Source organism: Vigna radiata, chromosome 9, assembly GCF_000741045.1.
Source record: "Vigna radiata var. radiata cultivar VC1973A chromosome 9, Vradiata_ver6, whole genome shotgun sequence".
NCBI classification, from domain to species: domain Eukaryota; kingdom Viridiplantae; phylum Streptophyta; class Magnoliopsida; order Fabales; family Fabaceae; genus Vigna; species Vigna radiata.
The window spans coordinates 12,312,287-12,384,375 of record NC_028359.1 but is presented as its reverse complement, the minus strand read 5'-3'; the positions used below and the strand labels follow the sequence as shown (position 1 = coordinate 12,384,375).

The 72,089-nt window shown below is 33.2% G+C and overlaps 3 protein-coding genes across 3 annotated transcripts; 1 reads left to right on the top strand and 2 right to left on the bottom strand.

Annotated features, from left to right (window-relative positions):
* Nucleotides 1-32,821: 32,821 nt before the first annotated feature.
* Nucleotides 32,822-36,166, bottom strand: LOC106774322 (laccase-4). The gene is made up of 6 exons (XM_014661276.2): nucleotides 36,008-36,166; nucleotides 34,998-35,149; nucleotides 34,612-34,856; nucleotides 34,360-34,488; nucleotides 33,219-34,145; nucleotides 32,822-33,009 (listed from the first exon to the last, which is right to left on the bottom strand). Exons 1-6 carry the CDS (start codon nucleotides 36,095-36,097, stop codon nucleotides 32,879-32,881), a joined length of 1,674 nt encoding a protein of 557 aa, XP_014516762.1. The 5' UTR covers nucleotides 36,098-36,166; the 3' UTR covers nucleotides 32,822-32,878.
* A 12,548-nt stretch (nucleotides 36,167-48,714) lies between these two features.
* LOC106773364 (protein NRT1/ PTR FAMILY 8.1-like) lies at nucleotides 48,715-58,215 on the bottom strand. The gene is made up of 4 exons (XM_022785919.1): nucleotides 58,089-58,215; nucleotides 57,779-57,996; nucleotides 55,509-56,059; nucleotides 48,715-49,534 (listed from the first exon to the last, which is right to left on the bottom strand). Exons 1-4 carry the CDS (start codon nucleotides 58,213-58,215, stop codon nucleotides 48,715-48,717), a joined length of 1,716 nt encoding a protein of 571 aa, XP_022641640.1.
* An 11,925-nt stretch (nucleotides 58,216-70,140) lies between these two features.
* Nucleotides 70,141-72,013, top strand: LOC106773363 (cytochrome P450 94B3). The gene has a single exon (XM_014660061.2). It carries the CDS (start codon nucleotides 70,440-70,442, stop codon nucleotides 71,943-71,945), a length of 1,506 nt encoding a protein of 501 aa, XP_014515547.1. The 5' UTR covers nucleotides 70,141-70,439; the 3' UTR covers nucleotides 71,946-72,013.
* The last annotated feature ends 76 nt before the right edge of the window (nucleotides 72,014-72,089 follow it).

Genomic DNA, 72,089 nt, shown 5'->3' with positions numbered 1-72,089 from the left:
CTTAGGGTAATTGACTTAAAATAAAATGTATTTAAAATTAAAAATTGAATCAAAATGACAAATGTATTTCTTTTTTTATCTGCACTATTTTTTTCGTCCTTAGAATCATCTTCGGAGATGTGACAAAAAACATTTATCCTTAATGCATAATTCATCTTTCTATGTAGTTGAGAGAAGGACCTTTGAAGCATTGACATCTTATCACCAAGTCTTTTGAACTTATCATCTACACTGACATATGAAATCAGTCCGTTGTTCATCATCAATGGATTTGCCTCTCTTACCAAAGAAATAGGACGTTTTCCAGGTTGAGAAGATGAAGAGGTCATGACAAATATTGAAGAATTTTAGAGACTTCTTAGCACATATAAGGGTATAGTGTCACACAGTTTTGAGATAATCACGACGCACATAAACTTCTCACGTCAGATGTTTATAAGGGCGCACAATACAAATTTTCACAAAACCAGGCCCATTAAAAAGTTTAAAGTGTGAAAGTCCATATCATAGATTTTAATCGACTTCATTACTATTCGAATCGATTTCGTGATAAAAAAGAGTTTCACTCAAAAACAGAGATACACATAAAAACTTAAATGATTCCACACTTAGCCCAGTCGATTAAAAATCATGAAACATAATTTTTCATACAACAGATCAATCAGATAAGCATTCAACAATCATGCATTCAAAAATAATGCATACAGATACCTATGATGCATGAGTGTATGAAAAATAACTATTTTAGTTACCACATTCAGATACTCAAGAACTTGTGACTTATTCCACTAAAGTCCATCCTTGAGCATTACACTGCTTCACCAACAACTTACTCATGTTTTGTAGCAAGTACCCATACAAACTTTGGTCCTTTGTGGTTAGATACAGTAGGTTGTTCCTTTGGAATCCACTTGTATTTTCCTTTAGGAACTCCAACCTTTATGTAATAGCAATTTCTGACATTATGTCCAATAGTTTTGCAATAGAAACACACATTTGTAACATGTTTACTCAAGTCAATAAATTTCTTAGTATTAATTATATTACTCTTTGCTTTATAACCAATGCCTTGTTTATTAATTTCTCTACCTGAAGATCTTAACACAACATCTATGTTATCTTTTCCTTGAGTGAATTTTTCTAGAGTGCTTGTGAAGTAATCGATGTTTTCTTTATGAACAAGGCAATTATCACATTTCTTTTCTATAATCTGAATTTCAGTTTTAGTAGTTCTTGCAGATTGTAAAGCAGCTTCTAATTCCTTTTCTAGTTTTTCATTATCCTTTACAAGGTTATCAATCCAATATTCATAATCTTTTCTTTCAGAGCTTAATCGATTTACCTTATATTGAAGTCGCATGGCTTTTGCATGTATTTCTTGAAAGGCGTCCAACAGCAAGTCATACTTGACTTCAATTGGCTCGCTTTCAAAATCACTATCACTGTCTTGAGAATGTGCAGAGCCTTCCATGAAACACAAATTGGACTCCTCCTCAACACTATGGTCATCATCACTTGAAGAATCATCATACTTGTTGTCAACTTTCATCCTGTTTTTCACTTCTGGACAATTCGGCTTTATATGATCATTATTTCCACATTCATATCATGTGACCGTGTTGTTCCTGGAGTTCTTTTTTCCTCCTCTTGTATAACTTGCATTGTCAATTGCAGTATTTCTATTCTTCATGAATTTATTAAACTTTCTTACCATCATGTTCATGATTTCTTTCTCTAGCCTTTCTGCATCTGACTTAGCCTCAGATTCCACTTTCTTGGAGGATCTTTTACTTGTTTCCTTGAGAGAAATCGATTGCTTTTGCTCAATTTCTTCTTCCTCTCTCAATCTTCCAAGCTCTAGCTCATGTTCCATGAGTTTTCCAAACAAGGTAGTCATATTCATGTTCGTCAAATCTTTAGATTCGGATATAGCAGTTACCTTAGGCTACCATCTTCTGTTCAAGCTCTTCAAGATTTTGATATTAATCTCTTCTTTCTCAAAAGCCTTCCCGAGAGCCATCAGATGGTTGACAATGTGTGTGAACCTCTTCTACACATCATAGATGGTTTCCCTGACTTTCATCCTGAACAAATTGTATTCCTATATCAAGGAATTCTTTCTGACACGCTTCACCTCGTTTGTTCCCTTGTGTGTAACTTCAAGAACCTCCCACATTTCCTTTGTTGTTTTTTATTGAGAGACCCTGAAATATCCATCCATTGTTAGAGCAGAGGCAATTACATCACGAGCCTTAACATCATATTGTGCTCTCCAGTTCTCATCCTGAGTCCACTAAAAAAAATTTAAAACAGTTTTTCAATTAACAACATGAGTGGGTTCAAATGGACCATTGAGTGTTGTACCAAACATCCTTATCTATTGATTCGAGAAAAATTTGCAATCTAATTTTACAGAAAGCATAATTTTCACTAGCAAATAAAGGTGGTCTATTTGTTGATGCACATTCTCCAAATGTTTGAGAAACAAAGGCCATTTTCAAGATCGATAATCGATTACACAAAAGAGCTAATCGATTTGTTTACCAAATATATTTGAAAACCAACTCTGGTGGCAATTGTTAAAAACAATGTGCTTTGTTTCTCACACCAAGAGGGGGGGGGGTGAATTGGTGTTATGTAAAAAATGATTGCATTTCAAATCTTTTTCAGAAAACAGAAAGTCTTTAAACTTTTCTTGAATCGCAAGCAAAATGTGTATGCAATGTAACAGTAAGTGTATTTGAATGCAATCAAAGTATAATCGATTTAATGTAGAGAGAAGGGATAAGAAAATTCAAACACGACTTTTTATACTAGTTTGGCCAATCAGCCTACATCCAGTGTCCTTCCACTCAACTTGAGATGGAAGCCAATGCACTATAAAGATCTGAGTTTTTACACCAAGGTTTTGACAGCGACTTCACATCAAAATGTAAAACACCGCTCTAACCCACTAATCTAATATAGGTAATACACAAAATAGACAAGCAGTAAGAACAATCCTCTTATGCTGTCAACCCTTTGAGATCCCCTCAAAGTCAAGAACCATGTTGTTCTTCCTGTATACACCACAGGGAATACCAGCAACTCTTAGTGTTTTCCAAATTTTCTCCTGATCACGTAGTAAGCACCTTCTTATGCAAAATGATTAGACGTTTCTTATCACACAATCTTGCTACTCAAGAAATCCATAAGACTTTATCACCACGGTAATTCTTGATTCTTTGAGCGTTTTTCTCTTTTGTAAGATGTCAAAGCACACACTAAAACAGATATGAAAGTGTCAAGATCAATTCTTCTTACAAAAAACAAATCATGCGTCTATATATAGTATAAGACAAATCGGACGCGTTTTAATCGATTACACTATTAATTTAGTCGAATACATTTCACAGTTATAATAGAATAATAACAGTCAAATGCATTAATTGAAAGCACAATTAATGTAATCGATTTGTAATAAATGCTTGGTCAACATATTTAAAAATATGACCATTGTGATAGTTATTTCAAGCATTGAAACAATTTTCAAATCTTTAACAAACTTAGTCGAATACAAGATGCATGCAATCGATTAAGTAGTAACACTTAGCATATTTTGAAAACTTTTCTTCTCAAAATCATCACATCCCACTTGAAAAAATATTTGTGCAAACACACGAGTTTTAATCGATTTAAACACTAATGTAATCGACTTAAAACTTGTTGTTTTGCCACACTTTAAAATTCAGACAGCCGAAGCTAGGTGCTTGTGAATTTTCATTTCCAAAAACTCATATTATGCATAAACTGATAAAATCATATCTTAAACTCAATAGTATGCAATAATAACCACAATACTTTCACAATTATGCTTATACAAATATAACACAGTAAACATATAAGCATGTAACATGTAACATAATACATACACATGTTTTTTTATTAACTATGTGTTGTTATCATAAAAAACAAAAATATCACAAAGATTGTGGGTTCAACTAAACCTTTGCTCCCCCTATCACCAATCTCAGCATAAGTCATCAAAAGTTGTGCCAAAAGGACAAGACAAAACTGCTTTCAACAAATGATCTGAAAAACACCCCTACTTTGACAAAAGACACTATCCTATGGTTGATATCTACACAAATAGCCAAAAAAGAACAGATCTCAAGACAAGCTTCGTTAAACGATCATATTATTAAATCAACACAAGCATCGTCACAACGGCTATATCACCAAGCTGTATAAATAAAAGACTAGTAGAAAGAAGAAGATGATGATCAAGAGGAAAGAAAATATGAAGATATCTCATCATCTGTTGAGCCAGGAAATCTCTTTGAGCTATTAAAGCTAAATTCCTCAAAATAAGAGAAGAGCGCAAGAAAAGAAGAATATTCTCAAGCTTCATCAGAACATCCACATGAAGAAGAGAAGAGAGTTAGTGAGAGAATGAAACATAGAAAAAGACCTCTAAAACATTATTGCAATATTTACTTGTAGTTGTAACAAGAGAAGAGAGTGAAAAAGCAAAAAGAAAAGCATCGCTCTAGTGCTTCATTGTATTATTTTCTTACTTGTGTAAGATGAGAGAAAAAGAGTGATGAGAGAAACACCTGCGAGTGTTTAGAGGTCTTGTATTGTAATTATATCCTCTTTGCAAGAGTAATAGTCTGAGCGACTTGTAAGAAATCTTTGATTGCAATTCTGGAGAGAACCAAAACATTTACAACTGAACTCTTTTTGAGTTAAGGAAATTTAGGCAAGGTCGTCTAGTACCAGAAGTGATGCTAATACTCAACTGATCTAGGGTAACTAAACGTTATTTGCTTATTAGGGATGTTGCCAATAAGGAGCGTTGATGCTTTGAAGAGATTTTGATGATGGTGCACTTGAAGACTTCAAGGAACTCTCACATACATTGTTAAAGCATCTTTTCTAGAAATAATTGTATTAGGTTTATCTTTCAATTATAAGCACTTTGAAGCCATGTAACTTATTTTTTCATTGATTTCTCGCGGCAATAATCGATTACTATAGGAGATAATCGATTATCAAAAGTAAAAGTAGAAAAGGATAAGTCTCGACAATAATCAATTATCACCAAGGATAACCGGTTATCTCCGCAAAGTTAAAATTGTCTAGGGTTCGACAATAGTTCATTATCTCTGGCAGTTTGGAGTTGTCTTTTCATTTTTTGACCCCTAGCCTATAAATAGAAGTCTCCTAAACCTTTCTAAGGTTACCTAAACGAAAGAGAGCACAAAACTATTTTAGAGGAAGCTCTTGAGTTTAAGTCTAAGCTTGATCAAGTTTTGAGGAAGGAAAAGCTTGGTTTTAGTGTGTTTAAAGGTGTAAGCGATTCTTTGCAAGTTTTTTAAGCTAGTGATCATTCCCTCGTGTGTCGAAAGAAGGTGTATTCTTTTTTATGTAGTTCTTTATTCATCTTGTAAACATTAAACTGATTTTTAGAGAAAAGTTAATCACTCATTCTAAAGTGATTAACAACTGGACGTATAATCTTTTTATTCGAACCAATATAAAAATCCTCTGTGTGATTTTCTTTATCTCTACATTTCCTGCTTATAAACTGTTCGAAGAAATTTCTAAAAGAAAACGCAAATTTTTAATAGAACCAATTCACCTCTCCCCTCTTGAGTTGTGTTCCTTTACACATTTTGTTGCGTGATACCAATTCCTACAATTAATATTAAAGCTTGCTTCTATAGTTTATCAAATTTTATGAAAATGGATGGACACAATCAAGTTTATGCTAAAGGTGCTTCCATTAACAGACCACCACTTTTTACAGGTGATAACTATGCTTTCTAGAAAGTCAGAATGCAAATTTTTATGGGTTCTATTGACATAGACATCTAGGAAGCTATGGAAAATGATCCTTTTATTCAAACCCAAGCTATGGATGGTATTGAATAAGAAAAACAATATTTAACTTGGACTGCTGAGGAAAATAGAAGAGCACAGTTTGATATTAAAGCTCAAAATATTCTTTCGTCTGCTATTGTTTTGGATGAATTTTATATAATCTCTATGTTTAAGACAACTAAGGAAATGTGGGAAGTCCTTCGAGTAACTCATGAAGGTACCAATGATGTGAAGCATGCTAGGAAGAACACCTTGATACAAGAATATGAAATGTTCATAATGCAGCCTGAAGAGACCATAATGGATGTGCAAAATCGTTTTCGCTCATATTGCCAACCATCTCACTAGACTGGGTTAGACTTTTGATACTATTGAGCTTAATGTAAAAATTTTGAAATCTTTGGACTTTGTCGTCAATATTTGTGGTTATCTTATTTGGAAAGCTAAGAGAGCATGAACTTGGGCTAAATAGATTAACTACTAAAGAAGACCAATGAAAGAAGAAGACCTTGGCATTCAAAACTGAAGCCTCTAAAGGAAAAAGCTCAAGAGTAGAAGATGATTCTGATGATGATGAGCATATGAGCCTCATGATCGAGAGGTTTGCCAAGTTCATGAAAGCTAAGGATAAGGACAAGTTCAAAAGTGAAAAGAAAATCAAGGATCCTCCTCAAGTTACAAGTGTTGTGGATGTGAAGAAAGAGGACATATCAAAATTTTCAATTTAGAAATTAAAGTCTACTGTTGTTGAGAATCCTGTTGAGTACTTATCTTGCAAAAGTCATATGTATCATATTGACATTTTAGAAAATTTGCTTATGAAAGCTACAAAATATGCATCTTGTGTGAAAAATGGTGTTAAGAAGAATTCTTTCAAAAACAAAAATACGCATTATAAGAAAAATAAAAATAGAAGAACGCGTATAGTTTGGATTGGAAAGGGAACAATTGTGGAAACCAAATTGCATGATGTTTGTTGCTTCTATTGTATTAAACAAGGTCACACCTCAAACAAGCACAACATTAAGCACTTTGGAAAGTATGCTGCGGTAAAAATATTGAAATGATTTTTAAATTTATATTAACCGCAAGGACCCATAAAGAGATTGAGGGTCTAAAATTCTTTTTTAAATTGTCTTGTAGGAACCTTCAAATTCAAAGAAGTCTTTGTGGTATCTTGATAGTGGATGCTCAAGACATATGACTAGTTACAAGAGAAGGTTCATAAACTTTGAGAAAAAGAAGCAAGGATTTGTAACTTATGGGGATAAGAACAAAGGGAAGATAATTGGAACTAGAGACATTGGAGGAGGAAATATCTTAACCATAAAAGATGTACTATATGTTGAAGGACTAAAGCACAATCTCTTAAGCATAAGTCAATTATGCGATAAAGGTCTCAAGGTAACTTTTGAAAGTGATGAATGTACTATTTACTTTAAAGATTCATCTGATATTGCATCGCAAAGTGTTAGATATAATAACATATGTTTGATTGAAATTGAAAGTGCATCTAGTCAAGCATAACATGTTTAGTTGAAAAGGAAGAGCATCCTTGGTTATGGCATAAAAGGGTTGCACACACATATGAAACATTTGAATAAATTGATTCCAAAAGATCTTGTTATTGGTTTGCTAAAATTAAAATTTGAAAAAGACAAACTATGTGCAGCTTGTCAAAAAGGAAAGCAGACAAAATCTTCTTCTTCATACAAAAACATGATTTCTACATCCAAACCTTTAAAACTATTGCATATGAACTTATCTGGTCCTTCTAGGATCAAAAGTTTTGGTGGAAATTACTATGCTCTTGTCATTGTGAATGATTACTCTAGGTACACTTGGACATTCTTCTTAACCTCTAAAAGTGAAGCTTTCAACGCTTTCAAAACCTTTGCAAAAAGAGTCCAAAATGAAAAACGTTTGAAAATAAAGATTTTGAGAAGTGATCATGGTGGTAAATTTCAAAATGATTCTTTTGAAAAGTTTTGAGATGAGTATGGTATAAGTCATAATTCTTCTGCTCCTAGAACTCCCCAACAAAATGGGGTTGTTGAAAGGAAAAATAGATCATTAAAAGAGTTAGCTAGAACATTATTGAATGAATTTAATGTTTTAAATACTTTTGGGTTGATGCAATTAGGATTGCCTATTATGTTCTTAATAAAATGTTCACTAAACCAACTTAAAAGTTAACTCCTTATGAGTTGTTTAGAGGTAGAAAACCAAATATGTCTTATTTGAAAGGTAAACGAGGTAGAAGGTGTGTGATGAAAAGAAGGTTATGGAAAGTAAGTGTAGGATTAAAGTAATGTTTGTTTTGAATTTTCGTTTAATAACGGTTGAAAGATTTGAATTTCATTTAAAATTAGGTTAGTTTATTTTATTTTCCGCAATCAAAACAGTTTGGTTTGGACTTCTTTATCTGGGATGTTACAGTAATCAAGATCAATTCAATCATTAGTCACATAAAATGTTTCTATCTATCTATTTATCTATCTATCTACTTTTATATATATAAATGAAAATGACTATTTGATTTGAAAACATTTTTTCTTTGTAATATAATTATGAATAGATGATTTTTAAATCTTGTAGTTCTTATTAATAATTTGTTTTTTGATTAAATTAAAATATTTATTTCAGTTCATATTAAATATTAAATTAGTAATTATATGAAAGATATATCGTTTGGTCATATCATCAATTTTAACTCTTTTGATCATTGCACTCTTATGTTTAACTGTTGACTTAAATAATCTATTATTGTGATTCAGACTTGTTTTATTCAATCTTTATTTTCATCTACTTTTTATTAATTATGTTTTTTACAATGCTTACATGATACTTATGAATACACATTAGACAATCAAATATTTAATGAAAATTTATATTTGGTATATCATTAGACAATGTTTAATCAATGTTTCATATATAATTTGCATAGTCTAGTGATGCATTGATCTCATCTAATCAATATGTTTTCTCGTGTAATGAAGTTCTGTTATCATCATAACACTTCATTCAAGGGTTCGTCTGGTTTAAACAATTCTAACTCACGCTTATATATTTCTTTTAGAATCCTTCCTTAGTGAATCCTTACCAAACATTGCATACTCTCTGTTAGATAATGAAAATAAATGCATAGCAGATATTTCTCTTGTAAATAATTATTAGAAATCAATCATCTTTATAGGATCCATAATCATAGGCTAGAATTCCTCTTGCTTTGATGTATATATTCATACTATCATATCAATGAAAATCAGGGGAAATAATCTTTAACATGGTATTAGTAGTCAATATCTGATCCTCTGTGAACCCTACCTACCCCTTCAAAACAACGCCTCCCTCCTCTTCCCTTTCTTTCATCTCTTCTTCTCCCTCATATCCATGGCTGACCAAACCAAATTCCACCCTGCCCTTGCTGTCAACAACGTCAAGCATTTCATCTCTATCACTTAAGAAATGGACAAAGGTCATTATTTTTCATGGGTAGAGTTGTTCAAAATCCATTGTCGAGCATACCAAGTTCTCGATCACATTCTCCCACCTACATCCCAATCAATTGACACTAATACGGAAACAATTGTTGAAGTCAATTCCGTACTTTGGTCTCGCTTGGACGCTATCGTGCTTCAATGGATTTACAGCACTATCTCCAACGATCTTCTCCACACCATCTTGCAACCAGACTCCACTGCACAACAAGCATGGGAACGAATGCAAAATATCTTCCAAGACAACAAACCCTCACGCGCTGTGTACTTGGAGAATCAATTCACCCACGTCCATATGGACGACTATCCCAACATCTTGGCATACTGCCAAGAGCTCAAAATGCTTGCCGATCAACTATCTAATGTTGGTGCACAGGTGTCAAATCAAAGACTAGTTCTTCAACTAATTGCAGGTTTAAATGAGAACTATGATGGGGTTGCTACTTTCATTCAGCAGACTAATCCTTTACCCCCTTTCTATGAGGCACGATCAAGGTTAATCCTTGAAGAAACTCGTAAAGCAAAGCAAGTCGCCTCCACCGTCAACAATGCCGGCACTGCTCTCCTCACAACCAATAATTCCAGTGATGTCGTCTCCAATGTTAACCGCATCAACAATTCCAGCACTCATCCTTTCTATATTCATGGCAACAATGGCTTGAAACGTGGCCCAAATCGGGGACGAGGACGCAATGATGGTGGTCGTGGCAGAGGTTGTAACAACACCCACCACCACAATGGTAAACAACAAGGCGGACCATCACACCAATGACCATGGCAGAATCAATAGTCCCAGTGGACGTCATACCCACCGTGGGGACCTTGGGGACCACAAACATGGGCTGCACCTCCTTGCCCTTACCCTACATATTCATGGGCTACTCCACCTCCTCCTACACATCAACCCGGAATCCTCGGCAATCGTCCCCAACAGGCATTCACAGCTAATGGACCTCCTTCACAACCAACACCCACTGACATTAATGCAGCAATGCACACTTTATCTTTGAATGTTCCTGATGAAAATTGGTACATGGACACCGGCGCAACATATCACATGTCCGCTTCTCGAGGTACTCTCTCGTCTTATTTTAATTTAAGCACTAACAAAAATATTATTGTTGGCAATGGACATGCAGTTCCAATTCACGGATATGGACAAACAAATTTATCACCTCCCCACCCACCTTTGACTTTAAACAATGTTTTGCATGCTCCTAAACTTGTTAAAAACTTGATCTCTGTACGTCGTTTAACAACCGACAACTCTGTGTCTATTGAATTTGATCCTTTTGGGTTTTGTGTGAAGGATTTTCCGACAAGGGTGCCACTAATGAGATGTAATAGCACTGGGGACCTATATCCTATTACCACGACTCCACCAACATCCACTCCATCACATTTTGCAGCTCTTTCTTCCGTTTTATGGCACAATCGTTTGGGACACCCGAGTGCACCTGTTTTACGTTCTCTTAGGAAAAATAAATTTATTGAATGCAAACATTCTACTTCTTCTTCTATGTGTCAATCTTGTGTTTTTGGGAAACATATTAAATTACCACATTATGTTTCAAATTCTTCCACTACCAAACCTTTTGATATAATACATAGTGATTTGTGGACATCACCAACTTTAAATTCTGCAGGTCATAAGTATTATATTCTTTTCTTGGATGATTACAGTAAATTTTTATGGACATTCTTGGCAGCAAATCACAGGCTTATCAAATTTTCTTGTCTTTTAGTGCATTCATTCAAACTCAATTTGAAATGAATATTAAATGCTTTCAATGTGATAATGGGAAGGAGTTCAATAACGAGTCTTTTAAACAATTTTGTAACATTCATGGCATGCAATTTCGTTTTTCTTGTCCATATACCTCTCCCCAAAATGGCAAAGCCGAACGAAAAATAAGAACCATCAACAACCTCATTCGAACTCTCCTTGCTCATTCCTCTATGCCATCATCGTTCTGGCATCATGCACTTAACATGGCAACCTACCTCTTAAACATACTTCCAACTAAGCTACTCTTAAATCATTCCCCCACTCAAATACTTTATCATAGACATCCATCTTATACACATCTACGAGTTTTCGGTTGTTTGTGTTATCCTCTTTTTCCCTCCACCTCAATTAACAAATTACAACCCCGTTTTACACCATGTGTTTTTTTGGGATACCCAAATAATCATAGAGGCTATAAATGTTATGATCTGTCCAGTGGAAAAATTATCATTTGCAGACATGTCATTTTTGACGAATCTCACTTCCCTTTTGCCAAACTGCATTCACCCACATCTCAAACCTATGATTTTTTACATGAAGGCTTACATCCTTTTTGGCATCACCACTTACATACTCAACCTCTCTCCACTCCTCAAACACAAACTGAGCATAATCACCCACCACAAATTCAACCCACCCATGAACCAAACTTGCCCACATCTCCACAACTTAATACCTTACCAACATCCTCGTCACAACCGACCCAACGACCACCTAGCCCACATCCAAACCACATCAATCAAGTGCCACTTCGAACAATTGAAACACGCAGCATGCATGGGATTCATAAACCTAAACGACACTTCAACTTAACAACTTCCATTGCACCATCACCTCTTCCTCATAACCCAAAAGCTGCTTTGTCTAATCCAAATTGGAAATTGGCCATGCTAGACAAATTTGATGCTCTTATTAAAAATAAGACGTGGGAGTTGGTTCCTCGTCCTTCTAATGCTAATATTATTCGTTCCATGTGGGTTTTTCGGCTTAAAAATAAATCTGACGGTTCTTTTGAGCGCCACAAAGCTTGTCTTGTTTATGATGACAGGTCTCAACAAGTTGGTGTGGATTGTGATGAAACTTTTAGTCCAGTAGTCAAACCTGCAACTATACGGACATTTTTTAGCATTGCACTATCAAAATCTTGGTCTATTCATCAGTTAGATGTTAAAAATGCCTTCCTGCATGGTAAACTCCATGAAGTTGTATACATGCATCAACCAATGGGTTTCCGAGATCTCATTCATCCCGATTATGTGTGTTAATTGAAGAAATCTCTCTATGGACTCAAACAAGCCCCTCGTGCTTGGTACCAACGGTTTGCTGATTTTGTTTCAACTATTGGTTTTAAACATAGCAAATCTGATAATTCATTATTTATCTATCACACAGGATCTAACACGGCATATATTCTACTTTATGTTGATGACATCATTCTCACAACATCATCTATTTCTCTTCATAATTCCATTATGTCACGTCTTGCTTCTAAATTTGCTATGAAAGATTTGGGTCCTTTAAGTTATTTCCTAGGTATTGCTGTCACACGAAATGCAGGTGGGTTGTTTCTTTCCCAACGTAAATATGCACAAGACATTATTGAGCGAGCTGACATGAGCTCTTGTAAGCCATCCACCACACCGGTCGACACTAAACCTAAACTCAATGAATCTTCGGGAACTCCCTACTCTGATCCCACACACTATCGTAGTCTAGCCGGAGCTTTGCAATATCTCACATTCACAAGACCTGATATATCATATGTTGTACAACAAGTTTGTCTACATATGCATGCGCCAACAGATGAACACATGCAGGCTCTTAAAAGAATTGTGCGTTACATTCAAGGCACTCTTGATCATGGTTTACATCTTCACCCATCTTCACTCTTCGGTCTTCGATCCTACACTGACGCTGACTGGGGTGGATGCCCAGATACTAGACGTTCCACCTCCGGGTATTGTGTTTTCTTTGGAGACAACCTAATCTCATGGTCCTCAAAGCGTCAGCCAACCTTATCTCGCTCTAGTGCTGAAGCAGAATACAGAGGAGTAGCTAATGTGGTCTCTGAATCTTGCTGGATTCGGAATCTCCTCTTCGAACTACATCAACCAATTCATAAAGCCACACTAGTCTATTGTGACAATATCAGTGCCATCTATCTCTCAAGCAATCCTGTTCAACATCAACGCACCAAACACATTGAGATGGATATACATTTCGTTCGTGAGCAAGTGGCTCAAGGACAGGTTCGTGTCCTTCATGTTCCGTCACGTTATCAAATTGTTGACATCTTCACTAAAGGGCTTCTGCGCATACTCTTTGAAGATTTTAGAGACAGTCTCAACGTACGGACACCTCCCGTTTTGACTGCGGGGGTGTGTTAGATAATGAAAATAAATGTATAGCAGATATTTCTCTTGTAAATAATTATTAGAAATCAATCATCTTTATAGGACCCATAATCATAGGCGAGAATTCCTCTTGCTTTGATGTATATATTCATACTATCATATCAATGAAAATCAGGAGAAATAATCTCTAACACTCTCTATTGAATAAAACTATTTTATTCAGAGCACCTTACTCGTCTAATAATTCCCACTAATGATACCAATTATCTAAATCTTACTCCTAAAATTATAAAACAATGAGCTTATAATTTTTTTTCCTTATATATTATATTTATCTTAATAATTTTTTTTTACTTTAAATGAAACTTCGAACTATCTCATTGAAAAAAATCTAACATGATTTAAGTACTAAAAGTACAAGGTTTCTATGGAAAAATACTCTTTCCTTCAATCGAGTCCAAGATATAATTATTGTTGTATTAGAAAATGTTGGTAGGTTATGAATGAGGTGAGAAGTAAGAGAAAATGGATTACACGGGTGAGTCAACCTTACAAGGCAGCTGGTGTGGTTAGTCAAGGTTGGTGTGTGTGACTAAGTAAGTAAGTGGGTGCAATTATGCAAAACTAGACCACCATCCAATGATGCAATGCATAAGGAACAACCAAATATTTTTATAAAACTTTAACATTATCTACGTGTTATATGATTGGTATAAAATTATTTCATAATCAATAATAATAATTATAAATACTAACATGAACCAATCATAGAATAATACATAAATAATTTAAAATATCGTAAAAATAATATTGTCAAAATATCGTTATCATAACATCTAAATAGTTGTGACTGAACTATTGTTGACATGTCTATTGCTTCCACTACTTTAATTGTTCATGCATCACAACTTGAGGGAGTCCTTCTGTCACTTCATTGCTAAATGTGTTCATTCATCGTGCCACTGATAAGGGAATAAACAAAAAACGTACCTATACCTTTGTACCCGTTAAAAACAAAATAGAAAAATTGATATGTTTGAGAAGTATATATGTGCTTGTGTGATAAAAAGCCAAAAGCTAAAGCTCATTGTCTAAAGGAAGATGTAAGAGGACACCCCCAAATCTTATTCAACTCTCAAATGGATTTAGAAAATAAAATAACTATTTAATTATTAGAACACCCAGTAAAATTTGAGATAATTCTGATTTTGGTATTCTAAATTTAAAAAAAAAAAATCTTAAAATTAAAAAATATATGGTTTAACAATCTAAGCATTAAATTTGAGAGAAAAAGTACAAATAGTTTTAAACCTTAAAAGGCTTAAATCTAAAATTATAAAAATATCATTTTAATCTCCGTTTAGAAACTAAAATTGTAATGTTCTATTTTTAGCGCAATGAAAATAGCTCTTTTCTTTTAATTCAGATATAAAAACTAGAACTCTTCAGTTTATTTAATTTTAATATATATATATATATATATATATATATATATATATATATATATATATATATATATATATATATGGGTTGGTATATTTTAGCAATGTGTATCAAGTTTCAGCAGACAAAAATACTCTTATATATCATGAATTTTAAGCTTTAAGGTTAAGGGTATTTTAATAATTTTCATTCTCAAAATTAAAAAATAAAAAAAGAAACCTCCCAAATCCTTACCCACCTCTCTCATTCCTCTCAACCCTTTTGTCTTTTATCTCTTTCACTTCAACTTTTTCTCTGTCATCCCTACTCTAGTCCTAATTGAAAAAAATCAGAAACACTTGCCTTATTTTAATAATTTTCATTATCAAAACTAAAAAAAGAAACCTCAAACCCTTACTCACCTCCTTCATTCCTCTCAACCCTTTCTCCTTCATCTCTTGCTCAAACATTTTTTCTGTCATCTCTGCACTAGCCCCAACTAAAAAAACACTCATTATTAAACAATTTACTTTTACGTAACATTGCTCCGTGACCATTTAATTTTTTTTTGGTAGAAATTCATTAACTTGTTTTCCTTTACTAAAGTAAAAACAAATCAAAATACAATAAAATTCTCAATAAAATCAAATAATAAAAATTTTAAATCTTGAAATTTTATTTAAAATTATATAAAGAAAAAATTAGGTGCTTTAATTTTTTTTATTTATGTAAGTATTTTTTTTCTCTAACCATTTTATTTAATAATTAGTGTTTTTTTAGTTGGGGCTAGTGTAGAGATGACAGAGAAAATGTTTGAGTGAGAGAGATGAAGGAGAAAGGGTTGAGAGGAATGAAAGAGGTGAGTAAGGGTTTGTTTTTTTTTTAGTTTTGAGAATGAAAATTATTAAAATAAGGCAAGTGTTTTTGATTTATTTTCAATTGAGGTTAGAATAGGGATGACAGAGAAAAGGTTGGAGTGAAAGAGATGAAAGAGATAAAGAGAAAGAGTTGAGAGGAATGAGAGAGGTGGGTATGGGTTTGGGGGTTTTTTTTTTTGTTTTTTTTTTTAATTTTGAGAATGAAAATTATTAAAATATCCTTAACCTTAAAACTTAAAATTCATTATATAAGGATATTTTTGTCTACTGAAACTCGGTACACATTGCTAAAATATACCAACTGAAAAACAGGCGTATGCAAGTTAGCAAACCCCATATATATATATATATATATATATNTATATATATATATATATATATATATATATATATATATATATATATATATATATATTAAGATTTAGTGTTGATATATCTATTATTGTTACAACTAAATTGATTCCACGTGAGTTCTTTTCAATGTGGTTAGCAAACACCCGTTTTTTAATCTAATTTAGATGTGTTTGTGTCTTATTGTTGGATAAAAACAAATTAATTTAATGAATACATTGTTGATTTTGAATTTCACCCACAAATTTTCAATGAGAATCTCATGCATCATTAGTTTATATTTTTTTCTTTAATGAATATAAAAAATGGATGTGCAATGACAATGGATGTAAAACCTCGGAAAAAGAAGTAAATTTCTAGAAGGGTGATATCAGTATGGACGATATTATTAAAATAATAAATGATAAGTTATATCGAAGTAAAGTGTAACACATTTTGATCATTTGTTCGATTCTTTTTATATTTATTGGATGTGATTTTTTTTAACCGGTATAAAAAGAAATTTTTTGGCATTGTGTTTTTCTCTTATTTTCTCTTCTTTTCACATTATTTATGTAACAACCCTTTCTAGAAAGTCATGTGTAAAACATAAACGCAAAATTTTCTAATACCACCACTAAAAGCGAAGTTAAAAAAATACACTAACTAGGAAAACTTTAATTCAGAAATAAACTTCGACAACTGTTCATAGTTATTCCAAAATAAAACTTCAAATTGTTCAAAATTACAATTTCAAAATCTCAAAAAATTTCTAGCTCTTCTTGACACTTTAACTAGTTTGAGCATCATCTACAACTACATTTGTTCACATATAACAATATAAGTTATATGATCATCAAACAAACACACACAAAGTAAGGGTAAACTATAATCATCATATAAACATGATAAAAAGAATATACATTGAAAGCATTCACTAAAACTAATAATCTCCTACCATAAATAAAAAATATTCATGCAACCCATCAATAATTACATCACCAAACAACATCAAACATTATGTCTCCCTACTTAATTCCATAAGCTTTACGAGTAATATTGTGGTTAAGCCCAAAGCCCTACAGTCAAACCTCTCTCTGTCTGCTTTCTTAAGCCTTAAAAGTTTACTCTACTTAAGCCCAAAACCTTATGGTCATGATCAACATCATTTTTCCTCGACTTAGCAAAGTCTCAAGAGAAAAAGAACCAACACCTGACTTTACAGTTATGACAACAAATGAACATAACTTAACTAACCACACCAACAACTCAACCATCTCAACCCGTACAAACTCAGTCATACTCAAATAAAATTTATCCATCAAATTACACAACTTAGAAAACAACCATGTGAAATTCTTAAGCCACAGATATAATTCGCATAACATGCATAATTTGGTGAACAACCGACGTATTCCAACCAAAGGCACAAACAGGCTCAGCCAAAACAACATCAACTCAATGACTTTAAACAACACACAATAAACTTTAATAGCTAGGTTTAAAACAACAACATGATTCATGATTCATACATATACACATGTTTACCATTCAAATAACAAGTGTCAAGAATGAGATTATCAGATTGAATCGCTTCTCTCTTGTCATATCAAACATCCTGTCAGTCACTTTCAACTTTCTTTTTTACGACTTTTGTGACTGAGTTCCCCGTGACATCTTTATTTCTGGACAAGCACAAGGCAAATGCCCTGGTTTGCTGTAGATGAAGCACTTTCTATCATCTATGTTTCTTCTCGCGAGCTTCAAGCAATCTCTTTTGAAATGAGCTCTGTTGCACTCGTAACACTTCAATGCTCCTAACTTATCCTGTGCAGGCTTGGCAGAAGGCTTTTTTTGTTATTGATTCTTGAAGAAGTTACCTTTCAGGGTCCTTATGAGGCTTTCTTACATTTCGCCATAAATTCTTTAATTTCATGAGGTGTAATTATACTCATCAATTCAGGCTTCAATCCTTGTTCGAACCTCTAGCATCTCCATTCCTCAATCATGGTCTATGTGTAAAAGTAATGATTAACATAGTCTATAACGATTATTTCTTTTTGTTGAAGAGTTAAGAACTCAGTTTCCCTTGTGACCCTAACACTATTTGAAAAATACTTCTCCAAAAATCAGACCCTGAAGCTTTCCCATGTGATTCTCGCTCCAAGAGTCGTCGTCAACTATTGCATTCTGTCTCACCAATAGTCTATCTCGTTCCCTAGCATGTAGGATGCATAGACTAGTTTTTCCTATTCCAAACATGTCCTCACTCGAAAAATTTGAAAGCTTGTTTGAAGGGGGAAATGGTAGCTTATAACATCGGTTATGAGAAAAATATATATGACCTCAATTTGTTTTATAACCAAGGCCTATTTATTTAGGAAAATTACATAAATGTATGCATTTTCATGCTTCGTTTTCGTCAAAACCGAAACCTAATATGCGAGTTAAAAGTCATATTTTGTACTAATGTTGCTTCTTAGTTTGAATTAATAATTGCTCTCTATTTGTGTTTTCCTTCAAAAATGTTAGGCTTAATACCGCTTTTGGTCCCTAGTTTGGGGGATTGTGTTCAATATGGTTCTACTTTTTTTTTTCGCGTAACAATTGATCCCACCTTTTGAAAAGACAGTTCAATTGACTCCTTTTTGGTTACGGCGCCAATTATCTAACGGTGCTGGGGCCCCCTGGATAAAAATTACCAACGTGGCAGTATGAGGTTTATTGACGTGTAAATTATAAAATGGGAAAAATTAATTTCAACACGTGGAAGAGCTTTGCAATAGGTTTAACAAAGGGGTTAAAAAAAAGAGGGGAGGTTAGGGTTCCATTCAAAGTCGCGATTTGGGATTAAACATTCTAGTGAAGATCGAAGTTGAAATTGGGGTGTCCTTGCATTGCGAATTGAAAAGCGTAACTGGGGTAAGTGTTTATCTTTTGCCAAATTTGTGAATTCGTGATAATATTTGTTTATGAATGTTGTCGCGTTGTGGGGGGTTTAAGTATGGGCTAAAAGTGTTATATGGGAAAAGTTGTTGTGTTATTAGGGTTGATAGGGGTCCCCGTTTGCATTTGTAGGGTTAGGGTTGGGATGTCTGATGAGAGGTTTTAGGTAGTGGTCCACCACGGTGGGACCTTGATAAAAAGACGTGCCATTTAAGTATATAGGTGGGGGAGATAGCATATTGGGACGTTGACCCCGACAAATGGTGTTATTTTGGAATAGTAGGTTCACTTAAGCACCTGGGTTACATGCAAGTAGCAGAGTTATATTACAATATTCAACATGTATTACACAAGTTGTATGATGATAAAGGAGTTATGAACATGCTGAAGGTGGCTCATTATTTAGGAAAAGTAAACCTGTATGTTGTACATAGAGTGGACAATCCAGAGGTAGTAGAAAATGATGTCAATGATATTTTGTACTTATGGGGTGACTTTTTTTAATTTTATGTTCGAAAATTATTTGTAAAAAAAAATTGTTCAACAATTTTGAGTCAAATTGATTTTATCTAAATTTAAGTTATCATTTTGGAAGGAAAAATTTTCATGTTGAGTAGTACTTCTCTTCCTTTCTCACATGTAGTTATATCTAAAAACGACATAATCTTGAAGATATTTAAAATTGATGATATTACAAAATATTCTATAATACTAAAGTGAAATTAACTCTTTTTGAGCTCTTGTATCAACTGAAATTAGTTTTTTTTTTTAACATAAAAAGCGAGATGATCCAATTTCATTTCATCGATTGATAAATTTGGGAAAATATTCCTTAGTAACCAAATTTGGAGATAATGAAATGAGTAAGGAGAGTCATCCATTGTCATCTTTCAATCACATAAATAATTTAAAGAAAACCATGTGCCCAAGGAACATGGTAGAAAAGGGATTATCTTATTATAAAAGTTGATTTAGAATATATGAAAGAATATCACAAAGATGTCTTTCTTTGGTGAGGAAAAACTATATATTTTTTAGTTTTTGTGATTTATTTATTTATATTTTTTTAATGGGGAACAACGTGCTCTTCCTGCACAGTATACATCTTGTCCCACCACCAAATTTTGCTTCCATTTCATATATTCCATTCCTTTCTTGGAGGAAAATAATGGCTAGAATATTTCTATATTTCAAAAAGCTGAAACAAATTTTATAATGTAATGAAAACTTTGATAATATTTTTTTATAACATTTTAATATTATTTATATATATTTTGTGATTAGTTTATATTGGTGATTATAATTAATTATTATTATTAATTATGAAATAATTTTGAACCAATCACATAATGATATATAAATGATATTAAAATGTTATAAAAAATATATTTTCAAAGTATATTATACAAAATAGTTTGTCTGAGTGTAGTATTTAAAACAATATTCTTAAATTCGGATAGTTGAAACTGTTAGAATCCACCACAGTCAAGAATAAAAGCAAGTAATTTCTTCCACTACTTCCACATGTTCATAAATTTTTTATTTTGAATTAGACGATCTAAAATATATTTTTTATATTTTAATTTATACATTTTAAAATACAAAAATTGGAAATATATTTCAAATCAATTCAGAATATATTATGATTTAAATTATGCAGTACAAAATATAATTTTTATATTGTAGAATAAAAAAATACATTTCAAATTATAAATTTCAAACTACAAAATAAAAAAGTCTATATTCTATGGTATATTCTAAATACAAAATTTAGATGTACAACATAAAATACAAAATTTTATAGAGGTGCATAAAGAAATATTTGGATGTGCAAGAAGAAATTTCGCCAAAAATCTCAATAGATAAAAAAAAGGGATTTTCTTACTGCACTCCATTATTACTAATTGTGTCCCATATTTATGAAAAAAAAAAATCCTCCTCATTGCACTCCATTACCATTGTTGCGACTGTTTCCGCCACCATTGGTTGCCACTGCCATCATCATCGTTGTGTCATTATCATTGCCACAGCCACCATTATCCATTGTAGAGAAAGAAAGCTCGTTTTGATAAATTCATTCTGGAACACATTTTATATGTTTCAGACATTGTTCCTAAAAGTTTGTTCTGAAAAGTATCACATACATTTTGAAGAGTTGACTCTGAAAAATTCATTTCGGAATTATCACATACATTCTAAAAAATCCTATTCTATAATTGTATAAGTAATATAGTCCAACAAAATTCATTCAACATCATCTAAAAAATGATCAAATAATATTTTATAAGATATTTGATAGTACAATTATCGTATATTAATAAAATATATGATTGAATTTCATTAATTTAATTAGGTTATAATATATTTTAACATCATATAACAATGAAATATATAATTAATTAAGTAAAATATTACATTTGTTATTATTGTGTTAATTTAACTTATAAATGATAAATTATTATATTTGTTCACATTATTTTATATTTTTTTATATTATCATTATTTAAAATCAAAATTATAAAAATCAAAATTTATATAAATATACATAATATAAAATACACAATTTTTTTATTATATTCTATAGATCATCTTCTATAAATCTTTTAAGAGATTTAATTCTAATCCTAAAAAAGAACATTCAATCCACTGTTTAAATCTTATACATGTCTAAATATTAATGTTTCCAAATCTCGATGAGAATAATATGTATTCTTTTTCTTCTAAAAGTACATTTCTATTAAAATCTTAGGGTTAAATATGCTTTTAGTCCTTTAAGTATTGTTGATTTTTGGTTTTAGTCTTTATTCAAAACATTGATGGCATTTAATCCTCTTAGTTTTGAAACTATTACAATTAGTCTTTAAAATTTGATGGCGTTAAATTTTTGTATGATGTGGCTAACAGTGAGCTAGGTGTCCATCACGTTTTTTCCTTTTTTCTGAAATATTTTCCACGATTTTTTCCAAACCCTTCCTTCTTCTCCCCCAATCACTCAAAACATCCACCGCCTCTGACACCGTTATTGCCTGCAACGAAGATCGTCAGCAGTGGCATCGCCAAACGGCAGAAAGGGTATGAAAGAGGGAAATTTGTTTTGGTATGAAGAAATGCAACATTGTCATTCTTGGCTTGAGATTTGGGGTTGTTTCTTCTCTGCAGGTTGGCAGCTATTGGTTGAGGGTTTTAATATTGTAATTTGGGGGTTTGATTTTAGGGTTTTAGAATTTTGGAATTTTTCTTAATTGGATGAAACCTGCGAGCAGATGAATGGAAGAATTGTGTGGCGAAGTTGGGTTTGCGGTGGCGATTTAGGGTTCGAAGGATTCTTTGAATTGGGTGTGTGTGTGATGGTTGCATGGTGTTAAATCTGGTTTCTACAGGTCTGATTTTGGTTACAGGTGGTGACGCATCTAGGAAGAAGATGATTGTGAAGATGCGAGGAAGGAGATCGCGTTTTGCGATTGGGGTCTGATGGTGAACGCGAGAATGGAGATGCTTCCATGGTGGTGTTGCTGCAATGCGAAAAGGATGTCGGCGGTGAGCGAGAAAAGGCATTGGCGGCATGGTGATGAATGGTGGCACGTCGGCTTGCATCTGGTCTCACGATGGTAGTGGCGTGCTGAGGAGACGATGATATGCATTGACGGAGGACTTTCCTGATGCGAGTATGGCGGAGGCACGAGCTCGTGGTGGTCGGTGAGGGCTGAGGTCTCTTCTATGGTGGCGGCCTTTCGACGGTGTACGCGTGGTGGCCGGCGAACATGAAAATGGCGGCGGATGGGGAGAAGATGGTGGAGGAGGGTTAGAGTTTCTGTTGGAAATTGGGATGAAGGAAAAGTTTGGAAAAAACGTGGAAAAAATTTCAGAAAAAAAAAAGTGGAAAAAATGTGGCTCAACGTTAGTCACATCATACAAAAACTTAACGTCCAATTTTAAGGACTAATTGTAATAGTTTCATAACTAAGAAGATCAAATGCCATCAATGTTTTGAGTAGGGACTAAAACTAAAAATCAATGATACGTAAGAGACTAAAAACATATTTAACCCTAAAATCTTATTCTAAATATTTTAAAAAGTGTGTTTCAATTTTTTTTAGAAAAGGTAAACTCAGTCACTTTTACGAAAGATAAAATATACTTTTAAAAACTAGGTTTAATTGCTTCTTTTGTCCCCAGTTTGGTTGAAGTGTGTCAAATTCATCCCCTTTTAGAAAAATGTCAATTTCGTCCCCATATAGAAAAAATTTGAGTCAATCAAGTCATCTCCGTTAAAAATCATTGCTTTCAAAACTCACTTTATCCACTGCAATATCAGGGATCGGACCCATGAAGTGGTTATTATTCAAAACTCACTTTAAGTTTTTAACACTATTAGTTTGTATTTAACGGAGATGACTTGATTGACACAAATTTTTTCTATATGGGGACGAAATTAACATTTTTCTAAAAAGGAAACGAATGTGACACACTTCAACCAAACTGGGGACAAAAGAAGCAATTAAACCTAAAAACTATGGACGATGAAAAAGAAGAAAAAACCGTTAAAAAACTTTAGCATTTTAATTTTGGAGAGGATGTTGCCTGAAGATGTATTTCCTCCACCCTAACATTTTTCAAAAAAAATATCATTTTAGATTTATAAAAGTGACTTTTAAATTAGAAATTCCAGAAGAGGATGCGGAACAGGATTTCTGAAATTTCTGAAATAACATTTTTGAAATAAAATTTTTTAAACGAGATTTTTCAAATAAAATTTTCCGAATGTGTGAAATACGTTAGGGAACAAGTTTTTCGGAATAAGCTTTCCGAAACATATAATACCTTCCAAAATGTATTTTTTGAAATATTTTTATGAAATGTATTTAAAAAAACTTTAGGAATTATATGAAATATTTTCTGAAAAAAACTCTTTTAATGAATTCTTTTAGTAATTTCTCTCTTCTTCGTCTTCACTGGCGGATGGCAGCGCCAGTAACAATAATAATGATGTGTGGTGCAACGGTCAAAAATACATTAGTATATTTCATGAACAGTAAAGTCTAGAAAGAAATTTAGTAATATAATTATGACAAATTTTTGCAGTATAAAGGTAAAATAATAATAAAAATTTAAATTTTGTATTTTTTCAAAAGGTAAAAAGTAAAAAATAAATAAAGATATGCAAAAGTCTGAGGTATATATATCAAATAATCGTTTTTCAAATAAATTTCATGGAAGTGCTGTAAGCAATTGTTGATCAAGTACTTTTGGGTCGTACTATTCACACTCTCCTACAATGTTTTAACTTGAATCTTCCAAGTTTTTACTTTTTCTTTAAGAAAACAATTTTTTTTTTATGTCCTATTATATTAAAAATATATTAACAAAATAAAATATACAGTTGTCAGTTAGAACAAGTCAGTCAACCTAACCTACCGTATTAAAAAAATTATAAATTTAAGCTCGCTTTACTAATAATTGAATTTACTAATCTATTCATAAATGTTAAACATTAAATTATATTAAAAAAAAACCTGACCTATCGTATTAAAAACAGTCCAGTTTTCAGTTATAGTATTTTGTTTGTGTATAAATAATCTTGTAATCATATTTTCTGATGTTAAATAAATTTTTGAGAGTATCATTCAATACCTCTAGTGTGTATTCTCCATTCTTTGACACTTGTCTTCGTCATCTCTGGTGTAAGTGTTTGTCGGTGATCAGTGGAAGCAAGGTGGAACCATTGCAGCTATAGAGAGCGTTTCTCTACTCTTGCCCTCTCTTTAGAACGAACTTCAGAAAGTGGGTCTTCAAAAACCTTGGGAAAAGCTTTGAATCTTATCTTTGGTTTCAATTTCTTCCCTATCTCTTCAATTTTGTAGAACCCTAAGTTCTCCACCATGGAGGGCTTTTCCTATTTGTTGAGATTAGTTGTAAAACATGGAATTCTTATGTATTTTGTGATGTTAATGATATATGCTTCTCCAATTCATGTTAGTATTTGATTTCTATGCTTAATGTTTGTTGTGGCTTGATCACCCATGGCATGAATTTTGGTTCTTGAGGTATTGAAAAATATGGTTGAACCTAGAATTGAAATTGAATACTTATTGGATGGAATTGAGATGTTTGTGAATGCATGAGAATGAAATGGATGAATTCTAGTCTTGACAAATTGTAAATACACTATGTGAAATTCCTTGCACACCAACTGTTTGATAAAATACCAAAAAGAGTTTCTTGTGTTGTTTTTGTGCACTTTGATGTCTAATTGAGTTATAAAAGGAAGAATTGTCATGTGTTGCACAAGTCCCTTGGGAGAGAACGATATTTATCACTTGCTACGCTGCGACCGGTGCACTTGCCNTTGAGTTATAAAAGGAAGAATTGTCATGTGTTGCACAAGTCCCTTGGGAGAGAACGATATTTATCACTTGCTACGCTGCGACCGGTGCACTTGCCATTGGTTTTGCAGTCAACAAGTTTTTGGCGCCGTTGCCGGGGACTTGTGTTCCAACACAAGGCAATTTGGGCATTTATGGCTCTTTTAGTCTTTGTTGTTTGTTGTGTCTTTGAATGTTGTTTTGTATGCAGTTGGCTTTAGTTTCTAAGACTTTCCATTGATTTAGTTTGTACTTAATGCCTGTCTCGGGGTATGCCTTAGAGTTTGATGCAGTTATTGAAAGGCTTAGGGATAAGGTTTCAGTAGCGGAACTAACTAAATCAAACCAGATATGCAAATCACCAGGGATGGGGTTGTGTGTTTGGACTCATTGTTTTGGAACTTAAGGCAAGTTTTGATGGACTTCTTACGCCAAGGGATTGGGTGAGGGTTTGTCATACTTAGGAAGACACAACAAGAGGGATCTAAGTGTTCTAACTTTAGAATACAGGAAAAGTGGAATTATTTGTCAATTGTAGGTCTGTTTTGTTTGTATTTCTTTTATGCAGTTTGCCTTTAGATGTTTATACTTTCCACTGGTTTGGTTTGTGCTTAAAGCTTGTTTCGGGGTACGCCTTAGAGCGTGATCTAGTTGTTGGAAGACCCAGGGATGAGATTTCAACAGCTACTATGCAGAACAACTGGACCTTACATCAATTAGATGTAAAGTTAGCTTTTCTGAATGGGGACTTGGAGGAAGAAGTGTATGTTGTTCAGCCTCAAGGTTTTGAAGTCAAGAGGCATCTTGACAAGGTGTACAGGTTGAAGAAGGTTCTGTATGGGATTAAATAGGCTCCAAGAGCCTAGAATCAAAGGATAGATGGTTTTATGAGGAGTATTGGGTTTGAGAAGTGTGTGTCTGAACATGGAGTGTATGTTCAGTGTTATCAGCAGAATGAGAGAGAAGAGAAGTTGATTGTTTGCTTATATGTTGATGATTTGCTAGTTACAGGAAGTAGTGTTGGGAGAATTGCTGAGTTCAAAGTCCATATGCTACAGGAGTTTGAAATGAGTGATCTGGGTCAACTTAGTTACTTTCCTGGGATTGAATTTAGCAAGACTGACGAGGGTATGTTGATACATTAGTCCAGATATGCTTTGGACATGTTAACTAAGTTTAACATGCTTCATTGCAACCCTGCCAATACGCCAACAGAAGCTGGTTTGAAGCTTGAGAAAGATCCTAAGGAGGAGGCTATTGATCCTACAAAGTACAGAAGAATGGTTGGAAGCCTAAGGTATTTGTGTAATACTAGGCCTAATGTTAGTTTCAGTGTGGGCTTGATTAGCAGATTCATGCAGAATCCTAGAGTCTCTCATTTAAATGCTATTAAGAGAATTCTGAGATACCTAAAAGGTACTTACAGGTATGGAATTTTATTACCAAAAGGTGAACCAGGAGGAGAGGTGTGTGTTACTGCCTACTCAGACTCAGATTGGTGTGGAGATAAGGATGATAGGAAGAATACTGCAGGATATGTGTTTTTTCTAGGAGAAGCACCAATTTCTTGGAACTCGACTAAGGAACCTGTAGTGGCTCTGTCGTCTTGTGAGGCTGAGTACATTTCTGCCTGTGAAGCCACTTGTCAAGCAGCTTAGCTATGTTCACTGATAAGGGAATTGAAGATTGAAGTAGAGGAGAAGGTCAGATTACTTGTAGACAACAAGTCAGCCATAGACTTGACCAAGCATCCTACATCACATGGTAGGAGCAAACATATTGAGACTCGGTTCCACTACATCAAGGAACAAGTCAACAAAGGGAAGATTGAAGTGGTATACTGCAAATCTGAAGACCAGATCGCGGATATACTCACTAAAGCACTAAAAGGAGAAAGCTTTCTAACTCTTAGAAAGCATATCAGAGTGAGAAAGGTTGAGATCGTGGTGGATCAGCAGAAGGAGGTCACGGAAATCTAGGGTTTTCATCTCAGAGTTGGGATCGACTCAGAGAAAGGGTTTTTATCGATTATTAATCGGTGGAAGTGGCAGAGGTTTGTCGGAGTTGGAGTTTTTCACTGATCAATCGGTGAAAAAGAGGGTTTTACTTAAAAAAGTGTTCTTTTAGTGTTTTTATTTAGGAGGAGTGTTGAAATAAACATAAAACAGAACAGTTTTCAGTTACAGTACTTTGTTTGTGTATAAATAACATTGTAATCATACTTTCTGATGTTGAATAAAATTTTGAGAGTATCATTCAGTACCTCTAGTGTGTATTCTCCATTCTTTGACACTTGTCTTCGTCATCTCTAGTGTAAGTGTCTGTTGGTGATCGGTGGAAGCAAGGTGGAACCACTGCAGCTGTAGAGAGTGTCTCTCTGTTTTCGCCCTCTCTCTAGAATGATCTTCAGAAAATGTGTTTCTCTCTCTATCACATGTGCCTCTGTTTCTTTAAACAACAGAAGATTTTATTTAGGTGGCTTTTACGTTTCTGCCCTTTATTCCAATCTTGTTTACTAATAAACGAATTTCCTAATCTATCTATAAATTTTAAACATTAAATTATATTAAAAAACAAAAACTCTAAATATTGTCTTATTTTTAAATATATTTAAATTGTATTATATTTTTGTGATTTTGAATTATATTTGGATTAATTTTTTAAATTTCAATTAGAAGAAACTTGTAATTTTTTGGAATTGAAAAAGAAATAGAATTAAGTCAATTTGTTTAACCTGCTAACTTGTGGTGGGTCAGACTAGATTTTAATCTTTTGAAGTCACTAAGTGGCCAATCGTCATGAACTAAGTTGGGTGACCTGTCTAACATCCCAATTTAGTAGTATAAAACTATTAAAATAAGAGATAAAACCAAAGATTATCTATTATATTGCTTTTGTCTCTCAACTAAATGTTAAATTCCTTGAAAGATGTCATCCCTAAGCTCACACCATTTTAAGGTGATCATCATAAAAAAAACACACACACAAATAAAAGACAAAAGCAAGGGTAAGCTATATACAAGAGAAATTATATCACCTTTATAACATAGCATACATAAATCATTTATATAACATACATCAACCCAAACATCTTAACATGCAAAGACCTAGAATGACTATCCAGATATTGTATGAAATGTCGAGTTATAGAGGTTCCTGCACGGATGTGGTGGAACAACTGGGCTACCCCAAGCTACTACACCAGGTGAGTCCTACAAACGCCCTTTTACCTACCGGATAAAACCCAGCTTAACTCTGACTATTCATCCTATCAATACTTGAAACCACCACTAAGAAGTTCCTCCTTGGAACTCATTTTCATAACTTTGAAACCATTGATATCACTTCAACTTTACATTGAATCCATTTGAAACCATATACATATTCTTTCTAAACTATTTTACCACAAGATTTCAATCTAAAATTAACCCAAACCTCACTTTAGAGACCAAAATTTAATTCTACAAGTTCTAGCTCACTTTTGATTAACTTAAGGATTAACAAGTCAGAAATGACTTACCAACACTCTCCAAAATGACCATTTAAATACCGAACCTAAAATTCAAAGTCTCACTAGTTTAAACCCCAAAAATACACTTAAACAACTATGTAAATACTCCAAAATGACTACCACTCCATTCTAACATACATAACAACTAATTCTCATCCCACACAAGTTACCAATGACCAAATTACAGCCCTGAAACAATTGCTTCTTCACCCTAACACCTATTTCTCAAACTCCCCTATCAAAATCTCCCTTTTTAACTTCATCACCCAAGTATTTGATCTCTCTTCCCTCCAAACACTTTGAATTAAATTTCCAACATCAAACCAACTTCATATTACACAATTCAAGACAACAAAGACATCCAATTTCATCATATCAAACATAGATCATACAATAGAATAACATACACATCTTATTGAACTAACATAGCATAATTTCTCAAATTAATACTCAATTAAACTAATAAGCAACCAACCAATAAACTTGAAAAACAATTATAGTTAAAGATAAAACATCTTGTTTCCCTTACCTTGCAAAACCACTGCTCAACTCAAGGAAATGTTTCGCGGATTGCTTGAAATGCAAAGAAATATCTAGACGAACCTACGAGACACCAAATTAGAAACGGACAGAGTCCTTAGAACTCTAGATGAACCAAGAATGACTAGGAGAAGCATGATTACACATGCAATAGTACAAGATTCTTTTAAAAACAAATTAGGAATGGGAGAGGAAAAATGGGTCAAAACTTACTTGCTCTATTCTTGAAATTGATCGGCTAGATTTGTAGACCTTGACCCGTGGTCGATTAGGTACCTCTTGATCGTCAAAGAGATGACTTAGGTGTCAGAACTCTTAGAGAAAAGGTAGAAAACTCTAGAAAAGTGGTTTCTAGAGAGATGACACGTTTTAAAATAATGAAACTCGTTTATAATAAAAATATTTATAATAAAACCATTTAACATTAAAATAACTTAATCTCACTATTTTTAGACTATCACCACTACTAAAATACCATTTTCTAGGGTTTTACAATCCGTTTTGACAACTATAACAAAACATAAATTCTTTTATATATCAATTACAAATACATGTTATTTTAATAAAATATATATTTTAAAATTATATTTATTCATTTATTATAATTTGATTCATTCAAAGATTATGATACTATTTAAATGATAATAAATTTATTGAAAGATAGAAGGGTTAATTTTTTTTAGTTTTTCAAATTTAATGCAAAATTGGAATTTGTCTTTTTCTAAAATTTTGATATATTTTGGTCATCAAACTTTGTAAATGAATGGATATAGTTTTCTAACCCAATTATGTTAAATTTTTTGACATGTTAAACATGTGTCAAGCTAGAATATGAGTTGTTTACTCATTTTGACACATTCTTGTAAGACTAGAGAAAATTTGGAAATTTATATTTTATATAGTAGTATGATGTGTGAGGATAAGACATTTAATAATTCATAAGTGTTGGTTTTCTTTAATATTTGATATAACTATCGAGGGAAATAAATAAGGTTTAAATATATGTTTTTGCATTACATGATACATTATACATTTGCGAGGATATATATACATTTTAACCACGCTATCGAGCTCCGTATGCGGGGTCTACAAGCCGAGTTGTTAGTGTTCATGGCCTTGGACTTAGTTGGCAGGAAAATTGGTAAGGCTAGCCAATGTAGGAGTGAACCGAGTTTCTTAACCATGCTGTTGTGAACTCATGGAGTGATACTCGGCCCAATGGTTCAGGGTATGAAGAATTAGGGAGGCTAGGAATCTTAGCAACCGTGAACAAGGATTTGAGAAAAAAAGTTTCCAAGTTTTGTCAAAGTCAGGGTTTAGGAGAGTAAGAGATTTTTCTTAGATTATAGGTAAAGGGAGTTAACCTTTATGTGTTGTAATTATCCCTAAAATATTAGGAGATAACATTGTTATTTAAGATATATACATATTCCAATTATTATTTAGCAAGATATCAACAAAATTTGTTAACCTATTCTTCATCGGTCCAAAAGGTCTATAAATACTTAATTCCACCACATAGGTATCTCACATTTTACTCAAAACTATTTAGTACTATCACATTATTCACTCACTTTTACTGACTTAATCGTCAAAGAGTCTTTACTTGTAGACTTTACTTTGCTTATCAACAAACTCAGAGTAACACCACTTTGAATTAGAGATCTGACCATTGAAGATCTATCATTCCGCCTCAAAGACTACTCGACAAATTTTGGTAAGAGCATTTAGAACCCATTGTGGGACTTGGGTAAAACTATTCCCAAACCACAAGTCTCATGGTAATGTACTACAATTAAATCTTGGATAAGAATGATGTACTATTTTTCCTTAGGTTGGTTTTTATGTTTACAGATGATTTTTTTGAATAAGGTTATAATGAGATACATTTTATAAATAAAATCATCTCTGTCAAGTAATTGTGTTTTTACTCCTAACCATTTTATTTGTCTAGTATGTTACTTTATTCAAAGTCTTTGAAATTATTGTATGAAGGAAAGTTTGAGACTCAAAACTAAGGGATTGAAAAATATACAACAGTAATATACAAAATAATTTAATTTGAGATTGTTTCAAAATAAACAATCAATAACAAATTAGTCCAGATAAATCACAAAGAAAGAGGCTCATATATCCATTGAAAAATTCCACGAAGCCTAGAAGTGTGGTCCTATTTAGTTGAGAAGCGATACTCCTTAGTTCTTCACTAAATAGGGAATGGATATACTTGGATAATTTCGCTCAAAGTCATGCATGATTTACTCCACTTTGTTGTCATTCTTAATAATTGACAATATTCATTAGCAAACCTTCAAACAATTTCTGGAGTTTGAAGAATATCCACAAACTGACAGTCAAATTAACACATGGAAAAATGTTATAGTAAATGGTTTGAAGAAATAAGCTGGCTAAGTGAAAGGCCTATGAGCTAAGGAAATTTCATGCATATTGTGGGGATATCATTGCACTCTCCTATATCATCGACAAGAGAAGCATATTTCCAACTCACATACACGGAGCAAATGCCATGATCCCCATTGAGCTCAAAGAAACCTCTTGGAAAAGGCAAAGGATTGACGAAGTTCATAATAGTGACAATTTACGAGTGGATGTCGACCTCGTATACAAGGTACAAGAAGAAGCTTAAGTAATAGAAAAGCAACCTGGTTGGAACACAGCCAAACGCAAAGGCGTTTAAAAGTGTCCCAAATTGAAACAATCTGAATACAAAGACATCAAAGTACGAATGTATTTAAGAGCGCCTTGGGTTAAAACACATCCGAGTACAGAGGTGTCTAAAAGCAGCCTAGTTTGAAACACATTCTAACACAAAGACATCTAAAATCATCCCAGATTGAAATAGATCCTAGTATGAAGGAGTCTAAAAGTGTTAAGGATTGAAAAACATTCATAGATTCAGAAAACATCTAAACGCATCGTCTAAAATTTCGAAAGATTGAAAAATATCCGAAAACAGGGCCTAAAACATTAAGGACTGAAAGACATTCGAACACACTTATGAAAAGCTAATATCAGCCAAAATAATCATCAATTTGACGATGTACATAACCCTTTTGTATTTCATGAAACAAACAAGAGCGTACACTTGTTGATTCCAGTACATACATAGTGTGTCTTGAAAATTTGAATTTGCAAGAGGAAAACCAAATTGCGCGCTCCATTTTATTGAACGTGCTTGAACAAATTCTCCTATTTACTCAAAGAAAAAAACATTCTGGCATTCGCTTATTAAATAATCTTTTCTTATTACTCTTCTTCGTTTGCCTGACTTCTCTGTATCCCTCCAAAGCTATTTTTTTTTTTTTGTTGCAGCAATGGAAGGGTTTGTAGATTGCATAATTAACTGATGACTGAACACATTTAGCATTTGGGAAGATCTTTTGGTGGGGGTATCACTGATTGCTCAGAACCATTGCCATTCTCCACCAAAAAGGCCATCTTTAGTCCCCATGTTGTGTGCACTTCCAAGTGGCAGTGCATGAACCAAACTCCTATCAAACACAAGGAATTAAAAGGATTACTATGACGAGATTCATGAGTAATAATCCAATAGACCTTTCAAAGGCTTTACACTGCATCTGTTCATATATATTTTGTTATTTTGTTGGCTTCAAAATATTTTGCCCTATGTTTTCCAGCTCATTTTTAGAGTGTACTAATTAAGCAGATTCATTCGTTGTATGAGATTGTGAAATTTTACCTGGATTATCTGCCCTGAATCTAATTGCAGTCCATCCTCCGGCTGGTACTCCAACAGTGTTTCTTTCAACAGGATCAACAAGGTTAAAGTTCGTTGGGTCAGTACTGGGATTGTAGTTGCCTACTCCTCTTCCAACAATAAAGAAATTGAACCCATGAAGATGGACTGGGTGGTTTTCAGGTGCAATGATTCCAGTATCTTGTAGAACAACTTGAACTGTGGCATTGAATGGTAGCTTGTAAACCTTTGTGGCAGTTACGGTGTTCAAATTGGCTGGTCCAGGCCCTGAGTAGTTGAAAACATGGGGTGGATTGGCAGGGAAATCAGTGGTGAAGACCCCTTTGATGTTGAAATAATGTGCCTGTAGTAAGGCAATGGTTGGCATGAGGAACGTGACATTGTTGATAGAAGCGACAACCCTGCTCCCATTTGCAGCTTTACAAGATGGGCATGGGTTAATGCCCAACCCAACAGTGAAGAAAAGTGAATGATCAACTGTTTGTGGGACATTGACAGGGTACTTTTTGGAGTTAAGGCCTCTAAGAGAGCTGATAAAGTTGTTAGCAACATGGGTAGCATTTTTGGGAGGTGGGGTGGTGAGAAATGTGGGGGTGGTGGCAAGCGTGCCTGTGTAGTGCAATGTTGCTGTGGCAGTCAAGTTGTCAACGGCAACAGGAGCATCCATGAAAGGAGATGCTGCCACCAAGTACTTGCCAGATTTTTTGTCAGCACTTAGAAGGACATTGGTGGTTTGACCAGGGGCTATCACAATTGTTTCAATCTTGAAAGGCTTTACGTATGTGGCATCAACTTCTACCACTGTAAGCTTGTGGCCTGCAATTTTGAAAAAAAGCTCCTCATTGAGTGCAGCATTGACAATTCTCAGCAGGTAGGTCTTTCCACCCTCCACGGGCAGGTTGTAAACATCTGCACATATTCCCCAAAAATGAAAACAAGTAAAGCTTAGTTTGAACATAATGAAAATAATGATTACTCTAATCATTAATTAATTACTCTTTATGGTAAGTTAATTAACTTTTACAACAATTACCTTAAGAGTTACATGTATTAATAATATCTTGATTGATTGACAGGGAAAATATATGTTATCACCGAAGAAGAATTGAACAGAACAAAATACCCTGTGAAGAACAATTTGTAACTGTCCCTGGAAGGCCATTAATGGTATGAGCATCTGAGACATTTGGTGCCAATCCTGATTTGAGTGCTTCATTGATAATAGCTTCAGTATCAGATTTCCACCATTCTCCTACAATTTATCACGACAGTGAATTTTATTAGGAATCCCAGGTAATGGCAATTAAGTATGTGTAGACTTTAAGATCAATTAACTTAGTGAATAGGAGAATTTGAAGGGTACGTTTTATCTCACCTAACACCACAACCAGTTCATCATCTGGCTTTGGGAAAGGATAAGGCACACCTCTCTTTGGCAAGATAACCAAGGCACCATGGAGAGTTGACCTTAGCCAGTTAACATGTGCATGATAAAGAAGTGTTCCTCTTTGTCCTGAAAGGGTGAAATTGTACACATAGGTTTTCCCTGGTTGAATTGGGCATTGTGTAACATATGCTGGTCCATCTGCCCAACCAGTTCTCAGTTGCCTCACACCATGCCTGCCAAGATGGCACAATCACTTCAATCAGAATTGAATATGAACATTGTGTTGATTATAGATAGAAATTGTTTACTTATTTTTTATGCTATACTTATTGTAACTTGAAGCAAATAATAAAATGAAATATATGACGTCTCACCAATGGATGGTAACATTGTGGTTGACTTGGTTGATGACTTTGACCAGCACTGTGTCATCTTCTCGGGCGTAAAGAGTGGGTCCTGGGAATTTCCCATTAATGGTGACAATAGATTTACTTGAACACAATCTAGAGGTTTGTTTGGCCACCACCTGCACCCATTATTACCAACATTAGCTAATTCTCTCAAAGAAACTACAATACTGCATCGAAGTGGTTGGAAAAAATTGACCGATTAACTATCTCTAGGTGCTGATTTGGAGCTCCACCTTCCATGTCACCACAATTCTAAAATCTACTCATTTGTGTTCCATGGTGTGACATAGTTGTTGGCATCTACTAAGCAGTTTAGGTGAGGTTAAAGCTTCAAAACTAATAACTATGATTACAAAATGCCTTCACTGCACACCATGTCTCATACCAAGAAAAACATGAGAGCCATGTTCCTATAAATAATATTATTAAGCTTGCCATTCATCTTAGGTTATACATATATATAGCTTAATTTTGCAACAAGGACACATACTATGGTCAGGTAACATATGATAAAACCCCTTAAACTCGGCTTGAATAATTTGCGTGAATGTAGGTTCAAACATTTGCACAGATCTATTTATCATGAAAGGGAAATATAATCCTAAGCTGGTTTCGCAGTTGTCAGAACATTATTCTAAGTTTAATAAATGAAAACTGATATTAACCTCTGCGACAATGGTACCCCCATCTTTATCAAGAAGTTGATGGAAAATTTCTTGATGGGAGAGGAAGATAATTGAATATAGCATAAATTGCATGCATTTATGCATATATATTATTTTTTTAAGCTTCTACTATAAAAAGAGATTCTTAGGTGCTTCTGAACTAAGAGTACTTCAACATAGTTGTATATGTATTGGATATAAATTTACAAATATGATATTAGTCATAAGCTATATAAAAAGAAACATTATCAAAATGCTTGACACAACACAATGCACATCACAGGCAGAAAATTAAAATGGTTCACTTACATGAAATTTGTAGTGCCTGACTCTGCACTCGACCAAAGCTGGAAGAATGCAAGCCATGAGAAGCATGATTCGAGCCAAACGAGAATCCATTTTTCTCACTCTGAATTCTCTCTCTACACTTTCGGTGTCTTAGTTTGTCGTACTTGTTATGTGTCCTTGTGTGTTGCATTCACAAACGACTCGCCAACCCACGCTTATATAGACCGAAATGCGCATTGCTACCACGTCGTTTTAACTTGGTTAGGTGAGTGATGGAGCCATTCTTGGAAATTAAGACTGAAAACACCAAGTTAAACTTGCTTATCTCATGATATCTTGCTCGTCACATAAAGTAGTGTATGATGGGAATAGCTGTATTTTGGGATGCAAGTTATTAATCAACCTCCTTTAGGCTTATACTTGTTATGATAAATTGGTTATCACAGTTTTGTATTGGTTGTGTTTTGACTTCCAAACTTATAGCTGTTCCCCACTATGTAAGTTTCATCTAGAAACTTAGCTGATTAAAGTACGATAATGCTGTTTAGTTACAAAACCCGATTCACCATTTTGAGCCTTAAACACCCTTTTTACCAGCATCCCTTAATTGATAATCTTGTATGATATTAAGAGTATCTAGTCATTAAAGACAGAATATTTCACTTCATACAACTTTAAAGTATTCTGAATTAATATTTGTTTTATGAAATCAATTATGCATTATTTCTCTCAGATCTATCTATGGTGGACGTATTGTGTAATAAGAATTAATAAGTTGTTAATTAGATAGATGAAAAATATATTAAAAAATTATATAATTTATTTATAGAATTATAATATTAATTGAATTCTTTGATTCCTTAAACATCACATAAAATTTAACTAAGGAGTAAAAAATATCTATTGAAGGCAAGAGCAAAGTATATAGCATTTTGCATATGTAAAACATGGTACTGTTTTCATTGTTTGTGTTTTCTAATTTTTCTTTCTTGTTGAAATATTATGTTTTCTTTCTTTTTTGACAAGAAATAATGAATTATCTTGTTTAAGATAGAGAGTCGTTTGGCTCTTGATTAATGTGCCATAGGCTCTTCTTAAATATGTTTGTACATTGCGAACTCTTATATCTGAAAAATGAATGAAAAGAAACCGTTGATAATGTGACAAATTAACTAAAATGACACAATCTCAATCTCTAGATTATTAATAGTAATAGCAATGATTGAGTTTCATAATTACACCAATATTTGTCTAAATATAACTAGATAGGCAATGACGCATACGGATTAAGCTAAAAAAACAAAAAACTCATGAGTTAAAAGGTGTACATAAGAAGGTTAAAATAGTTTTAAAACTCTCATAATATAAATTTATGGATTAAGTTTAAGATTGAGATAATTTTGGTTGACTCATCTTTTTCTTTCTTTCTTTCGGTATGAGCCGATTCAATTAATTGGGTCGTTTAATTTTTCTTTCGATCTAAGTTAACTCAAATTGATTTTTCATTTCGATAGTTTTATTCAACCTTCAATCAGTATCAATTTAGCTTGAACTTTGGCATGACTTGACTCATTTTAACCTTTGACCTAAGCTTACCTGCCTCAACACATGTCCAAACTGACTCATCTCGACCTTTGATCAGGGATGACTTGTCTTGACCTTCGACCAATCGACTCGTCTTGACCTTCGTCTAGGATTGGCTCGTCTTGACCTTCGACTTAGGTGAACCTGTCATAACCTCCAAACGTAGGCGACCCATCTTGACCTTTGAACTTGAAAGCTCATCTTGAACTTCGTCATTGCAAACCATTTTTGACCTTTGACCTCAAATAGTCCATATTGACCTACGATCATATACACCATGTCTCGAATTTCGAACTGACTTGGGTTAGCCCCTCTCGAACTTCAGCTTGGGTTCTCCCATGTCAATTGTCAACATAGTTAGTTTGTCGCATCATTTTTCCGAGGTTACCCTATCTCTAACTTTAGCCCTGATTGGAACATCTCCATTTTTAACTTGGGTCGCTCCAACTTGAATGTTAGGTTGTTAATCCTTCAAACATTTTGTCTCGAACAAACCATCTTAACCTTCGACTTGGGTCAACTCGTCTCTACCTTTGCCCCTATCAGCCCATTTAAACATTCAATTTTGGACAACATGTCTCGACCTTTAGTCCACGCTTACCAATTTTAATACTTAGGTAGAGTCTAGCTTGTCTCTTTCATCAGCCTTGGCGAGTTTTTCTTAAATTTTGACTTAGGCCACCCATCTCGACTGTTGACCTAGTCAACTCACTTCGAATTTCGATCCTAAGCGGTTCGTTCTAACCTTTAATTTAGTTCGGCCCATCCCTACCATCGCCCCAGGTAGTGCTGTCAAAACGGGCCACCCGGCCAACTCGACCCAGCCTACCACGGGTTGATAGGTTAAACGAGTTGACTCACTAGTTCACTTAATTACAAGTTCTTTTTTAATCTAAAAAAAAATTAAAATTTTTTTTGTAATTCAAATTTAAATAATTTAACTCTAAAATGATGTTAAACTTCAAAGACAATTAAAAAAAAATTAACATGCAACTCAATATAATCCAAAAACAAACAAAAAAAGTGAATAAATAAGTTTATAATATTGATAATTTTTTGTTACTTGTCCATTTATAAGATTAGAGCCTTGAATTGATAAGTTTATAATATTTTGCTCTCTTGAAATATCTTTTTCTTTATTCCTACGTACAACAGGTTCAATCCGGGTGAGTCGGGTTCTAAGTGAGCCAAGTTGAAAATTGGCTCATATAAAAAAATTTCATTTTTTTCAAACCCAACCCGACTCAAACCCGTGGGGGCCAGGTTGGGCCACAGTTCTAACCCATTTTGACAGCTCTAAGGCCAGACTTGGCATCTAGATCTTTCGCTTGCTTAAACATTCATCCCAAATGTCTGTCTTGAGCTTCGCATCAGGACAAATCGTCTAAACCTTCGACTCATACTAGTCAATCTTGACTGTTGACCCGAGTCAATCCATCTTGACCTACGACCTTCGTCCTCTCATCTCAAACTTTAGCTTAGGTTGTCCTATCTTTAACTTCAACTCATTTGACCCATTTCCACCTATGGTCTAGAAAGGAAAATCTTGACCTTCAACTCAAGTTAGTTTTTCTCAACTTTTAGCCCAAATCGACCCGTTTAGAACTTTGGTCCCAAATGACTAATATTGACCTTTAGCCCCAATGGACTCATCTTTACCTTCAGTTCAAATGAGTCGATCTCAACTTTCAACTAAACTAACCTATCTCAACTTTCATTGTGGGTCTACAAGTCTTAATTTTCTATCCAAGCTAACCTATTTCAAACTTTGACTCGAGCCATCCCATTTCGACTCCTAGCCTAGTTATCCACATTGATCATCAATCCTAATGTCCCTTCTTAAGCTTCGATGTATTTCTACCTTCAATTTAAGTTGTCTTATCTTTACTTCGACATCTTTTAATAAGATTTGAATTAATTTAGAGGATGTAAAATTATAAATTGAAGATACATTTTTATTTTATTTTTTAATTTTTGTGAGATTTAATATTTTTGTTGATTAGTTTTTATTCGATGAATAAAGTTTAAGCTTTAAAGTGAGTTAAAAACTTTTATTCTCTCAAACTAGAATTAGTTTATGAATTTAAAAAAAAGGTAAAGTATAAATCAACAATCATATCGGACCGAAACTTAAAGAGATATATAAAATATCAACATTATACATTAAAATGACAAATAATTAACTTTAAAGAATTTTTACTTCATAAATTTATTTTATATTTTTAGTTATATGATCACCCTTTTGCAATTTCAATTTATAAACTATCCGATTATTCTAATTTAATATAATCAATTTATGAATATTGACGATAAGGAGATTTGAATTTGTTAGATTAAAGAAAACAAGTGCTTATATATATAAAAAAAAAAAACAAGTAGCTGAATTTTAGGATAACAAGTAAACAAATTTACTCATTTGAAAAAAAAAATGCTTGAAAGATAATAGAAGCACATATAACAAATTAAAAGGAAGTAAAATTTCATCAAAATGGGAAAAAAGATAAGGAAAAAAAAAACCCATATTCCAAATCAAAAAGGGATTAAAACTTCATCCAAAATGGCATAGGCTAAGGAAACCGAAGGTTCTTTGAACATGTCAATTGCTTAGTTCACAAAATAAAGTATTGTTGAGCTATGGCTTTCAAGTTTAGGATATATATATATATAAAGATAGAGAGAGAGAGAGGTTGGAAGACATTGATGGGTGCACATCATGTTTGGTTTGAAAGCCAAGATTAAACTAACATTGGGTAAGTAACAACTCTGTCACCTTCTGGCCTCCTCTTTTTTAGTATTTTATATTTTTTTCTTATGTTAATTGCACTTTGGCAGTAGGTAACGGACTAACACATTGATGAATAGCTAGTTAAACCACAGACTGCTTAACTTGATGGAACTTATATTGTAATTATATATGTTTAGGTATAGTGGTTCAACTTAGAATAGAAATGCACTAATTTGTTGTGCCAAAGTGTTACTTATTTTCTTTCTTTCTTTATTATTTAGATAAAATAAAGATAGTTCATAAACCAACAAATACATAAAAGAAGACATCTTTTCTGATAATAAATTATTGTTTTTCCTCTAATCAATATTATATTTGTAGCCACCTATTTTACCCTAAAAAAAACTTTATGAAATTTATAATTTGCAACAATTGGACAAATTTTAATTTTGTTAAAAGACAGTTGTTTATATGGTATAACCTAAAGTTTTTTATGCCAAGTGCACACTTTTTGTTTAATGTATCTTTATATGTCTGATAAAAAAAATGTATCTTTATTTATATGACACGTTAAATAGTACTGTAATATGGGTGCCATTTAAATATACCACTATTAATACTAATAACAATAATAATAATAATTATTATTATTATTATTAGGGTTATTATTTATATAGTCATTGAACTTAAATTCGAGAAATTACAATTTGTCCTTTTCCAAAAGTTTGTACAAAACTAATATGATTTGTATTATTTATGTGTCTTTAAAGTTCACTTTAAAATGAGAGTGATTTTTTCTAAGCTTATCATTAAGATTTCTTTATAGGATCTCTACCCCTCCATGTTTCCACATATGAACTTTTATTTTCTTTTTGTGAGTGTTTTGGTGAGTTTAGGAAATAATCTTCCATTAAATAGCAATTATAATAATTTATTATTAAATTTTATTATACTTTTAGGATATTCTAATATAATAATTAATTATCTAATAAGATAATATAATATAATAATTGATCATATAATATTTTAAGGATTTAAGTTATCTTTTAAGTAACTAAATCTATTTAATATATCTATTTATTTATGACTTATTTAATATAATTATTTATTTATTTATAACTTAGAAAGCCTATCAATACAGTATTTTATCATAAAAAGTAAATAATGAACTTTCATATTAAATTTTTTTACCATTTTTTCATTTAATATTACTCACATTTTATACAAATTTTTTAAACTTTTAAAGATTTAGTGTTAAAAGAGTCTTTTTTTTTTTTGTAGAATTTTCTTTTTTCTTCAAAACTCGAAGCTTTCTTACTAAGAAATAATAACTCGACTCTGGAGAACCTCACACTCCACCTTAGAAACTATCATTCTAATTCTATTAAGAACATTTGATGCCTATTGTGAAGCTTAGATAAAACTTTTCTCAACCATAACGTAAATTCCTTATTCGTCCACTTATCATTATCACCTTCAAAATTAAGGTGTACGTCATATTTCAATCCATTGAATACAAAGAAACATGCCAAAAGAGTTTCACCAAGGCTTGCTATGAAAACACTAACTCAAAGTAACACCTCTATTACTATCTTTGAAACACAAACTCTCATCACTGATAAAGGTTGAAAAACAGTTACTTTCATACTTAATTTTGATATTAAAACACATCCTTTATAGAATTACCTTGAAATCATGCATTTTGTTTAAGTTAGAGAATAAGAGAGTCAAAAGTTATTTTTAGAGATATTATCCTTGTTTTGCAGGGATTTGATGAGAATTGGAGATGAATTGAAAGAAAGGTTGAAGATCAAACGGTTGCAGTTCAGAAAAGTCAACCAGAATGCTGAAAAGTTGACCAGCGCCCGGTGGTGAAAATGACCGCTGGGCGATGGCGCGACTCGAGGGAAACCGCCGGGTGGTGGTGTGACTGATGGGAAACCGCCGAGCGTCAAAATATGACGTCGAGTGGTTATCTAATCTAGGGTTTGCTTTTCCATTCTTCCATCATTTTTCATCTAGTTTCACCATGACAGTGGTGAACTAAACCCTTTTGTTGTTGGGGAACAATGTAATCTTTTGAAACTCTCTTTTATTGAAACTCTTATTTATTTATATGCTTGTCGTATGCTTTGATTATCAATTGTTGGGTTTCTCATCTGCGCTTAATGCTTTTATCGTNTAACTCATTCGATAATTGTTGTTTGTCTTTATTGATACGGGAACGTACGGTACTGTCATGAACTGGTTGGAAATTCCTTGATTAAGCAATACCACCTAGGGATAGGGGGGGTAGGACGATTAATTGTTTTTGCTTCCGTTTATCATGCATTATTAATTACTAGGGAGGTTAGGGATATCAAGCCAGTAATTAGTAATAGGCTTTTTTCGCCGAGGGATCGGGTTAAGGGTAGACTAAGAAAGTTTGCATGACAATTAGATAACAAAGCGAATCAAATAAGAGGAGTAGATAAGAGANAGTGGATAAGATAAAATTGTAAACCCCAACAACTCCATTCATCCATAGTCTTTTTCTCGTCAACTGAATCAATTGCATTTGCATGTTTACTTTTTGTTTTTGCATCCAAACTACAAATTAATTTTCTTTACAAGTCTTACGATTTTAGTTTACACGAAAGATAAGGCCTTTGAGTCCTTTGGGGAGAACGATATTGGGTTTACCAATTATATTACTTAATACGATTTGGTACACTTGCCAGAGTGCTAACAAGTTTTTGGCGTCGTTGCCAAGGACTTGAGGTTTAACTTTTTCAAGTAATGTAAATTGATTGAATTTGACTTGATTTTATGTTAGTTTTTATTTTTGTTCTAATAAATGTTTTCTAGGGTTTTGTGCCTAATGTTTGCAGAATGCAGTTTGGACAAGAATTTGATTACATGGTCACTCAATTCTATGAAAATGATTTAAACTACTAGTGGGAACCTCACTCAAGCATGGATCAAGGTTGGAATGGACAAGCAGGAGAACCACATCAACAATTACTATTAGGGCAATAGGTATCTGCTTTGAATGAGCAAACTAACAGATTGAACAAGACATTCGAACGACTGATCCAAATTACTCTCTCCTCTACGGAAGAGAGTAAAGCAAGAAATCAAAGGTTGGAGATACAAATTCGTCATTCCAATGAAATATTGAATTCTAGGGTTAATACTGAGGTTAACCTTAGGAAGGAATGTCAAGCCACTAGCTCTGAAAGTGATAAGGTTGTTGATGAGGAAAAGATAGAAGAAAAGGTTGTAAAATTGAAAGAGAGAGAGTATGAAAAACCCTTGCCCTATCCAAAGATATATTCTAGAAAGGAGAGAGAAAAGCAGTTCGAGCGTTTTATGGAGATTTTCAAGGAATTGGAAATAACCATACAATTCTCTAAGGCACTTCAGCAAATACCATCATATGCAAAGTTTTTAAAAGAATTTCTCATGAAGAAAAGGAAGTATATTGAGAAGGAAACTATTGAGGTGCAAGGAAATTGCAGTGTAGTCATACAGAGGACATTACCTCCTAAAGTACAAGATCGAGGGAGCTTTACCATTCAAGTGGTTGAAAGAAAAAAGAAAAATAGAAAATGTGTAAAAATAAAGAAGAAAATAAAAAGAAAGAAAAAGAGAAAGTTGAGGGAGAAGAAGAGTGAGAAGAAGAGGAAGAGAGAAAAGAAGAAGCGATCACATGAAAAACCCCTTCCTCATTCAAAAAAATATCATAGGAAGGAAAAGAAAGTCAAGTGCTTTATGGAGATCTTCAAGAAATTGGAGATTAAAGTTCATATGGTTGAAACATGGAAACATGTGTTTGGTGTTCTCAACTTTATGAAGAAATTTAGCAGGAAGAAGAAAAAGAAAAGAAGATCAAGCAAAAAGGGGAATATCAACACCTACTGATGGGTGTTTGATCTTTACCGGGTCAAGCTAGTGACGTTAAAAGAGCGCTTACTAGGAGGCAACCCAGTGACTGTTGTACATTAATTTTCTTTTACTTGGACTTTTATATATTGGTATTTTTGAACAAATTTTTGAGGGATGCTAACTTTTTGTATCCACTAAAGGATACTAGGAAAGTACACCTACTAAAAGGTGTTGGGAGGCACTTGCTGATGAGTGCTAGAACAGGTTTGGGTCAGGCTCGTGACGTTAAACAAGCACTACTAGGAGGCAACCTAGGTTCTCTTTTTCACTTTTGCATTTTGAATTCTTAGAATAGGTTGAATTTTTATTTTCAGTGTTTATGCTTGGCTTGAATACTTTTCTGAAAATGTTTGATTGAATAACATGCATGATAAGTCTATTCAATGATGATTGGATGTGGATGATAATTGAGTTGTGTTGCATGTTGATATCCAGTGAAAAAGTTCACTAACTATGTGAATAAATGTGTGATGAATTATGGTTGTGGTTATGATGCTAAGCAGGGTGTATGAATGTATGATGTGTGAGAAAGCATGTTGTGTGAGGTATTGAGCTCCAGAGCTTTTATTGTTGTATGCAATATTCACAGGAAAACATGAATGATATTGCCTTAATCTTGATGATTGATTGAATTGCATGTGAATGTCATATGATCAAGGCCATTTTTGAAAACCCTTCTTTAGCCAAATTTTCACCTAAAGTGCTTGAAATATTATACCCTTTTTGAACCTTACCCTTATACAGGATGAGAACCCTTGATTTGAAATTCTTTACCTTGAGTTGGGTTGAGCTTAACTATATGTGTTGAAAAGGTTCAAGTTTGGGGTTGTATGAGGGAAATTGGAAGGCAATTGAAAATCATTGAGCTCAAATGTTGAGAAAGAAAAACGCATGAGAAAAAGAAAAGAAAAGAAGAAAAGCATGAAGATGAGCTCAATGTAAAAATAAAAGAAAGGGGAAGAAGTTGGGAATAAGTGAGATTTGTGAGGTAGAGAGTTGTGCTTAAACTTTGAATATTATTGTAGCTCTCTTAACTCAAGGATTTTGAATTCCAGAAAAACCAATTTTTCTTACTAGCCCAGCCTTAATACAAGCCTTAGAAAAGTCCTTATGATGACATTTGCATGTGAAGATTTTGATTGTTTGAGATGAATGGCAATTTTGTTTCATGTGACTTGTGAATAATAGAAAGTTGGAGTGTCACCTTAAACACTTGAGTGATTGAGTGAAACATTTGCTTGGTGAGAATTGATAAATTTCATGCTTACATCTTTGCTTAGTGGATTGGTCATTCATAAAGTGTAACATCTGTTGAGAAATATGTGATCATGTGAACTGAATTGAATTGAAAGCATGCATGCATCTTGGTTTGATTCCTCTGAAAATCTGAAATTGAGTAGTTCTTATCATGAATTTTAAGAGTGTTGAACTATTGGATGAAAAAGTGGAAAGCCAAGTTTTGTTTTATTTGCTTGAGGACAAGCAAAATTTTAAGTTTGGGGCTGTGATAACGATTGAAAAATAGTTATTTTCATACTCAATTTTGATATTAAAACACACCCTTTATGACTTAGAATTAGCTTGAAATCATGCTTTTTGTTTAAGTTAGAGAATAAGAGAGTCAAAAGTTGTTTCTAGAGATATTATGCTTGTTATGCATTGTTTTGCAGGGATTTGATGAGAATTGGAGATGAATTGAATGAAAGGTTGAAGATCAAACGGTTGCAATGCAGAAAAGTCAACCAGAATGCAGAAAAGTCAACTAGTTGACCAAAATGCTGAAAAGTTGACCAGAGTGCACTTGACCAGCGCCCAGCGTTGAAAATGACCGTTGGGCAGTGGCGCGACTCGAGGGAAACCGCTGAGTGGTGAAATATGACGTCGGGCGGTGGTGCGACTAATGGGAAACCGTTGGCGTCAAAATATGACGTCGGGCGGTTGTCTGCTGGGCTTGGGCTCAAATTCTGTTACTTTTCTTGGTTATAAATAGTCCTAGTGTGAGTTTAGATGCATTCTTTTGACAGAAGGGGGCAGCCAGACCTAATTTTCACTCCTTGGAGAAGATCTCTTGGATGCATAGGCTCCTTTTTATCCAATCTAGGGTTTGCTTTTCCATTCTTCCATCATTTTTCATCTAATTTCGCCATGACAATGGTGAACTAAACCCTTTTGTTGTTGGGAAACAATGTAATCTTTTGAAACTCTCTTTTATTGAAACTCTTATTTATTTATATGCTTGTCGTGTGCTTTGATTATCAATTGTTGGGTCTCTCATATGCGCTTAATGCTTTTACCGTTTAACTCATTCGATAATTGTTGTTTGTCTTTATTGATACGGGAACGTGTGGTACTGTCATGAACTGGTGGGAAATACCACCTAGGGATAGGGGGGTAGGACGATCAATTGTTTTTGCTTCCGCTTATCATGCATTATTAATTATTAGGGGAGGCTAGGGATAACAAGCCAGTAATTAGTAATAGGCTTTTTTCGCCGAGGGATCGGGTTAAGGGTAGACTAAGAAAGTTTGCATGACAATTAGATAACAAAGCGAATCAAATAAGATGAGTAGATAAGAGAGAGTGGATAAGATGAAATTGTAAACCCCAACAACTCCATTCATCCATAGTCTTTTTCTCGTCAACTGAATCAATTGCATCCAAACTACAGATTAATTTTCTTTACAGGTTTTACGATTTTAGTTTACACGAAAGATAAGGCCTTCGAGTCCTTTGGGGAGAATGATATTGGGTTTACCAATTATATTACTTGATACGATCTGGTACACTTGCCAGAGTGTTAACAATCACCTATCAAAGGCTGCAAGTAAGAGTGAAGGACTCTATTGAGGTTTCTTAGGGACCATTCAAAACTTAATGTTTGCTCACATTTATTACCATCATTTACAACTCACGTTTGGAAAGGAAAACATATTTATCGTCTTTGTTATGTTGTAGGAGCATGCTAAGAATGATGGTGTGAAGGACCATGACATGACTTGGTTCTCGCTGACCTCCTCGCTAGAGACATCATCATCGTCTCTAGTGTCTAGTTCCTCTTCCTAATAGTTTTCCACAACGTAAGAGAGTGGCACGTGCGATAGAAGAGGATTGCTCAAGAAGTGTGTCACCACATCCCTGATTTTAGTTAGGAAAATGCTTTTTTAATAACTTTTTTTTTACAATTATTTTATAATGAACACACATGGTGACTTATGATTGATCTGTTTCAAATATTTTTTTGAAAATAAATTCAAAAAAACTAATAAAATAGTGACATATGATTTATTATCAAAAAGTTGTTAAAAAAATTGGTCACAATTATCGTAATCCTTTTAGTTATTACCAAATCTAAGCATATATACACTTGATTATTAGTCTATATATGTTATAGCAAAATTTGCATGACTATGTTATATTTTGTGACATGTCATTTTGACACCCTTGTATGTTCAGAGGGAGACCTTCACTTGGTGGCGGGAGAAAGACCAACCCCAACAAGATTAAGAGCAATCACAACAAAGTTACCAAAACCAATACTAACATGTACATTACTATTCTAAATATTAAGTTTTGGAATTTTACACTTCCGAATTATATTAGCAATTTTAGATTATATTTTGTTAGAACTTGTTTGAATTATATCTTTCTGGAACTTTAATTTAGATTATGAGTTGTCAGCACTCGTTTTCAAATTAGATATTGTTGCTTTAAATTTCAATTTTATATTGTTTATAATTTCAATTTAGATAAATGAAGTGTTGGTATCAAATTTGAGTGTTATTGATATGTTTTTAATTTTTTTTTAATTTAAATTTGACTGCAAATTGACAAGAAATATAAAAAAATGGAAATAATGAAACAAAAATTTAATACTTTTAATTTGAAAAATTAATTACACATAGGATTACATATGAAATAATTTATACATAAAAAAAAGACAATATCAATGAAATATAAGTTTTATATATATATATATATTTCACACCACTCTTTAATCAAAATCATAAAACAATATATTAATGGATCTTTAATTTTATATACATTCTCATTTTTAACCAATATTATAAAACTTAGACTTTAACATGTAACTTATTCATATATTATTTCATATGTAATTTAATTAGTATTGATAATATGAGAAATAAAATTCGTATGTAATATTAACTAGATATATTTTTTTCATATGTAAATAAATTACAGACCTCTATCCTTTTAGTATCCGAGTTGCATTGAACTATTACCTTCTAATTAACCATTTGGAGGTTAGTCAACCTACATACCGGGAGCATAACAAGTGAAGTCTACAACATTGCAAGGAACCTTGAATAGTACAGACTCTTTTATTTCAATACATTACAAATAGCTTTACACAAACAGAACTATACAAATGCAATTTAGCGTCTAGAAGGAAGATGCTAACATCAATGTACAACTGGATCAGAAGAGCAATATCTACACAATTATACAACAGTATGCCAAATTAATGAGCATTTCATGTACCCTTTTTGTACGTGTACCTCTTAGCAAGCCAGAGATATACAAAAAAGTTGATGAGGCTGAGAACAGACAGAAGCCAAAAGTAGTAATCAAGATGACCCCTGTTGAGATTGTCTGGGACCCAACCAATGCTTCCATTGCTTGTGGTGATTTTTGTCACAATTATAAGAATCAAACTGCTCGCATAGCTTCCCAATGCATTAGTGGTGAGTTGAAGAGCTGAACACAAGCTTCTCATAGCATCAGGTGCCTGTCCGTAAAAGAACTCCATTTGACCAATGTTGGTGAAAACTTCGGCAGCTCCTATGAGAAAGTACTGAGGCACTTGGTAGAAGATTGAGATAGGAACGGTTTGAGCGTCGTAGAGGTTGTATTTTCTGACCATGTGGAGGCGAACAACCTCTAGAATGCCAGCAACAATCATGGAGATGATGGAGATGACAAGGCCTATGCCTACGCGTTGGAGCTGCGTGAAGCCTTGTCGGTGGCCAGTGAACTTTCTTACAATGGGCACAATGATGCTGTCGTAGACTGGTGCCCAGAAGATGATGCTGAGAGTGTCAAAGATGGAGAGAGATGCAGAGGGCATTTTGAAGTGAGGACCTACCTGTTGATCCATTGTGTTTCCTTGTAACACGAACATTGTGCTCATTTGACTGTACACCGTTGCAAAGGCTATCAGGGAAGCCCAAATTGGGAGCAAATGGATTAAGGCTTTCAGCTCTTCCACTTGCGTCACTGTGCACAGCTTCCATGGATTTGCGCAATCCTTTGTGTGGTCAGATTCTCTCTCTATTGCGGCCTTGTCCAAAAACCTTAAATAAACACATTTCTCTTGTTACACCAAAATAATAAAATATAAAGGGCAACCTTTTAATTTGGTTACTATCAATTTCCTTTATAAAATTTATTTTTAAATTGAAAAATATATATTTTAATTCTTTTAAAAGATTACGTTTATATAAATGGATTGAATATTTATCCAAAAGTATTATAGCATGGATTAGTTAAAAATGTTTTCAATTTCTTCAATGAAAAATTGGAATTTGTCTATCCATGACTAGAAGAGTGACTAGAAACATAACTAGAAGGGAAATCTATAACCCTTTTTTTTGCCTTTAATTTCCAATTTTTATATTGACTTTTCTTAAATTGATTTTTGTTGATTTGATTTTGGTTGACTTGTTTACCATAGTTGACTTATTTTAAGTTGATATTTTATTTATTTTGTTTGTTTGTTTTGTAGGATAAACTTGTGCCAAGAGAGAACAAGAATAACACTACTTCGAGAGGAGGATAACCTGTAAGATCTGAGGAAATGTAGTACTTAAAAATAGTATGTTTTTATGGAAACTGCATGTTTTTCACAATGTGTTATGTAGCTCAATTGTTGAGAGCTCTGGTTAAGGGTCACATGTTGATGTCTTGGCTAAAGTATAAATTTTAAATTACTTATTTGATTTGTATTTAAATAAGTGCAACACATGTTATTATATAATTGTCGAATTTGTGATGTGTGTTAATACCAATATGATGTGTTGGCTTGTTGGTAGAGATATTTCTCTAGGATTGAACAAATGTGGGTTTAAATCCTAGGTGGAAACCTTTTAGTTTTTTTTTTTATTATTTTTTATTAAGAGCAAGAAGGTATTTTCCCATTTAATGATTGAGGTGCACAAAATTATAAGTGGGGGTGTAGGAAGTAAAAATAGGTAGAAGGGGTATCAACCAAGGCACATCTCATATGTGGTTAGTTTTGGAATGAGTTGAAATATTTCATTAAAATCATGAACTCTCAGGTTGTGTATGGTGCACTTTTGCACAACTTCATTGAACAATTCACAGTGATGGTAGTATGGTATCAATATCCGGTAGTGAACATGAGGGTGGACTAACAACTAGGTCTGCTTGATTGGATGTGGCAACCTTGGGATCAGGATAGTGTCATTGTCTACCTAATATTCCCTTTATATCCATATTTTCCATTTAGTTGTACTAGTACGTAATGGAGTAATAAGTAGGTGGGCATAATCATCCAAATATTTGCCAATAAACACTTCAACATATTATTACAATAATCACGAGAAGGATGAAATTTGAAGTGGTGATTTTGAATGAAATAATTGCTTTATGTAAGCCATTAAAAGAGTGATTCAAAGGCAACTTTGATGTGGCATGTTGGGGTTACCAATTAGTATTGTTATTTCATTAAGGATCTTAAAATGGGTTTATTTCAGTACTAGATATTTTGAAACTTAACATATTTCTCTGCTTTGGTTTTTGGATGTTTCCGACAAGGTATGTATTGACAGATTTTTGTCCGTCGAAATTTGGTACTCACTAACGGATATCTTCTGTTGGTAAATCAAGTTTTATTTTTTTGTAATAATAGAGAAAACCTAGAATTGACCAAGGTATAAGGAAACTTACCTAGTTTTTAATGTATAATGAATGAGGGTATGTTTCTGTTTTCTCTTTATAGGTATGAATATGTGAATGTATGCATGATTTCTATGTGAGACCTTAGGTGTTTCATGGCTAACTATGCATTTTAGTTCTTGTTATTTGTTGAATTTGGTGTTGATGAGATTCTGGTGAGGAATATGATAAGTTGCATGTGTATGATGATGATACTGTAAGATGATAGAACATGTTATGCGGGTATTGTATGGGGAAAGAGTTTAGGTTGTGGTTTTCTTTGCGTTTTGAGAAGCATGAGTATAAACTTTGCATCTGAATCTGTGAATATAAGGTAAAGGGCTTTATATGCAGAATGTAGTTGTGTTGGTTTTCTTTCAGAAGTTATATGCAATATTTCACATTATGTTAAGGTGTTTGGCCTCTAATATGTAATGTGAGGGATTTTGGGTGATTCTTGAGGCGTGATATAAGTATCTAGGTTTTTGTCCATGTATCTATGGTGATCGAGTTTGTTTATGTGGTGCCAATATTGTTTAACAAAGTTTAAAGATGATGTATGGATTGTATAAGGCTTATAATCTTTCTGGTGTGGTTTGGTGGGCATAATCGATTTTTGTAAAAGATAATCTATTACCCATGAGTCATTTTAGAGTCATTTTGGTGGTTTGATTGGCATAATCGATTATTACTAGTGATAATAGATTATCCCAATGTATTTCTTGTAAATTTGAGTTTTTGATGGATAATGTATGAGGATCAAGTTTGATGGGTTGCAAGACGTGATGTTTCATGAGCAAAGTGCGCTAGTTGCTACAATTGAGTGATGTTTGACTCTTGGTTTATGACAGAACATGGATAAGTGAATGGATTGTACCAAGTTTTGTGGTTGATCGATAGGCATGTGAGATGATGGACGAGTCTACTTGTTATACCTAGTAAATCCTAAGATTGGAGCTTTCGATCGTGCGATGTGGGATAAAGGCTCTCTTTGACCATGGATGTTGCTACACCTCGATCGTGCAATGTAGGAAGAGGGGAATGATGTTTTGCTTGTACTCTAGCTCGTTTGCAGGGTATAGTACATTGTGTTCGATGCACTAATGTTTTTACTTCTAAGTCCATGCAGAGCAGGGAAATATGTCCTTTAGTTGCAAGGGTGGGACGATTCGGACAGGCCTATTCAGTATAACAAGTGTGTGAGGTTGGGTATAGGAGTGTGGCTGATGTCTTTCATGATGATGATCATGGTGTTGGTGATGCTCATGATGATGTTATGATGAGGTTGATGTTGTTATGATGTTCATGATGATGATAATGAAATTCATGATAGCGTTAGTGTTGATGAGGAGATAGGCCGATGGTCTGTTTGTATAATTTTCGTGATGACATCAAGGATCAAGGAATTGATGATAATGATGTTGTCAACGTTTAAAGGATTAGTGCTCAGTATGTTAATAATGATAAGGATGAGGTTTGCATGTTTGTTATTATGTAGTGTTTATTTGAGATCCATATATTGTATTGTTATGTATTATTTTAACGGTTACCCCATATTTGTTTTTATTTGTGTTTGTTGTTTGTCATTTTTGGCGATAACTGTATAATGGTTTATACGTGAGCAGAGCATGTTGCAGATGTTTCAGATGCATGATAGATATGCTAAAGTACGGGAAAGACTTGGGGTTATTTAAAGTTGGTTACATTAATAAAAAATTGCATTTTTAACTCGCACATTACGCTTCAGTCTTTCTGGAACCGAAGTGTATCAAAATGTGGTGGCAGTCTCGTAATTTTTAGAGCACTATATGCCTCGGTGTTTAAGCAATCGATGTCTAAAGAGAATACTGCCCCGGTTGGTAGGGTGAACCGAGGCATAAACCTCACAGATGTTTCACTAATCAGTTGGTGGCAAAGATACTACCTCAATTGGCAGGATGGACCGATGCATATAAGCCTTTCTAATAAGTCTTGGGCTTGGACTGTGGGACCTTCAAGCTAGGAAAACCTAGCCTCTGGGTAGCGAAGAGGAGACCTTTCCCCAAATGCCTCACTCGAGCCAGGAAAACCTAACACTTCTTTTCTTCTCCTTTTTCTCGATGATGTTGCGATGACGGTGAGAGTGCGCGACGGTGTGGTGAGAGAGGGTGAGAGCACACCGATAGTGCGACAAGAGAGCAGCGATGACGCTACGATGGTGGCTACGATGGCGGTGAGAGCGTAGTGACGGTTAGGTGAGAGCATAGCGACGGTGCGGTGAGAGAGCAGCGATGATGCTACGATGACGGTGAGAGCGCAACGAGGGTGTGGTGAGGGTGTAGCCGGTGGAGCATAATGGCGTGGCTCAGGGAGGCGTTCTTCCTTTCATTTTCGTTGGGCTTGATGGAGTTTCCCGATATTGGGAGGAAACTCTTTTCTCATGGCACAACGAGGACGCGACGGCGGCGTGGTGGCGGTTAGGCGCTGGATCTGCGTTTCTCTCCCTAGGGTTTTTGGTTCTGTTTCTCTGCAGGGGGATGGTGAATTGGATAGTGTTTGTGGTTTGGATTCACCTCTTGAGTTGGGGGTCTGCTTCTTAGTTTTCTCTACAGCTTCTTATTGCTCGCTAAGAAAGGTCTTGGGGTGGATGGTGATGATTGGGGTTGAAAATCTGGGTTGTTAGTGCAGGTTGGAGTTTGCCTGGAAAGAAATTGTGGTTTGAGCAAAGGTTTCTGATCACGAGTTCTGGAGCTTCTTGTATTTGAGAAAAGATTTGCTTCTGGAGAATGTATGATTCTTTGTCACCAATGCGTGTAGATGGTGATACATTGTCTGTCATGCAGAGTTGAGCTCCAAGTATAAACTAAGTTCATTTCGTAAAATAAGAAAATTGATCTCTTTGTAACTTATTTGAGATTAAATAACTATTGTAAACCACAATTTGTGTAGAATGTTTGTGGATTCAATGGATGCACAAATTATTGATTGCAATGGATGCAATGGAGTTAAATATTCAATAGGACATTATCTTTGAGTTTGTCAAAAGTAATTTTCTTCCTCAAAGGATCAAGTATTTTTGCCCCCACTTGTGTAAAAACATGGATGAAATAAAATTGCAAGATATTAAGCTTGAGATTAAGAGAGAGAGAGAGAGAGTTTAGGCACAAAGAGAAAGAAAAGAGAAAGCAAAAGAGCATAGAAAAACATAATAGAATGAGGAACCAATAAGTGATCTCGGTTGAGATTAAAAAAATTAAAAGCACTCTACTGCCTCGATTGTCTGTGAACCGAGGCAGAAGCCTACCCTTTTTTAACTCCACCAATGTTATGTTATAAACTTATGGAATAATGTATTATTTGGATTATTATTTCCTTGGTTATTTTCAATAATTTAAGAATTATGTAATTGGACAATACTTTTGAAACTATTATGATTTGATTTATTTCGTCACGTTTTAAATGATGAGATTTTATAAATATATTTTTGCGCTATACGAATTTTGAAATATTTTGGTTTAATAATGACTCGTGGCACCTTGAATTGAGATGTTACATAACCCATCCTTGGGGCCACTCATGCTTACCTATATAGGGGCTCTTCAAGACTTATAAAATGATTGAATACTTGGAGTTTATGCATACACTTAGTTCAACTTTTGTGAGAGTGCTATTTTAGGAGTGTCATATTTTCTAGGCTTATTTTGAACTAGTACTCAAGATGTGATATGTCTACTCATCTTGGGTTTATGAGTCTTTATGTTCCAAGTTATGTACTCAACTCGATCAGGTCTAGGAAAATCCGATTTTATCTAGGTCTGGGAAACTCGACTTAGTTGTGACCAAAACCTACTTGTCTCATTTTGAACTTAGATTGATCTAACTAAACTTAGGCTCAATTTAAACTTAAATTGACTTGACTAAACTTGAACTCCTAATTATTTTATTTGAGTTTAACCTTATCTTCCATTATTTCATAACCTTGTAATAATCTCATTTAAAATAAGTTTGAGAAAATGTTTTCCAAATATAAATTTCTTTTTAAAAAAAAAACACTTTATAAAAAATATTTTTAATGAAGATAGACTACAAAAAGATAGTTAATATTAATATTTTTTATTTTTAACAATTATATGTTTTTTAAATAGTAATCTTTAGTTGGATGATAATTGAAATACTTTATCCAAAAAAATAAAATTATCATTCACTAACTAAATTAATTAATTAAATTATCTTATCTACGTTTGAAAATTGAAACAATTTTAAATAAAATCAATTCAAATTCAATATAATTAAATGTGTTGAAAATTATGAAATTCTCAATCCACTACATGTCCCTTTAGTGTAAGGCCATGTACAGAATTATAGCGTGAATAAATGGTTGAGAGAACTCACTTTAACTCATGTGTGTGTGGCATTTTGGTCCTCCCTCTGATGTTAGCCTCTGCGTCTTCAATCTCATAAAGAAGGGACGAGTCATCAGGCACTTTTAGCCTAGATTTCCTGCAAGCTGCGACTATAACTTGACAAATTCTTGTAATGGTACTTCCTCCAGGTCGCTGAAGTCTGTACCATCTACTACCAATGAAGAAAAATATAATTGCAATCATCATTGCCACAGCAGGTACTCCAAATCCCCATCCCCAACCCACATTCGTTTGAATCCAAACCAACGCTGACGAAGCAATAAGTGAGCCAATATTAATTGAGAAATAAAACCAATTGAAGAAAGAACTCTTCCTTAACCTCTCAGTCTCATCGTTGTCATCAAATTGGTCAGCACCAAAGGATGAGACACAGGGTTTGATACCTCCTGTTCCCAGAGCAATCAAGTACAGTCCTACAAAGCAAGCTGCAGTTTCTGCTGATGTTGGATGGCAACCATTAGCATCACATGCTGGTTTTATTCCAGGGATAGTAGCAGAAAATGTTAAAAGTACCATTCCCTGCAAAGTAAACAACAAGTTCCATTTCGAGCATATTAGCCCAAATTTACGAAAAGAAAATTTCCTTCTAGAAACAATATAACTGATTTGATTTATATGTACATTTCCTAGCTTTTATTATTTCTAATTTAACTTTTTGTTTCTCTTCATGTTCATTTTTTTCATATATTTTCAAACAAAATTAACTATCTTATAATTTTGAGAAAATTTATTCAAAGTGAGTTTACGTCTAATTCAATCCCACAGTCACAGAACCAGTTTATAAAATAAAGTTTATCTTTCACTTATATATTATACCATGACTCTATACTATGTTGATATAGTAAAAAAATATCTATGAGATTAATCTCTCTTATATTTTATATATATATATATATATATATATATATATATATATATATATATATATATATATATAATTCTTTATTTACAATAGAAAAAATATGACATAAACCTAAAATACAAATAAAAAAAAATAACAAACTAACTATAAATAAAAGATAAATATAAAATAAAGATAATATATATAACTCAAATAAACAAGTATTATAATTACAATTAATTATAAGATTAATAAATTATACATAAAATTCACTTTTAATACTTCTTTTAATTTTTAATAGACGACGTTTCCAATATATATAAATTAATAAAAATAGTTCATTTTCTTTACATTTTAGAAAATGATATCAGTAATGCACCGAATCTACTCTCATAATTAGCATATTTGGACATATTTATTCCTAATAAAAAATATAAATACATACATTATTTAAGAAGGACAAACAAGAAAAAATACATAAAAACTACAAAACGTGTTATAAAAATATAATTAGCTTTTACTAAATTATGTTATTGTTAAGACAGGAGAATGTGGTTTTTTTACAGTTATGTTTTAAAAGAAAAACCTAAAATACTTTGAAACATTACTATGAAACTAATTAAAAATTTCAACAACGTCGCGAAGTATAACGTACAGCTCGATATTTCTTGAAAAATTGATTTATTACTAAAACAATACATATGAATAAATCCATAATACTTTCAAAATAGAATGAATTGACCACAATGTTTTCTAGATAAGAAACAATTACAATTGGTCTGTTTCTCAATAGCTTATTATAAAAAGAAAAATATTAATAGATATAAAAAAAGGTGTATTAACACCTAAAGAGAAAACAAAAATGTTGGTTTATAGGTGTGATAAAATCAAGGCATACACTTATCATTACTCTTAAAAAAAAAAAAAAAAAACTCAATATGATTGAAAGATTAATTAATTTAATAGACAACACTAAAATATGAACTCAAATTTTTAATATAATATCATAGCTATGATTAAAATCTATTGATATATCTTGTTTATTAGACATTTCTATTATATCCACTATCGGGTCATTATTGGACTATCAATTAATATTTATTCTCACGCTTGAATTGTCTATATCTCAACGTAAGAGGGTGTGTTGAAAGTTTCACTTTAACTAGAAATAAGACTAATTTATATATATATATATATATATATATATATATATATATATATATATATATATATATATATATATATAAAAGTAGGATACAAACTTCTCCTTAAAAGTTGGTTTTGTGGGATTGAGTTAGGCTTAAAAATATCTTTGTAATATTAAGTGCAAATTAAATTAAGTTTTATCATAACATAGATTAAACAAAGAATAAAGATTGTTCTTTAAATAAACTTACAACGACGTAGATAGTTGAGAAAGTAGCAATTGTCCAGTATCTTCCCAGGTATGAATCAGCCAAAAAGGCTCCAAGTATTGGGGTGATGTAGCATGTCCCTGACCAGGTTGTGACATTAGTTGCAGCAGTTGTATTTCCTTGGTTGAAACGGGTCTGGAGATAGTTCACTAGGTTTGTACTCATGCCATAGTACGCCAATCTTTCACAGCATTCATTTCCTGTCAGTTTTTTTTCACCACATAAGATCATTGTGGTTTTAATACAATGGTAACATAAGATTATGAAATGAAATAAGAAAAGGATTCAATACCAAGTATAAACCTGCATGCTTTCCATCCTCCAGTCTTTAACTTGTTGGCAGGTTGTTTTTTAATGTCAACTGTCCCATCTTCTGTATATAAGCCATCTTCCACATCATTCGATTCCATGATATTCATTGTATCAGAGCAGATTATCTTCTCTTTGTTGTCTTCAAACGTCTGTCTGTAAGGGGCAGAAAATGATTGAACAAATAATCACGAAAACATTGAGAGATGGAATTAAACAATTCTAAAATGACATTTATGCTAGCACAAAATCATAATTATAGAAACTTCAATGATATCAAACCAAACTCTAGCTTGATTGGGGACGGAAAAAAACATGCAAAATAAGAACCAACGAACAATATGCATGCAGATGACATAAAACCATGAAAGGATATTGAGACTATTTTACCTTAAGATCAGACAACGGAGCGTACGCTAGCTAGCTGTTATATAATGACAGGGAAATAGAAACCTTAGTTATATGTAGAATCCTGAACGTGAACAAAACTATTGTAATGACCTATCCTTAACCTTCCCACCAGCATTTCGCTCTAAAAGAGAAGCACAAAAACAATGGAATATGTAGTAGAATGGGATCTTTTGTATCTGGTTCTGTTGACCCATGCATGAGTCTCTCTTGATCAAACGTTAGTCCTACATTAATTGACTTATTTTCGTTACTGTTACCACGTGGCTATAGTTCGATCGATAGAAAGTTTTTCACTCTACCACCATTCACCGGAACTATAATGCTCGGGATAATTTAATAATTCATGGATATATAGCAAAAGTTGGGATTATGTGTTTTGCAACTACATTGTAACAAATTACCTTATTTTTCTTGGGGCACTTTTGTTTACTTGGCTTGACTATTTAAAGTATACTTTATTAAGAAGAAATAATGTTTTCTGAAAATTTAAAATAAATTAAGAATTTCTCAATAAAATTCAGAATAAAACTTTAATTTGAATAATGAAAATGTTTGGATCTATAACGAAAAACAATTTTATTTTAGGTAATTTTTAACACTAGTGAAAATAACACTTTTTAAAGCAATTTTTTACTTCCATTGAAATCTAACAGGTAAAGAAAGTCGCGCAATGATGGTATAGTAAATATGATAAGTTTGTCTGTCGGTATAGAAAGTAGCATGGTGGCCAAACTATAATAAATTACAAACTTTGATATATTGGTTGAATCCAAAACCAGTATAGAAAGTCGCTTTTTAATAACATATAGACTTAGAGTCTTAAAGAAATTGGCGTGGTCACAAAACTATAATATTGGACAAACTTTTTTATGGTTTAAACTTTTTTTTGGTCCCTAAGTTATGAGTGGATGTTCACTTTAGTCCCTGTTTTTAAAAATATAAACCTTTGATTCCTAAGTTATAAAAAATATATCAAATGAGTCCTTTTTTGATGTTCATGGTCAAAATACAAAGAGCAATCTAAAGTGCTGTTATTATTAAGAAACAAATCAGAGCAATCTAAAGATGTAGCAGTAGTTAAGAAACAACTAAAAACAGTATTTCAAGTCAAAAAAGGACTCATTTGATACATTTTTTATAACTTAGTGACCAAAGATTTACATTTTTAAAAACGGGGACTAAACTGAACATCCGCTTATAACTTAGGGACCAAAAAGAGGTTTAAACCCTTTTTTATACTGGTTTCACTCAAAACCAGTATATAAAATCGTTTTTCTATACTAGTTAGTCACTATAACCGGTATAGAATATTTGATATTCTTCTTCATCTTTCTTTTGCGCTTCACTTTCTCTATTCTATGTGTGTCTCTTTTTATTCTTATTCTTCATGCTTCTCTTTCTCCATCATTCTTTGGTTGCCTAGTTCATTAAAGTTTTGGTGTGCCCTTCATAGTTGCTTTGTCATCTTTGTCGTTATTGGGTGTTGTTTTTCGCTGTTGTCATCATTGTGGTGGATGAAGCTCTTACTACAAGAAAAAATGATATCAGCGACAACCAATATCCGTCGACAATGCTAAAAGTCCATTAGTTTATCGACGAAAAAATATTCATTGATAAAATTCTCATCGATAAATTTTATCGACAAAATTTCAATTTTGTAGATAATTATCAATAAAAAATTGGCGGTAAAGTTTGTTGATAATTACTAAAGAAAAATCTATCAATAAAGTTCATTGATAATTACTGATAAAAATTCGTTGGTAGACACCACGAATTGGTTCATCTTCTTCCTTTTCCTTCCTTCTTTTTCTTTATTTATTGTTGATAGGGGGAGTTAAACCTACCTTATATACCTTGGTTTTTTATGATGAAAAAAAATAATGGTTTTATGGTTTCTAGCACAACAGATGACGTAACAATTGCTTTATCTTTATTATGTTTGTGTTTGATATATGAATTCATTATTGGTAAATGAATCATGCTTTAAACAGATTGAATGTATCATGTATGGTTGAAATAATTGATTTAACATTGTATATAATCTGTTAGATTTCACCAAATCATCTTGTATGCTTAACAGGGGCAAACTGCTCTATAGTAATCGATTACATAAGTTGTTTAATCGATTAAAACAGAAAGCACTATAATAATATGTTTCATAAGTTTGGTAATTTAAATTTGTTTAGAATGGAAATTAGATTGAAAATTTGCTTAAGTATAGGATTAATTGATTACATAAGTTGTGTAATTGATTAAATCATTTTACTTTGTTCAAACCCATTTCATTTAATAGTCTAAATTGTCATAACAGTCAAATGAATTTATAATTGGCTAGTATGATTATATAATCGATTACATGCTTGAATAATATATTAAAATATAAGCAAACTTGTTAAAATAGAAAGAAAAGCTTAACAAATTACATAAATATCTTAATCGAATATAATGCGTCTGGATTCATAAAATCCTATATATATATATACGTCTTGAGCTCTGTTTCAAAGAGACAATTGCTATCACTTTCATATACTAATTGTTTCATTAAGTTTTGATTATAGGAGTGTTCAAGAAGTGTCTTGGAGAATCAAGGTTCAAATTGGGTTACTTACACATCAAGATTCTTTCAAAAAAGCGGGCTGAATTGTTCTCATTTGATGTGCACCAAGATGAGTGTAACTGGAAGATCAGGATCATCATCGACAATCTGTATTTTCCTACCTATGTTTGTTGGGCAGGGGTTTGAGAGTTGTAAGTGTTCTCAAGTGTTGTAAAAGAGTGAGGGTATTCATCTCTTGTTTGCTATATTGATTTTGAGTGTGATGAGAAGTGCATTGAGAGTGGTATCTCTGTATTTCTTTAAACTCAATCAATTTATAATGGAATTCCTTCAACTCAGGTTGTTGAAGGAGGATTGGATGTAAGCTTGGGATTAGCCGAACCAGTATAGATTGTCTGTGTTAATTTTTCTCTCTATTCTTTCTCTTTTATTGTTGATTCATCACTTCTTGTTTATTGATTTCAAGAAAACCAAATTTTTTACAAAGATTTTGAAGACTTATTTTTTAAGGCGTAATCCAATTCACCCTTCCTCCTTGCTTGACATATAAGGCATTTCTTTTCTAACAATTGGCACCAAAGCTGAGAATTTGAAAATTACTCAAATTTTAATTGATAACTTTATCTGTTTAATTGATTAAAACGTTCCTGATGGCCGATATATCTTAGATTATGAGCAAAACGTGTAATTGATGTGAAAAATAATGGTTTCCTGAATTAAATAGGAAAAACTGTATGGGATGTTGTGATCAATAATCCTCATGAAGCAATCAAAACAATAATTAAAGAGATCAAATTCAAAGGTTTCTCAGCATTAAGAAGGCTAAATCAAGAGGAGAAAGGTCACATAAAAATCTTAAAGTCTGATGCTGGAATTACTAGGAAAACTACAGAAAGTCCAAAGAATGAAGAGAGAAATCTGATGTTGGAAAGGTTTTCAAAATTTCTAACATGCAAAAGAAAAACTAACTTGAAATTTGCAAGGAACAAAGAGTACTTTAGAAAGAAAGATCAAGGCACTACCTCATCAGTACTAAATATGAAAGAGAATGAGACAATGAAATGGAGCAAGATATGCAAAAAGAAAATGAATGCATAAGTGATGGCCAAATTTGCACAAGTTGAAAATAGTGAAGAAAAATGTGAATAAGAGGTTATGTAGTATCTTTACAGCGGATCCTCTATACGCATAACTGAAGATCCTACAAGATTCAACAGCTTGTCTCACAAAACAAGTGGGCATGTCACATATGGGTATAACATCAAGGGTAAAATTGTTGGTATTGGTGAAATACAAACATCCTTCTTATACATCATCGAAAAGGTTTTACTTATTGATGGGCTCAAACATAACATGCTTAGTATTAGCCAATTATGTGATAAGGGCTTAAATGTTACATTTGATTTAAATCATTGTTTAATTTGTCATGCTTCATCAAATGAACTCGTGCTAATAGGCAAGAGATACAACAATATATATATATATATATATATATATATATATATATATATATATATGTGTGTGTGTGTATGTATGTGTGTGTGCATATATATATATGATTGATTTCAAGAAGACTTCTTTTAAATCTGGGATATGTTTGATGTTTAAGGAAGATGAGTCTTGGCTTTGGCACAAAAGACTTGCACACATTCACATGCCTCACTTTAAGGAAGATGAGCCTTGGCTGCCAAACATAAAGTTTGAATCCGATAGACTTTGTGATGTTTGTCAAAAGGGGAAACAACTAGAACATCTTTTCAATCCAAATGTATGATATCTAATACTAGACCTTTTGAACTGTTACATATGGATTTCTTTGGCCCTTCAAGAATCAAAATTCTAAGAGGAAATCTTTATGGTCTGGTAATTGTTGATGATTATTCTAGCTTCACTTGGACTTTCATTCTTGCATTTAAGAGTGATACCTTTAGAATTTTTAAGAAATTTTCCTCTATCATTCAAAATGAGAAAGAACTTAGGATAAAGACTATTGGAAGTGATCATGGAAGAGAGTTTCATAATGAGAACTTTGTGATGAACAAGGGGATATCACATAATTTCTCCGCTCCTAGAGCACCACAACAAAATGGTGTAGTTGAAAGAAAAAATAAAGCTCTAGAGAAACTTGCTAGGACTATGTTAAATGAAAGATCCTTACCCAAACACTTTTGGGCTGATGCTGTTAGCACAACTTGTTATGTGCTGAATAAGACTATCATTAGATCCATGCTTAAGCTTACCCCTTGTGAGCTATTCAAAAGTAGAAAACTTAACATTACTCACTTAAGTATCTTTGGTTGCAAATGCATGGTATTGAATAATGGTAAAAGCAACCTTGGTAAGTTATGGAGATTTTTCCAAAAGGTAACATAACTTTGAATTTTATATTTTCTATTTATTTTGGCTTGGCTGCTAACAATCCGCGTATGGTGAAACATGATTTCATTATCATACATGGAGATTAAAATTGTCTATTTTTGGTTATATTTTGTATATTGGTAGCTTTCAAAGAAAATCGTAAAGCAGTCAAAAGGGATGCGTTAAAAGTGTGTCTCACTTGCAACATCACTGTTTGCAAGGATTCATAGCCATTGATCACACATGTCTCACCGGTTTCTCTTGGAACTAACAATGTCTCTTGGGATGTAGCTTGATTGTTTATTTGATCACCAAATTTATGTATTCACATTGTTTAAGTTGTGTTTCATCCACAAACATTTTCTGATCGAACACCTTTCTCATCTCACTTTGTGCCTTCTCCATTACCTTAGGATTTCTCATTAGTTCTAACATAGAAGAGTCGTCACACTAATTGAATGAAATAGTACAAAAACATAAATTTCTAAGAAATGGAGAACTTCACAATAATGGATTTGTAATGTAACAATAAATGCCTATAAACTCAAGATTTTAAAGTTTAAATACATGTAAGTATTGATCAAAAATTACCTTAATTGTGCTTCACGAAAACCCTAAACGAGGAGAACAAACAACGATAAGTGAGCCACCACGCCATGATAGAAACAACGTGAGAAAAATGGGAGAATGCACCGCCTACTACAACAAAGAATGTTTCATTTGTGCTTCAACTAAACCCTAAACACGAGCGAGCCACTACAACACGAGCAACGCCAACACGGGAGTTTGAGCGTGAGAGGAAGGAGGGAATGCACCACAACATGAGCAACACCACCACATCACGAGCAACGCCTCTCTAGGGGTGCGAAAAAGGGAACCAATGAGGGCAACCAACAAGAAGGGGAAGTGCAAGTAAAGGGAAACCAACACAAAGGTCAGCAACGAACAAAAGTAAGGTCCAATGTAGAGGAGGGGAAGTGCAAAGAAGCAACGAGATGAAACACGAACAAAATTGAAGCGCGAAAAGGTTGACGAAGGGGAAGATTTAACATTCTATAGGGATTATAGTGACTAACAAGTATAAAAAATCTTCTCCAATATTCTAATTTTTCCACCGTGTCACTTTCTAGTTCTAAGTCTAACCTGTATAAAAAAATTGTAATTTATTATAATTTTGTCATCATGTCATTTTCTATACCTGATATAAATCTAACTGGTATAAAAAAAAATTTTGTAATTTATTACGATTTTAACACTAGATCCTTTTCTATATTGGTTTTAGGTTCAACAAGTATTCAAAAGCTTCCATATTTACAATATTGGTTTTAGGTTCAACTAGTAATAAAAATTTGTTTCTATTAGAGCTGTCAAAACGGGTAACCCGGCTCGACCCGGCCCGGCCCACCACGGGTTGGTCACTTAGTGAGCCAACCCAATCCGGCTCATTTATTAGCAAACCAGAAAAACTTGAACCCGGCCCGACCCACCACGGGTTGGTGGGTAAACGGGTGGCTCACTAGCCCATTTAATTATAATTTTTTTAAAATAAAAAAAATACAAACTTTCTATAATTTAAAGTTAAACAAATTTCACTCCCAAAAAATTATGTTAAAGACAATTCAAAATAATAATAAAAAGTACAATATAATCCAAATGTCATCCAAAAACAAACACAAAAAACATACAAATAAGTTTCTTACATTCATCACTTTTTGTTCCTTATCCATTTATGATATTAGAATCTTGAGTAGATAAATCCACAATATTCTGCTCTCTTGAATCATCCTGAATGTCAAACCAACCTGAATGTAGTTGATCACATCAATTGTTGTCCTTGACCCTTGTTCTTGTTGTCTCCAAATTCACTAATAAAGATTTTCCTAATGTCAGAATAATTCCGACAATCAATAAAAAAATATTAGTTAAAAAAAAAGAGAGAACCAGTACTCAATAACATCAACAAAAAATTAATAGTTTAATCTGTAACATAATTTCCCAAATTCAAAGATATCAAAAAGAGCTTGTTCAAATAATGTATACTCAAATTGTTTAAATAAAATGAACAAAATCTGATACAAGCATGTTAGAACATGAAAAAAATCATTCCATGTCTTCAAATGCCCCAGAACAAACAACAAATTCGCAAACTCCTATTTTTGTCCTTATAGGGTTTTTGAAAAAAAAAAGAAAGAGAAGTGAGAAAACAAAAATATGGAGAAAAGAGAAGAAAAAAGGAAGGGTGTTTTACCTGTTCCTTGAAGAATTTCAGTGAAGTGAGGGTGAGAGCATCGTCAAATGAGAGCAAGTACCGTGAGAGTGATTTGTGAGAACAAATGTTACTTTTTTGGTATACACAGTGAGTGAAGAAAGTATTTTATTTTGTAGGGTTTCATAAATAAAATAATAAATTAAAAAAATAAAATTAGGTAGGTGGGTTGGTGGGCCAACCTAGCTCACCACGGGTTCAACCCGCATGAGCCGGGTCTAAATGAGTCGGGTTGAAATCTGACCCGTATATAAGTGGGTTGTATTTTTCAAACCCAACCCGACCCGAACCCGTGACAGGCCGGATTGACCCGCGGGTTGTAACTCATTTTGACGACTCTAGTTTCTATACAATTTTTGAAATGATGATAAAAAATAGGGTTAAATATGTTTTTAGTCCCTATGCTTTGGGGCGATTTTGGTTTTAGTCCCTCTTTCAAATTAAGGTACAATTTAGTCCTTCAACTTTAGAAAACTCTGGTTTTAGTCCTTTTTACCAAATTTTTTTAATTTTATTTGTTGTTTCAAACGCGTTTATCAGTTAATATTGAAGCAAAAATGTGTCAAACAGTGTAAACAATCCACATGCTACAATTAAATGTGCTTGAAATAGTAAATAAAGTTAAAAAAATTTGGTAAAAAAAATTTGGTAAAAAGGACTAAAATCAGAATTTTCTAAAGTTGAAGGACTAAATTGTACCTTAGTTTGAAAAAGGGACTAAAACCAAAATCGCCCAAAAGTATAGGGAATAAAAACATATTTAACCCTAAAAAATAATATAAACGAATCAAATATATCATATATTTTGTTTGTATATGATATTAAAGGATATATAAAAATTATCGAATAAAAAATATATCTTAAAATATTAGTAATGATATATTAGTAATGATTTTAAGATGTTAAATGAGTTTTATTGAATTATGTCTTTTTATCATTGTGACGGGTATAAATACTACTTTATTAACAACTGTGTTTTCATGGTCACATCCTAGGATACAAAAATCAAAATTACTTTCTAGTTACCGTTGAAGTTTTTAGCTTTTACATCAGTGGTCACTAATATGTTTATAGTGTTTCGTTTTCAAAACGTGAGAAAAATAATAAATAATACCCATGTATTTGTAAACTATGGTTGACGAAAAACTACAAACAGTGAAAATTTTTGGCTCTAATGTAAGTTGAAATGAGTGGAAGAAAGAAAAAGAGATAAAAGCTTAGACGTCACAGGTGATGCAATAAAATAATGAAATAAAACAAAATAAGGGAAAATGTATGCCTAAATAATGATTGGAGGACCGTCCACTATATTTTCTTTCTTTAGAAACGAAATTCTCGTATAGTGGTGTAAAAGTCCAGGGACTAAAAGGCTGCAATGCTCAATCAAGTATAATCGTTCGACAACTGATTAAGAAGCTATGCATATATCATACATATGAGAAGAAAACAAATGGAAAAAGTGGTCGGTATGCAACATGTGCTTAAAAACATATATCTATTATCCTCGTGTTTTTCTATATTTTTTATCATATTTGTTTAATTGATGGAGAGATTCCACAAATTTTGTTAATGATTAATGTTTGTCAATCGCATGACATATTTCTTTTACTGAAATATCTTATCTTCCCTTTAACTTTAATATCAAATCTTAAAATTTTAAAATTCATTTTTATTTTGATAAAAAGAAATATGCCTAAAAATTAAGGCTAAAACATATTATACCTAATACATTATAATTAAATATAAAAATATTTTTGTTTAAATATTAAGTAAAAATCTTTAAAATTTATCAAAAATATATATTCAAAATAACAACACTAATAATAATTTCATATCATTATCTCCGTGGTAGTGTTATCAAAATGAGTTGTAACTAGCGGACCAGTCTAGCTCATCTCAGGTTTGAGACGGGTTGGGTATGAAAAAAATGTAACTTTTTTATGTGAACTAATTTTCAACTCGGATAACTTAGAACCCGGCTCACCGGGTTGAAGCCATGGTGAGCCGGGTTGGCTCGTCAACCCACCAAATATAATTTAATTATTTATTATTTTAGGTTTCAATATTATTAGTTAGCATTTTTTTTTCATTATATTGTAGATGATGATAAAGAAGAACATGTTTCAAGAAAGAAAAATATTATACATTTATCTATTCAAGACTCTAATATTAAACAAAAATTATCAATATTAAAAACTTATTTGTTTGTCTTTTGTACATGTATTTTTATTATGCTTGGATTGTATGATACTTTTTTTATTTATTTTGAATTGTTTTGGAGTTTAACATCATTTTAGTTTGATGTTTATTTAGATTTGAATTAAAAAAATTGTAATTTTTTATTTTAAAGAAGAGAATTTATATTTAAATGAGCCAGTAAGCCAACCCGTTTAACCTACCAACCAATTGTGGGTCGGGCCGGATTCGAATTTTTTCAGCTCACTAATAAGTAAGCCGGGTTGGATTGACTCACTAAGTGACCAACCTGTGATGTATCGGGCCAGGTGAAACCGGATTACCCATTTTGACAACTCTACTTAGGGATGACAAAAAAATTCACGCCTGCGGATATCCGCGGATAAAATCCGTGACGGATAGTTGATACCTTCGGATATTCACTACTTGAAACCCGCGGATATCCGCTACCCACAAAAAATAAAATTAAAAATTAATTTTTTATTTTATTAAGTTATATTTAATTAAAATTAACATTAATTTATATTTTATAACGTTAAATTTAATTAAAATACTACTATATGAAGTATACCAATCGAAATTAATTGTCATTTATGGACAATTAACATATATTAATAGGTTATATTGCCTTACTCTTTATAAAATATACGGTATTTATTATTGATTATTGAGTTTCATTGGTTAAAAATATATTGCACTAATGGTTAATCAATGGGTTTGTCTAGGCTCTATAAATATATACAATTGATGTCTAGGTATAATCTTCCTCTTCTGTCCTAATAAAATTTAGACCTTTTATATCTTGAGTGTCGGAGTGTCTTCTGCATGTCAACAACCTATCGGAGTGTATGACATTCTCAAGAAGGATTGAAGATAAAAAGAGAACAAAGCAAAGAAGGACGATTGACCATCGGACTAATTGAACCGAAACAAAAATTAAATTTTAATTTATATTTAATTTAATTTATATTATATTTTATATTTTTTTTTTGTAATTCTATTTAAATTTTATTTTAATAATTTACAAAAATATATTTTTTAAACCCGGTTCGACCCACCACGAGTTGGTGGATAAACGGGTTGGCTCACTAACCCATTTAATTACAATTTTTTTTAAATAAAAAAATTACAAACTTTCTATATTCAAATTTAAACAAATTTCATTCCCAAAAAATATGTTAAACTGAAGACAATTCAAAATAATAATAAAAAGTACAATATAATCCAAATGTCATCCAAAAACAAACACAACAAACATACAATAAGTTTCTTATATGTCATAAGTTTTATAAATAAAATAATAAATTCAAAAAATAAAATTATGTAGGTGGGTTGGCGGGCCAACCCGGTTCACCACGGGTTCAACCCGTATGAGTCGGGTTTAAATGAGCCGGGTTGAAATCTGACCCACATAAAAAAATTCAATTTTTTCAAATCCAACCCGACTCAAACCCGTGTGGATCGGATTGATTTGCAGATTGTGACTCATTTTGACGGTTGTATGATATATACAACAAACTAGAGTGTATGTTATTCTTTTGACATATGAACCACGTGCGCAACCTCTTCTTGTAACCATTTAGTGATTTGCGGCGCTTTTCTTTTGTATATTCGGTAACATTAAGACACTACACTACATGTTGCGATCACCTTAAGTTCAAAATAGAACCTCACCGTCCTAGATGCATATAATATAACATATTATGTATTGTGATTATAAAAATCAATCATATCCATATATTTTTATTTTATCTACATTTATTTACACACTTCATTTTCTTTTCCTTATCACATTTCATAATGGAAAAAGTCTCTTTAACAATTCTTTCTTCGACAATTTTTTGACAATGACAGTTTGTGATTGGTCCGTTTCAAATATTTTTTAAAATAAATTTAAACGGATCAATAAAATGATGACACGTGTCCGGTTGTAAAAAAATTGTTAAAAAAGAATTGTTAAAATATAATTGTTCTTCCATAATATACTAAATGACCACCCGATTAGGCAATAATCAAGTAGTCAAGTCAGGAAATAATCGACTAGAAACAATAATTAATTAATAATTAATATAAAAATAAAAATTATTAATGAATAATTAATAAAAATAATAATTATTAATTAGAAATTAATAAAATATTAAAACTCATTTATTAGTAATTAATGACAACTATTTTTTTATTACAATTGTTAACCAAAGTCACTATTTATAGATAACTCTTAGACGGAGATTCAAAGACTATTTAGCTATCTGAGTTTGAAAACATAAAATTATTTAGATAGAGACACTCTCTGGACCCCCTAAATGCAAACACACAATTTATAAATCTATTATTTTCCTCTCTTTTTTTCTAAGTTCTCGATGCACATTTTTAGCGTTCTTGAATATTTTTCTATAAGAAAACCTTGATTTTAGAATATTTTTCTATACAACATTGGAGGATCGTGATGACACTATATATATAGCTCCAAGGACTAACCTTGCATTCCAACCTGAAAATCATCATCACAGTACAGTTTGTGTAGCAAACTCTCACAGCCACAAGCGATGTTCATTTTCCTCCTCACTCTTCTACTGTTCTTCGTGTTTCTCCTTAGTTTCTTCATCGGAAAACAATATGGTTATCAGCGTAACCATACACCTCCTTCACACCCTATCATTGGATGCCTCGTTTCTTTCTACCAGAACCGCCACCGTCTCCTCGACTGGTACACCGAACACATAGCACAATCCCCGACCCACACCATCGTCGTTCACCGGCTCGGCGCACGTCGCACGGTGGTGACGGCGAACCCCCGCAACGTAGAGTACATTCTGAAGACCAACTTCGCCAACTTCCCCAAAGGCAAACCCTTCACCGAAATCCTTGGAGACCTTCTCGGGTGCGGGATTTTCAACGTCGATGGCGAGCTCTGGCAAGTGCAGCGCAAGCTAGCGAGCCACGAGTTCAGTACGCGCTCCCTTAAGGACTTCATCGTGAAAACGCTACAGGAAGAGGTCCAACACAGGCTTATTCCAATACTTGAGCAGGCATCACGTGAGCAACACGTGATAGACCTGCAGGACGTGCTGCGGAGACTTACGTTCGACACGGTGTGTAAGGTGTCGTTAGGCTACGACCCGTATTGCCTGGACCTGGAAAAGCCGCTGCCCCCTCTTCTGACAGCTTTCGACACCGCCTCGGAAGTGAGCGCCGCACGCGGCGCAGCGCCAGTGTTTCTGCTGTGGAAGATGAAGAGAATGCTGAACATGGGGTCAGAAAAGGCTCTGAAAGAAGCCGTGAAGCTGGTGCATGAGTCGGTTATGAAGATCATAAAAGGAAAGAAAGATGAAATGACATATAATGAAAAAAAAGGTGGCACCGATTTGCTGGCACGGTTGTTGGAGGCAGGGCAAGAGGAGACGGTGGTGAGGGATATGGTAATAAGCATGATAATGGCGGGGAGAGACACCACGTCGGCGGCGATGACGTGGCTGTTCTGGTTGTTATCGAAGCATCGAGAGGAAGAAGCGTTACTAGTGAAAGAGGTTTATGGTGGAAATAAGCAATGTGAGGGTTTGGATTATGAGTGTTTGAAAGAGATGAAGTTGTTGAAGGCGTGTTTGTGTGAGTCGATGAGGCTGTATCCGCCGGTGGCGTGGGACTCGAAGCATGCAAGTGGTGCTGATGTGTTACCTGACGGAACCCACGTCGGGAAAGGGGAAAGGGTGACATATTTTCCATACGGGATGGGGAGAATGGAATCTCTGTGGGGGAAGGATTGCTATGAGTTTAAACCAGAACGATGGTTTGATGAAGAGAATGTTGATAATGGGGTTCTGAAGGGTGTGAATCCGTATAAGTTCCCGGTTTTTCAGGCGGGTCCAAGAGTTTGTCTTGGGAGGGAAATGGCTTTTATTCAGATGGAGTATGTGGTGGCTTCTATCCTTAATCGTTTTGTCATCTCGCCGGTCTCCGATGAGCAGCCGCGTTTTGTTCCTCTTTTAACAGCTCATATGGCTGGAGGATTCAAAGTGAGGATCAACAGCAGAACTGGAGCAGGAACTCAGTGACAAAGTGTCACTGAACCTTGTCTGCTACAAATTGGAGAAGAAATTAAGTGGTTAATGTCATTATCTTAGTGTGCAACCAATCTTTATATGTATTTAAGGTTTTCAATTTAAACAAAAATAAAAAAATAAACTTTAGTGAATGTT

Excerpts from the sequence above, each read along its gene's own strand:
- LOC106773363 (XM_014660061.2), top strand. The coding sequence starts at position 70,440 with ATGTTCATTTTCCTCCTCACTCTTCTACTGTTCTTCGTGTTTCTCCTT.
- LOC106773364 (XM_022785919.1), bottom strand. The coding sequence starts at position 58,215 with ATGAATATCATGGAATCGAATGATGTGGAAGATGGCTTATATACAGAA. Across the intron at positions 57,997-58,088 it reads AGCATGCAGGTTTATACTTG|GAAATGAATGCTGTGAAAGA; the intron begins GTATTGAATCCT and ends AAAAACTGACAG. Across the intron at positions 49,535-55,508 it reads CCACACACACATGAGTTAAA|GTTTTTGGACAAGGCCGCAA; the intron begins GTGAGTTCTCTC and ends TGTTTATTTAAG.
- LOC106774322 (XM_014661276.2), bottom strand. The coding sequence starts at position 36,097 with ATGGATTCTCGTTTGGCTCGAATCATGCTTCTCATGGCTTGCATTCTT. Across the intron at positions 34,857-34,997 it reads CACAATGTTACCATCCATTG|GCATGGTGTGAGGCAACTGA; the intron begins GTGAGACGTCAT and ends CCATCTTGGCAG. Across the intron at positions 33,010-33,218 it reads ATTCAGGGCAGATAATCCAG|GAGTTTGGTTCATGCACTGC; the intron begins GTAAAATTTCAC and ends TGTGTTTGATAG.